The 72089-nt window shown below is 46.5% G+C and overlaps 1 protein-coding gene across 2 annotated transcripts; it reads left to right on the plus strand.

The window, feature by feature from the left end:
• The first annotated feature begins 3721 nt into the window (after window positions 1–3721).
• On the plus strand, window positions 3722–26323 carry LOC136486848 (putative squamosa promoter-binding-like protein 19). 2 transcript variants are annotated; one of them, XM_066483885.1, is made up of 4 exons: window positions 3722–3863; window positions 4122–4519; window positions 25089–25219; window positions 25578–26323. In XM_066483885.1, the coding sequence occupies exons 2-4, from the start codon at window positions 4149–4151 to the stop codon at window positions 26051–26053; spliced, it is 978 nt and encodes a 325-aa protein (XP_066339982.1). In that variant the 5' UTR covers window positions 3722–3863; window positions 4122–4148; the 3' UTR covers window positions 26054–26323. The 2 variants fall into 2 exon arrangements, with proteins under 2 accessions (XP_066339982.1, XP_066339981.1); XM_066483884.1 differs by lacking the exon at window positions 3722–3863 and adding an exon at window positions 3877–4005.
• The last annotated feature ends 45766 nt before the right edge of the window (window positions 26324–72089 follow it).

Genomic DNA, 72089 nt, shown 5'->3' on the forward strand with positions numbered 1-72089 from the left:
GGATGTCAGCATAATTAATGCTGAGGAGGCGGTTTGGTCCTTCCATATGGGAATGGGATTATTCCAAAGAGCCCCCTCCTCTCCACCTACAAAAGGAGGCCACATCCCCCCCCATTTCAACAACACACAAGAGAGCACAAGAGCAAGAGCAAGAGCATCACTCCATGGGCTTTAGCCTTAGCTAGCTCTAGAAGAGAAATAGGGAGAGATGTGAGGGAAGAGTATGGGGAAGAGCTAGGCTTGTCGGTCTCCCTACCTTGTACCTTGACGAATACATGTGCTTCAACGGGATTTCTCGTTAAGTGAGTATTCGTGATTCTTTTAATATAAAGTCTCTGAGTAGTTAAGCTATACTCTTACTTGTTTGCGGGTCCGTCGTCCATCCCCGTGGCAGATGCTCTAGTAGAGGACTCTTGATAAAGATGGGTGTTCCTCGCTGACGCTAGAGTAGTAGTCGATAGCGTAGATGTGGTGTCTAGGCTAGAGGCTACCTTTGTTTGCCTCATACTCTCCGGTTGAGGGGTAGGCGACAGGTGGTGACAGCCCTGTCCGTCCCTTGTAATCCCCCACGTTCGGGTACAGCGTAGAGCTAGAGGCCAGCATCACATGGCAGACCAGGTATGATCTAGTGCCCAAAGTAAGCAAGTATAAGTAGATTTTATCTATCCTTAGACCCTATGCCTTAGGAGTCCTTCTCTACCCTTATTAGCTATCCTTGTGTTGTCTTTGGACGAATTAGTTAGAAAAAATACCTTCGTTCCCTATGGAAATATGGTACCCTAAAAACTTCTAGGTGAAAGCTACAATGGTAATTCCGTATGCTTGCGGATTAACTTCTGTAGACATTAAGAAATACCAACAAGCTTTCTAGCACCATTGCTGGGGAACGGTTGTTATTTTCTTCGAACCTAGTTCATCCTCGTATCTGTATCCTTTCTTTTTATAAAAACAAAAATATTTTCTTTTACCTCTTTCACCATGAAGCCAACTTCAACTTCATACCCTTTCGCTTCAAAGGGGGAGTTCCCTAATCCACTTTCAAAACCTAACTATTCATCTAGCTATGAACTCCACCCTAGTCTAAAAGCCATGGTTCAGGCACAACCCTTCTTTGGGCTTGATAGCGAAAACCCATGCAATCACCTGCTAGAGTTTGAGGAAATATGCTCATGCCTGAGCATCTCTGGCATGACATAAGAAAATCTAAAGTGGACATTGTTTCCCTTCTCTCTCATAGGGAAGGCGAAACAATGGTACACATTTGCCATAGAAAGTACAAGGGGACTGAGATGAACTTAAAGACAAGTTTTGTCTTGCATTTTTCCCCATGTCTTGTATCGTCTCTCTACCAAGGGCGATCATCGACTTTGAGCAGTGCGAGAAGGAGTCTATAGGTGCAGCCTGGGCCTAGTTTTCAATGTTAATACAAGCCGGCCCAGATTTGTCTTTACCCGATGGCGTGATTTTGCATCTCTTTTGTTCAGGTCTCGACATAGATGCTGACCTATGCCTAGACGTGACTACCGGAGGTCGGTATAAGCATAAACCTATGACGGAGCAAGTGAAGTTCCTTGAAAACTTCCTAAAAAGAAATGCTTCCTTCATCATGGAAAATAGAATCCTCCAGGCAAAAGTCATGTCGAGTGTTGAGGAATCCACATTAGTCAAATCCAAACTCATACCGTCCCTAGTTCGACTTATGAGCCCTCACCCGAACCACGAACATCGAAGAAAAGAATGCTTCATCCTTCAAAGTTCCCTATCGAATTCAAGGATTATGACAAAACCTCGAACTGACAAGCGCGTATGCACCGTGGCCCGGGACGCAGCCAAGAAACACAGACACGCAACGGCTAAGGCCCACACTAAATGCCTCGACCACTCAAACACCACCCGAAGAGAGAGTGCCTTCACGATTATTTCTAATCCTAAAGACACTCGGGGGCTACTGTCAGGGTTATATAACTAGGGGACCCCAAAGCACAGTTATAGAGACACTCAGGATAGTCAAGCCAGCCGCAACCCAGTGAAATCGTGGCCTATCTCGACCTCACGCCCCCCGAGCTGTACGAGGCCTGCCTTGACCTCTCCCGCCTCTCGACCACGCACCACGTGGTGCCCTCGACCACCTCCTGCCTTAGCCGCTAAGGAAAGGACAAGAGGTGGGTGAACACATTAAATACACCTGCCTGGACAGAATGCGCACGCGCGCACTCCGTCGGGTACGAGAAGGACAACCACCCTCCTGACCGCCAGGCCTCGAGCCAGAGCGTCATCTTGGGCAGCACTCCACTGCCAAACAAGACAATACCAAGACTTGGCTGTGTCACCTCGCGTGGCTCTGCACCGCCCAAATCCCGTCCAACCTCCAACCTGATGAACGGGCGTACGATCTTACCCGCTATGGTATGGGAATAATGACTAGGAGCCAGATCCTATCAAATCGGCCGCATCCAATGCCCCCGACCCGACTGGGAGAAGTTGGGGCAACGGGCCCGTGACCAAGAGAGTAGGCAGCCCACGATGGACAGCCACTCTCTTCGTACAGTGACATCACGACTTCCCCCTAAAGAAACAGACACTAGGACAGAGGCCACGATGTCTACAACGAGCCCATACCATGCATGGAAGTTGGTGAACAACCACCACTCCCACGCCGCTATCATGGCCGGCATAGTGCCGCCACCGTACACCATAATTTGGCGTAGGGAGCACGCCCTCGACGACCGTGCCTGGACGTGCTGACAATAGTAGAAGGATTGCTGACCAAGCTTGCTAGCTTCTCCCTCCCTCGAGCTCCTGACCACTCGGGTCGGGAGAACCCTATACTCATGCATGTAACCTGCACCCCGCTGCTATATAAGGGGAGCTAGGCCTTCTTCCTAGATGATCGAATTCCCGTACCTCGAATCTCTTCTACCTATAGAACCCTAGCTTGCATACCCCCTGTTGTAAGCGTTTGGAGCACTTGAACTTGAGGAACACGTACTCGTAGTCTCCGGCACTGGACGTAGGGCTTCGTCCCGAACCCGTATAATTTTCTAGTGTGTCGAGTGCTAGCCATCGATTCCCTTGAGCAACACAGCGCTAAATTTACTCGTCGGTTCTCAAAACACCTACACATGTTATTAAAAAAATGATTGCCCAGCCAACATGGCCAGCCTACCCAGCCAGCAGCGGCCAAACAACCTGCCCAACAAGCCAAACCGAGACCAGCACCTGTACGTACGCCCACAAGGGCAAAAGGATCTTTTTAGGTGCCAAATACATATAGAGAGATTAAAAAATTAGTAAATACACATAATGCATGTAAATCAAGTGTCACATGTTTGGAGATTTATTTTTGCAAAATCGACGTTACAAATGTTAAACTGCGAAGCACAACAATTAAAGTCCTAAATATCCAATTTTTTACGGCGACCATAATCCACATTTTTTACTTCAATGAACTTGGATCCTTTACCTCACTCCCTACACGATAACTGCTCAGGTTTTCAACATTCTCCTAGAAGGGCTTCAGAGTTTTGGACAAACATAAGGACTAACATGGAAAACCTAAGCTTACCAAAGCTAGGGATCAGTGAACAGTGTAGGTCAAAACAAGAGGGAAAAATTTTCTGTACAGGACGTCCAAATCACTCTGCCTCTAACATGCTGTAGACTGCCCTTTCTGCCCATATATACCCGGCACCGAACCGCACCCTTTGCAGGTACACTTTCCCGAGCTGCACACACGCAGCACGCCCCCGCACTGTTCCCTCGCTCCCCAGTCCCCACCTCCACCCGCCGCTCTCTACGGTGGTCCTGCTTAGGCGGTGCCGCTGCCGCTGCCGCTGCCGCTGCCGAGTCGTCTTTCTCCGATCGTATGTGCCGAGCTCCTCCTGTCTGCCTCATCCCCTTCTGTTTTGCCTGCACTTGAATAGCCGCCTTCGATTTCGCGCCATGCACAGCTCTTGCGTTTTTTGCCTTGGGAGTGCAAGAATCGGTGGCGTTCTTGGACATCTTGTGGGCCTTCTTGCGTGAATGCTCTTTTCTTGGCTAGTTGTTTGTTTCTTGCAGTTGCAGAGGAATTTTTGCTGGAATTGTCCCCGCTGTCTTGACGGTTTCTTGGTTGGGAGCAGGGCGGAGGCGTTTCTTTGGCCGGCGGCATGGAATGGGCAGCGGCTTCCGGGGCTCCGTCGTGGGGCGCGGCGGCGACGGACCCCGGCCCGATCATGCTGTCCTTCGCGGGCCCGTCCTCCTCCACCTCCGCCGCCGCCGACGCCGAGGCGCGGCTCCAGGATTTCGCCGCGGGTCTCGCCCAGAGCGCGCGGTCGGCGGGGGCGGCGGGAGCCGGGAGGAGGTCCCGCGCGGCCGGGGGAGGTGCCGGCGCGGAGGCGTGCTCCGTCGACGGCTGCCGCTCTGATCTCAGCCGGTGCCGCGAGTACCACCGGCGGCATAAGGTCTGTGAGGCGCACTCCAAGACGCCGGTGGTGGTCGTCGGCGGCCAGGAGCAGCGCTTCTGCCAGCAATGCAGCCGGTAAGGGCACCGTCTCATCCAATCCTCGCACCAGGCAGTGTACTGATCCTATTATTCAGCAATTCTTGTGCTGATGTGGTCATTAGTTAATAATTCTGTGTGTATTGGTCCCCATCTACTTGCTTACTTTGGGGCAAATTTAGGGCAAAAACATCAGGTCTAGTTTGGTCCCAACCTGGCAATCTAAACAACTGGGTTGTTAATTTGGTGGCGTTTAGGATCTGATGGCGTGCCGATAATTTAATCTTACTGATGGGATCCGTCGCCAATTAAACTATTCGGTTGGTAATTTGGTATTGTTTAGGGTCTTGTGACCCCATTAATTTAGTCCCGTTGGTTCTATTTAAAGAAAGTTGTTGGTGTGGACAACTGACTTCCTTGGTAGGGTTTGGTTTTTTCTATGGGATATTCAGCATCCTGCAGAATCTTTCTCATGATTGATGGAGTTTTGAAGTTTCTTCAGCTGCATCCTCAGTCCGAGCTCTTACTGTAATAAGATGCAACTTTTTGCAGAACATTGCTGTTTCCCAGCAACCAAATATGAAACCATTTCGTAAGGTCTAATCAAGTTTATTGCTTATTATTACTGATGGTGATAAAAAGGAGGCTTCAAACTAGCATAGACGTTATTTCATGGGTCATTCCTTTAGGCAAGCCCATCATCATGAATTGAAATCAGTCCATAGCATTTGGTTTGGTTGATTTAATTTTCCTCCTGTCTCTGAATGTGTATTTCTTCTTCTTTTTTCGTTGTTACATACATGAGTAGCAAACAAAACTTGAACTGAGAATAGGTGTAACAAGCTTTACAGATTGATTCAAATACATCAGACTCTTGGGAATACATTTGGGGAAACAAGAATTACTCCTCATCTAAATGCTACAACCTGCCCTACAAGAACTCTCAACCCCCAGCTCCTTTTCTTTGGATCTGGAATTCCAAATGCTGTAATAAGCTTAGAGTCTTCTCTTGGGTCCTCCTCATGATAGGCTTAACACTAGAAATATTCTTAGAAGAAAAAAGAAAAAACTCCAAGGAGACAACTATAATTGTGTGCACTGCAACAACAATACTGAAGAATCTGCTTTCCATTTGTTCTTCAGCTGCCCTTTCAGTCAGTCTTGTTGGCAGCATCTTGGAATTAGCTGGGATTTCTCTTTGGAATTCTTTGAAATGATGCATCAGGCGAAGCTTCAATATCAAAGCACCTTCTTCATGGAGATTTTCACCATTGCGGCATGGGAAATTTGGAAGCAAAGAAACAATTTTATCTTCGATAGAGGCCGGCCTTCCTTTGTTTCCTGGAAGAGCTCTTTCTGTGTTGAGGCCAAATTACAAGCTCATAGATTTAGTGAGTTTAAGCGTCCTGTTTTCCTAGATTGTATAGCTTCCTTAGTTTAGTTTTCTGCTGTCCCTGGGGCGTACCCAATGCAGAGAGCTCCCGCTCTGTGCGGGGTCTGGGGAAGGGTGTCAGTGGCAAGCGTTACCCTCGCCTATGCAATGCGAGGAGACCACGACTCGAACTCGGGACCTTCCGGTCACAGGTGGTAAGACTCTACCGCTTGCACCAGACCCAGCCTTCAGTTTTCTGCTGTCCCTCCCCTGGGTTTTTCTTTTCCTCTGTTGTTTCTCCTCCCTTTGGAGGTTTTTCTGTACAGCTCTGTTTTTTAATAAAATCATACAGTGGGGGCCTCCCCTCCTGTATTTCATGTTCAAAAAAAAGAATAGGTGTAACCGGGTTTTCTCAGAACATGTGAAGCTTTGTTTCCTTTTCAAGTAGGAAACTTTATATATTAAGAAGACATATTTTTCCTTAAAGTAGTAGACATTAATCCTTCAATGGCACCAGGATTGTCTGTTACTCTGAAAATATCCTTGATAGCATGCACTGGTGATTTTGAACTGGATCTCAAAGTGAAGTCTCACTAATGTTTGCAAGCTGACTTATTGGTGAATAAGTAAAACAATCTATGTTATTTGATTTATTCCTTTAATCTCTAAATTAACCAAGAACATGGAATTCTAAGTGCAATCCTGATCCAGAAGAGATTTCCATTTGGATGTTTCACTTCTATAGCTGTGTATTTGAGATTTCTGTACTATCTTCCACAATAGAACTATCAATGCCATTAGTCAATGGAAATGAAATATAGGAACTGTAAGTGACAAATCAAAGGGAAAGCTGCTGTTTTGTACTTTTGTTTAACACCTTAGCAGAAAGTTGGTGTTCCAAACTCTCATGCAGTTCACATGTTTGATCTACAAATAATCATTATATCATGGATTCTTTTCACCTCACATATGTGCAATATGACCAGGAGGCATGTACAAATTATTGGAAGTATGTCTCACGTGCCTTATCCATTGAACAATATGATCCTAGTAGTAGATCAGTTTAGGAAGTATATTACAACAATCATTAAGGTTGAGTGGGTATGCTCTTAATGATGAGAAAAATGAAACATGGACTGTCCAAATGAAGTTAATGTTTGTTGTGTGATGGGCCTGGATTGGTTGGAGGTGGATTGAGTAGATTGTAAGGAAAGGAGGGAGGAGAAGAGGGATGGAAGAGAGACGAAAGCCCATGGTCGCCCATACGCCAAGGGTGGCCGGCAGCATAGGCTAGTGCAAGGGATGACAGCAACGCTGGTAGGGGCCGCTAGGGAAGAGGGGACAACATAGGGCATAGGGGTTGGAGAGTTGAAAGCTTTGAGGATTGAATCCTCTATTTCTTTTCTTGAATATTATATGTCCCCTTCATTTGTACTCCATATGACTTGACCCCTAAGCATTCTAGGGCTAGAGTCCTTATAGATTTGGACTCTACTTTTCCTAAACAATCTCTATTTCCTAAACTGAATTTATTCTTATCATATTTCTAATTGGAGTTGGATTTGGACTCTTCCTTGGGGGAGGGACCGGCTGGCCAGAAGAGCGCCCCCCCCCCCCCCCCCTATTAGACATAATCTGTTGCTCCCCATTCTCTCCTTGGTTGGAGACTGGTCAGCTTGGCCGACCACTCCCTGTTGGGAGTTGGGGACTGATCGGCTCTGCCGATCAGTTCCTGTAGCAGTAGCAGTATTGCAATAGGCCACCTCTAGTACATTAGTGGGTAGCTATTACATCAACCATGTCTTGGTAGTGGACTGAGGTAAGCTTTGTACTGCTAGGAGTAGTTGGTATACCCTGTACCTTAGGACTAGGTAGTTGGTGTACTCTTGTACTCAGGGGTAGGTAGTTGGCCAACAACTATGTACCTGATAGAGGTACAGCTAGAGTTGTATATATTTCATCCAAAGGGCAATGGAATACTTAGTTCAGTTGCCACAAACCAAAGGGCAGGGCTTCGGCCAATGCTGGTGCTTGTACTGAGTGTGTGTGCGCTGTTCTCAATCTCTTCTTCTACCTTTAGCCATATTGAGTGAGTGTGTGTGCTGGTAAGCTAGTTGCTTACCAGTGCAGTGCAGCCAGGGATTAACAAATGGTATCAGAGCCGTACAAGCGCCGTCGTTGAACTAACCGCTGGCGATGACGGACGGTTTGGAGATGGGTGACAGCAGCGGCGCTGCTGTGTCTACCCAGCCACGGCAGGAGGTCGTTGTGCGCACGGTGCGGGAGGTCAGCGGTACCAGTTGGCCGACGCTGACTCGCACCAACTATGACGAATGGGCGGTGACCATGAAGGTCAAACTTAGAGCCCGACGACTCTAGAATGCCATTGACAAGGGCATCGACAACGAAGAAGACGACATGTCAGCGTTGGAAGCCATCTTCGCTGTTGTGCCAGCGGAGTACAGGGAGCCGTTGGGGGCGAAGAGCTCTGCTAAGGAGGCGTGGGAGGCCATTGCGGCGATGCGCGTTGGTTCCGACCGTGTAAAGAAGGCGATGGCCCAGCTGCTGAAGCAGGAGTACGCCAACCTCAAGTTCAAGGATGGTGAGTCGGTGGAGGACTTCTCCCTTCGCCTGCAGACGATCATGAGCAAGCTGAGGAGCCACGGTGTCATCATCGAAGAAGAAGGTCGACCCCAACGCCTGCCGGCGCTGCAGGAAGACGGGCCATTGGGCAAAGGAGTGCCCAAATCGCAAGGAGGAGAAGAAAGCTAAGGCTCATCTAGCGCAGGCTGACGATGATGATGATGCCACTCTTCTGATGACAACATTCTGTGCACTGCACGACGTTGAGACCAAGGAGAAGGGAGAGGGGATGGTGGTGGAAGGGCTTGAGAAGGCTCTAAAGGCTGTCAACCTCGACGAACCGTGCGCCCAAGTCCACCTCGGGGATGTGTGGGTGGCGAGCAGGAGCAGCGGTAATACCTGGACTCCGGCGCCAGCAACCACATGACGGGCTCCAAGGCAGCCTTCTCCGAGCTCGACGACGACGTGACCGGCACGGTGAAGTTCGGTGACGGCTCAAGGGTGGCGATCCGAGGGCGCGGCACCATCATCTTCAGGTGCCAGAACGGCGAGCACCGCGCACTAATGGATGTATATTACATCCCGTAGCTGCGTTTAAGCATTGGCCAGCTGGATGAGCGCGGCAGTGAGGTACTGATCAAGGACGGCGTCCTCAGGATCAGGGACCGGGAGCAGTGGCTTCTTGCCAGGGTGAAGAGGTCCCAGAATCGGCTGTACCTGCTCGACCTCAAGGTGGAGCAGCCCATATGCTTGGCTGCACGGCGCACGGAGGAGCCATGGCCGTGGCATGTCCGGTATGGACATCTCAGCTTCGACGCTCGTGGTCGGCTGGAGAAGATGGTGACTGGTCTGCCTTAGATTAAGCACGCAGGCGAGCTATGTGATAGCTGCCTGGCCGAAAAGCAAAGAAGGCTGCCGTTCCCGAAGACGGCGAAGTAACGCACGGTAGAGACCCTCGAGCTGGTCCATGGTGACCTCTGCGGGCCAATCACGCCGGCGACGCCTAGCGGGCGCAAGTACTTCATCTTGCTGGTGGATGACTACAGCCGGTACATGTGGCTGCAGCTTCTGACCAGCAAGACCGAGGCGGCAGAAGCGGTCAAGAAGTTCAAGGCGTGCGCGGAGGCGGAGAGCGGCAAGAGGCTGCGCGTGCTGCGGACTGATCGCGGTGGCGAATTCACTTCGGTGGAATTCGCTGCGTACTGTGCGGATCAGGGCATGGTGCGACACCACACCGTGCCGTACTCATCACAGCAGAATGGCGTGGTGGAGCGGCGGAACCAGACGGTGGTTGGCATGGCTCGATCCATGATGAAGACTAAGAAGATGCCAGCGGAGTTCTCGGAAGAGGCGGTGACCACAGCGGTGTTTATCTTCAACCGCGCGCCCACCAAGACTTTGAAGGGCAAGACGCCGTTTGAGGCTTGACATGGACGCAAGTCGAATGTGTCCTTCCTCAGGACATTTGGCTGCGTCGGCCATGTGAAGAACACTAAGCCTCACCTCAGCAAACTGAAAGACAGGAGCATGCCGATGGTGCTCCTGGGCTACGAGGAGGGCAGCAAGGCCTATCGGCTTTATGATCCCATGAGAGGCAAGGTGGTGATCTCTAGGGATGTGGTGTTCGATGAGAAGGCGGTCTGGGACTGGGACAGTCCGGGCACGGGGGAAGTTGGCGGCTTCACCAACACCTTCGTCGTCGAGCGCATGGTCATTCACGGTGGTGGAGATGCTGGAGAGGAGGTGCCGACCACTCCAGCAACAGAGCCGAGCACTCCTGGGCCAGTGCCGAGCACTTCAGCAGCAGTGCAGAGCGCTCCAGCAGTAGAGTCGACCACTCTAGGAGTGGTGCCGACCGCTCCAGCATTGGTGCCGACCGCTCCGGCAGTGGTGCCGAGCGGTCCAACAGCGATGCCGACCACTTCGGCAGAACAGGGAAGCCAGGGACCATCGATCGAGTTCACCTTCCCTCCGAGCTACATCAGCGAGTTCGTGGATGCCTTCCACGACGGCGAGGAGGTCCAGTTCCGCAGGCTGGAAAACATCGTCGGCAATGCAGGGGCCTCAGGCCTGGTGAGTGGGCTGCTCGACGATCCAGAGCTGCTCCTTGTTAGTGCCGAGGAGCCACCGACGTTCGCAGTGGCTGAACGCAACGTCAATTGGCGACGGGCGATGTTGGAAGAGATGAATGCCATCGAGGACAATGGCACATGGGAGCTGGTAGATCCACCGGTGGGCTGCAGGCCGATCGGCTTGAAGTGGGTCTTGCGGGACGAGCGCGGCACCATTGTCCTCGATGGCCTTCATCTCTTCCAACATCGGCCGTCGCTAATTGGCGTTGCGTTCAGCCACTGCGAACGTCGGTGGCTCCTCGACACAAACAAGGAGCAGCTCTGGATCGTCGAGCAGCCGACTCGCCAGGCCTGTGGCCCCTGCAGTACCGATGATGTTGTCCAGCTTACGGAACCGGACCTCCTTGCCGTCGTGGAAGGCATCAACGAACTCGCTGATGTCACTCGGAGGGGAGGTGAACTCGATCGGTGATCTTCGGCTCAACTGGCCAGGCAGTGAGGCTTAAGGCCTCGGCCTGCCGACCGGAGTTCGAGCCCCCGTAGGGGCAGAATTTCTGGTACCCACCCAAAAAAAATCCCCCTCGCTAGTGTAGTTGCGTCCAGGTCACTATGTACCCGCGCCGGCCTGTGATTGATCTGCTGGCACTTAGTTTGGCCTTCGGGCATGAGCCAAGCTTATCAGCACATATACTCACTATGGCTAGAGGTAGAAGAAGAGACTGAGAGCAGTGCGCACACACACTCAGCACAAGCACCAGCGTTGGCCGAAGCCTTGCCCTTTGGTTTGTGGCAACTGAACTAAGTATTACATTGTCCTTTGGATGGAATATATACAACTCTAGTTGTACCTCTATCAGTTATATAGTTGTTGATCAACTACTTACTCCTGAGTATAAGAGTACACCAACTACCTACTCCTAAGGTACAGGGTACACCAACTACCTACTCCTAAGGTACAGAGTATACCAACTACTCCTAGTAGTACAAAGCTTATCTCAGCCCACTATCAAAACATGGTTGATGTAATAGCTACCAACTATTGTACTAAAGGTGGTCTATTGCAATACTGCTACAGGAACTGGTCGGCAGAGCTAATCAGTCCCCAACTCCTAATAGGGAGTGGTCGGCCGAGCCGACCAGTCTCCAACCAAGGAGAGAATGGGGAGTAGCAGATTATGTCTAACAATTCTTTCCATAATCCTGCTGCTAGCCCGATGCTTTGACCTCATCCATGCCATGACCTCATCCATGCCAATCATCTTCCTCAGCTCCATGAACCGCAGGCGTCCGAGTGACTTGGTGAGGATGTCAGCGAGCTGTCTGCCGGTCTCGACAAACTCGATGACGATCTGTCCTCCATCGATGCAGGCCCGGAGGAAGTGGAACTTGATGTCGATGTGCTTGCTCCGGTCGTGAAGGACAGGGTTCTTGGCGAGGGCGATGGCGGGCTGGTTGTCCACCATCAGAGCTGGCGGGTGGGCTTCCTCGCCGGTCAGCTCGCCCAGCAGCCGGTGTAGCCAGACAGCCTGGCACGCCATCGTGGCCGCTGCGACGTACTCCGCCTCACATGTCGATAGCGCCACGATCTTTTGCTTCAGCGACTGCCAAGCAATGGGGGCCGCTCCAAAGAAGAAGACCACGCCGGAGGTGCTCTGTTGCCATCAATGTCGCCTGCCATGTCTGCATCGCTGAAAACAGTGAGCTCCGGCTCACTTTTCTTTGCCTTAGGGGGTGCCTCACTGAACACCATGAGCCGCAACCCTCCCTTGCCGTCACTCTTGGGGAAGATGATCGCTTGATCGAGCGTCCCCTTGACGTAGCGCAGCAACCTTTTCACTGTCGACCAGTGATCTTCGCGCGGGTCCTCCATGAAACGGCTGACGTACCCAACCGCGAACGCAATGTCCGGTCGGGTATGAGTGAGGTAGCGTAGCCCGCCGACGATACTCCGGTAGCGCGTCGCGTCCACCTTTGCAGCAGTGCTGTGCTTGCTCAGCTTCAGCCGCTCCTCCATCGGAGTCGCGCACGGCTTGCACTCCGCCATGCCGCCGCGCTCCAGCAGCTTCTCCGCGTAGGCGTGCAGACCCAGGGAGATGCTCTACTTTCCCTGCCTTACCTCGATGCCGAGGTAGTAGGAACGCGAGCCGAGATTGCTCATCTTGAAACAAGTCGCCATCTCACGCTTGAAACCGTCGATGTCCTCTGCTTGCGCTCCGGTGACGATTAAGTCATCCACGTACACGACGACGATGAGCTCCTCCTTCCCCAGTCAACGCGTGTAGAGCGCGTGCTCTGTAGCACAACGAGTGAACCCAAGCCCGAGGTGGCGTCGAGCTTGGCATTCCACGCCCGAGGGGCCTGCAGCAGCCCGTAGAGCGCCTTGCGCAGCTTGAGCACCATGTACTCAGCGCCCTTGACGGTGAAACCTGGAGCTTGCTTGACGAAGACCGTCTCTGCGAGCTCGCCGTTGAGGAACGCAGACTTGACGTCGAGGTGGTGGACACGCCAATCCTTCGCTGCTGCCATGGCCAACAGCAAGCGAACGGACTCCACTCCATTCACGCCACCGGAGCAAAGACTTCCTCGAAGTCGATGCCCTCACACTGCACGAAGCCACGGGCGACGTGCCGAGCCTTGTACTTGACAATGGCGCCGCGCTCGTCCCGCTTCACCTTGTAGACCCACTTCATGCCGATCGGCCTGCAGCCCACCGGTGGATCTACCAGCTCCCATGTGCCATTGTCCTCGATGGCCTTGATCCCTGGCTGCCCTGCACAGGTAAGCAACTCCCCCCCCCAGGGTCCCTTCCTCATGCGCTCAACAACCAACCCTAGCTCTCCTCTAGGCTGTATAGGGCTCACCACCTCGGGCCCGTTTAGACCCATGGAATCCCTCCACTTTTGCGTTTTCCACGCGCTAAACTATTGACTAGCTGGAGATGTCGTACCATTGACCGGGGCTGCTATAGTTGTTGTTAAGGTTGATGGTCTGGCGCGATAGCAGGTGTCGGCTTAGGCGCAAGTTGAGGTTGGGGCGCCATTTTTCTTGTTGCTCTGGTGGATGTTAACATGGCGAGGTCAGCGACGATGTTGGCGTGGCGCTGGTATGCCCTAGCCATGGACATTGATGTCTTCATGTCATTGGGGTTTTGTAGCTCGATGTCTGTCTTCAACAGTTACATTAGTCCTGTTGTGTAGATGTTCACTTGCAGGAGCTCATCAAGGGGTCTCGGACTTGCCACATGCGAGGAAGTGCTTGGTGAAGGAGGACCAAATCGCTTGTTGACACAACAAGAGTAGTCTCGGCCCTTGATCACCTTCTCTTGTGCGAGGCGCATATACCACTGTTGCGCCTGTTAGATGAAAAGATGCATACCACACCTTTTCATTGTCGGGGATCCACTAACCCTTGAAGAACTGCTCGCAACGATTCAACCATGGTAGCGGGTCCTTGCCGTTGAAGGTTGGGAAGGAAACTTGTGGCAGCACGGTTGGAATATGGGGAAGGAGATCGGTGCAGATGAATCTTTCGTTGGAAGGGATACCTCGACCTTTGCGGTTGGGTGGGTCTTTAGCGTTGTGGCGAATATAGTGTTTGTCATCTCTGGTCGATTTCCTAGATGCCTGAGGACAACGAGTTGTTTGCTTTCTCTTGGAGGAAGGCGCAGGTGTTGTCCTCCATGATGCACCTAGTTTGGGCCCCCAGTTCTTTTACGACAGTGGTGGCATCGGCGTCATCCTTCCCTTGTTGCCACCTTGCTCTATGACGATGAGGATGTCTTCGACGTTGTCGAGGTGCTGCTCCACCTTATCTATGTGGGTGCTGATGTGGACCGAGAGCATCTTGAGCCATGCCTAGATCTCGATGACAATTGTTCTAAAAAAAAAGATCTCGATGACAATGATGGAGGTGTTATTGTTGTTGTCGGCATTGGATTCCTGGTCTCTGGATACTAGATGTGATGGGCCTAGATTGGTTGGGGTGGATTTACATTGTAAGGAAAGGAGGGAGGAGGATGAGGGATGGAAGAGAGATGGAAGTTCATGGCCGCCCATACGACGAGGGTGGCTAGCGGCTGTGAAATCTTTGAGGATTGAATCATCTATTTCTTTTCTCGAATATTATGAGTACATGACCCCTTTATTTTGATGGATAAGTCTCATGTGTGGCTGGTCTTTGTGGGGCTATGATGCTCACATGGTCATGGTCCTTGTGGCTGTTTTTCTGTTTTTAGGACAGCATCTTAGACTAGAGGACAGCATCTTAGAGGACAGCATCTTAGCTAGGACAGCATATTAGCATCTTAGACTAGCATCTTGGCATATGCTTGGCTGGCTAGCAGCCTATAAATATGTAACCCCAACTCCTCAGGTTGGTATGGCATTTGTGTGAGCTTGTGTGAGAAATAGACAAGAAAATTGCCCCAACTCTTAGTGTCATCCTCTCTCGATGAGAGTAAGAATTCTCCTACTACCAAGAGTGAGAATTCAGCGACTAACAACTGGTATCAGAGCCGTATTATCCTGTAGCCTGAGCATCTCTTGCTCATCTTCTCTCCCAGCCCCACAACAGCCCCAGCTGTTGGCAGCAGCAGCTCCTCCGGCCGCTCCTGTTCACTCCTCTCCTAGCTCGTCTGAAACAGCCCTCTCCCCACGCAGCAGCCCCCCGGTAGCGCGTCATGTCCGCAGGGCAGTCTCAGCGCTCGGTCGCCTCGAGCACGCGGCGTCGGCAGGAGGCCGAACTTGCCGCGGCAGAGGAACGCGAGCGAGCGGTGGCAGAGACCGCTGCGGCGGCGGCAAGGGCGTCGAGGCTGGCAGCGGCGGAGCTGGCAGCAGCCAGAGCGGAGTCGGAGGCAGCGGCGGCGGCGAATGCAGCGCGTGTGGCGGCAGCGGAGGTCGAGGCTCTGTGCGGCAGCATCGGCAGCTCCATTTCCGCTGACGACATCGCCGACGCGGACCTCGAGCTGCTAGGGAGGGAGGCAGCGCGAGCGCGGGCGGCGCAGTGGGCAGCCGCGCACGTCCACGAGCGTGGCGGTAGCCCAGACAGGCGCGGACGCGCCGGCGGCGCTCCTGGAGGAGGCGCGCACGGCGGTGGCGCTCCTGGGGCAGCCGTGCACGCCCACGAGCGCGGCGGCAGCCTAGACAGGCACGGACGCGCCGGTGGCGCTCCTGGAGGAGGCGCGCACGGCGGCGGCGCTCCTGGAGGAGGCGCGCACGGCAACGGTGGCGGACGGGTCGATGGAGAGCGCGGCCTTCACAGGCAGCGTGGCTCTCTCTCCCCGGATCGGTATCGACGGGTCGATGGAGAGCGCAGCCTTCACAAGCAGCGTGGCTCTCTCTCCCCGGATCGGTACCGTGGTTACCACGGGCTCCAGGCTGTTGTCAGGGACGTCGGTCCCGGCGGTGGGTGGCCTACCCTCACCAAGACCAACTACGTCGAGTGGGCTGCGGTGATGAGGGTAAAGCTCCAGGTGCGGCACATGTGGGAGGCAGTCTGGTATGGCGACGTCGACTACGACCTAGATCGACGGGCGCTGGATGCTCTCATCGCTGCAGTCCCGCCCGAGATGCAGTTCTCGCTTACCAGCAAGCGGACTGCCAAGGAGGCTTGGGACGCCATCGCTGCGGCACGCATCGGCAGCGACCGCGCCCGCAAGTCCACACTGCAGGCACTTCGCAAGGAGTGGGAGAACCTGGCTTTCAAGCCAGGTGAGGACGTTGATGACTTTGCTCTCCGTCTCAACACTCTGTTGCAGAAGATGGTGCGGTTCGGCGACGACACTTACGGCGAGGAGAGAGCTGTCGAAAAGCTCTTCCGCTGCGTCCCCGAGAAGTACAAGCAGATGGCTCGCTCGATCGAGTCTCTGCTGGATCTCTCCACGATGTCGATCGAGGAGGCGATAGGTCGCCTCAAGGTCGTCGACAACGATGAGCCACAGTCCCTCTCGGGGCCCATCACCACTGGCGGGAAGCTCCTCCTCACTCGGGAGCAGTGGCTTGCCAGCTAAGGTGACCGGAGGAAGGGGGAGCCTTCTTCCGCGACAGGCGGCCGCAAGCGTGGCAAGCCACGCAAGGCGCGCAGAGACGCCCAGGCCGGGGCGCGAGGACGTGCCGAGGGTGATGCCCGCGGAGGCGCCCAGGGCGGCGCCGCCGCCGGCAGGCACAAGCCGGCACGAGACGACGCCTGCCGCAACTGCGGCCAGCTTGGCCATTGGGCCAAGGACTGTCGACAGCCACGACGCGGCCAGGCCCACGTCGCACAGGCGGAGGAGGAGGAGCCGGCTCTGTTCATGGCACATGCCAGCATCGAGCTACCTCCAGCGGCACCGGCCGCAGCGGCTCTCCTCCACCTTGACGAGCCAAAAGCACACGCCCTCCTCGGCGACAGCTCCGGCAACGACAAGACTGACGGGTGGTGCCTCGACACCGGCGCCACCCATCACATGACCGGTCGACGGGAGTTCTTCACCGAGCTTGACTCTAGCGTCCGAGGCTCCGTCAAGTTTGGGGATGCCTCCGGCGTGGAGATCAAGGGCGTCGGCTCCATCATCTTCACCGCCGTGTCTGGTGAGCACAGGCTGCTCACCGGAGTCTACTACATCCCCGCGTTGAGGAACTCCATCATCAGCTTGGGACAGCTGGATGAGAACGGTTCGCGCGTGGTGGTTGAGGACGGAGTCATGAGGATTTGGGATCGTCGTCGTCGCCTTCTTGCTAAGGTATCCAGAAGCGCAAATCAACTCTACGTCCTTAACGTGCAGGTGGCACAACCCCTCTGTCTCGCTGCTCGTCGGGACGACGAGGCGTGGCAGTGGCACGAGCGTTTCGGGCACCTTCACTTTGAGGCCCTGAAGCGGCTCAGTGCCACGGAGATGGTGCGAGGCCTGCCGTGCCTCAACCATGTGGAGCAGCTCTGCGACGTCTGCGTGTTGACGAAGCAGAGGCGACTCCCTTTTCCCCAGCGGGCGAGCTTTCGAGCCAAGGAGAGGCTCGAGCTCGTACACGGGGACTTGTGTGGCCCGGTGACACCGGCCACACCGGGAGGACGATGCTACTTCCTGCTGCTCGTCGACGACCTCTCCCGCTACATGTGGGTGATGGTCCTCGGCAGCAAGGGAGAGGCTGCGGACGCCATCAGACGCGCGCAGGCTGTTGCGGAGGCGGAGTGCGGCCGCAAGCTGCGCGTGCTGCGCACCGACAACAGCGGCGAATTCACGGCGGCTGAATTCACGTCGTACTGCGCTGATGAGGGCATTCAGCGCCACTACTCCGTGCCGTACAGCCCGCAGCAGAACGGCGTCGTCGAGCGGCGCAACCAGACGGTTATGGGGATGGCTCGGGCCCTCCTCAAGCAGAGGGGGATGTCGGCTGTCTTCTGGGGAGAGGCGGTGGTGACGGCCGTCTACATCCTCAACCGCTCGCCTACCAAGGCGCTCGACGGCAGGACGCCGTACGAGGCTTGGCATGGGCGCAAGCCGGCGGTCTCCCACTTGCGGGTCTTCGGCTGCCTCGCGTTCGCCAAGGAGCTTGGCCACATCAGCAAGCTCGACGACAGGAGCACTCCGGGAGTGTTCATCGGCTACGCGGAGGGCTCGAAGGCCTACCGCATCCTCGACCCGAAGACACAGCGTGTGCGCACGACGCGCGACGTTGTGTTCGACGAAGGGCGAGGATGGGCATGGGACAAGGCAGTGGACGACGGCTCGGCTCCGACGTACGACGACTTCACTGTCGAGTACGTCCACTTCGAGGGAGCTGGGGGAGTAGTCAGTTCTTCTTCGGCGAGCGCGTCTACCCCAGTCTCCGAGCCTCCACCGACCTCGGCACCTGCTACTCCGACAGCACCACGCTCTCCAGCCAGGACCTCGGCTGCGATGAGCTCTTCGCCGGCTCCACCACAGCCGGCAACGCCACGCACTCCAGCACCAACAGGCACCAGTCTGGGCACGTCTACTCCACCACCAGCTCGTGTCGAGCACGGCCCGGTTGAGCTCGCTACTCCGCTCTCTCACGACGAGGAGCGCGTCGACGCGTACCACGACGGCGAGCCGTTGCGGTACCGTACGGTGGAGAACCTTCTCGGCGACCAGCCGGTGCCGGGACCGGTGCCTCACGACCTGGAGGCGCAGTTGCACCTTGCGTGTGACGACGGCGAGCCTCGGTCGTTTGCAGAGGCCGAGAGACACGCGGCATGGCGCGCCGCGATGCAGTTGGAGATGGATGCGGTTGAGAAGAACCGCACCTGGGAGCTTGCTGACCTTCCTCGTGGTCATCGCGCGATCACCCTTAAGTAGGTGTACAAGTTGAAGAGGGATGAAGCCGGCGCCATCGTCAAGCACAAGGCTCGCTTGGTGGCACGAGGTTTCGTGCAGCAGGAGGGGGTCGACTTCGACGACGCCTTTGCTCCCGTGGCACGGATGGAGTCCGTGCGACTCCTCCTTGCGCTAGCTGCCCAGGAGGGCTGGCGTGTTCATCACATGGACGTCAAGTCGGCGTTCCTTAACGGCGACTTGAAGGAGGAGGTCTACGTGCACCAGCCGCCGGGATTTGCGATCCCCGGCAAGGAGGGCAAGGTGCTCCGCCTGCGCAAGGCCCTCTATGGCTTGCGGCAGGCACCGAGGGCGTGGAATGCCAAGCTGGATTCCACGCTAAAGGGGATGGGCTTCGAGCAAAGCCCGCACGAGGCGGCCATCTACCGACGGGGCAATGGAGGTAATGCCCTGCTGGTGGGTGTCTACGTCGACGACTTGGTGATCACCGGCACCAAGGATGCGGAGGTGGCGGCATTCAAGGAAGAGATGAAGGCCACCTTCCAGATGAGTGACCTGGGGCCTCTCTCCTTCTACCTGGGAATCGAGGTACACCAGGATGACTCTGGGATCACGCTTCGACAGACCGCCTACGCCAAGCGCGTCGTTGAGCTAGCTGGGCTCACCGACTGCAACCCAGCTCTCACTCCGATGGAGGAGAGGCTGAAGCTGAGCCGCGACAGCACGACGGAGGAGATGGACGCTACGCAGTACCGGCGTCTTGTGGGGAGCCTTCGCTACCTCGCCCACACACGGCCGGACTTGGCATTCTCCGTCGGCTACGTTAGTCGGTTCATGCAGCGACCGACGACGGAGCACCAGCAGGCTGTGAAGAGGATCATCCGCTATGTTGCGGGGACTCTCGACCACGGCCTCTACTACCCGAGGTGCCCTGGGGCGGCACACTTCGTCGGGTATAGCGACAGCGACCACGCCGGCGACATCGACACCAGCAAGAGCACGAGCGGGATCCTCTTCTTCCTCGGCAAGTGCCTCGTTAGCTGGCAGTCGGTCAAGCAGCAGGTGGTGGCCCTGTCCAGCTGCGAGGCCGAGTACATAGCGGCCTCCACCGCTTCGACTCAGGCGCTCTGGCTTGCTCGACTGCTTGGTGATCTCCTCGGCAGAGACACTAGAGCAGTGGAGCTCAGGGTGGATAGCAAGTCCGCTCTGGCCCTGGCAAAGAACCCCGTGTTCCACGAACGCAGCAAGCACATCCGGGTGAGGTACCACTTCATCCGAGGCTGTTTGGAGGAAGGGAGCATCAAGGCGAGCTACATCAACACCAAGGACCAGCTTGCGGACCTGCTCACCAAGCCCCTTGGGAGGATCAAGTTCCTTGAGCTCTGCTCCAGGACCGGGATGGTTCAACTCTCCCACAAGACGACGCACAGGACTTAGGGGGAGAATGATGGATAAGTCTCATGTGTGGCTGGTCTTTGTGGGGCTATGATGCTCACATGGTCATGGTCTTTGTGGCTGTTTTTCTGTTTTAGGACAGCATCTTAGACTAGAGGACAGCATCTTAGAGGACAGCATCTTAGCTAGGACAGCATATTAGCATCTTAGACTAGCATCTTAGACTAGCATCTTGGCATATGCTTGGCTGGCTAGCAGCCTATAAATATGTAACCCCAACCCCTCAAGTTGGTATGGCATTTGTGTGAGCTTGTGTGAGAAATAGACAAGAAAATTGCCCCAACTCCTAGTGTCATCCTCTCTCGATGAGAGTAAGAATTCTCCTACTACCAAGAGTGAGAATTCAGCGACTAACATATTTATACTCCCTATGACTTGACCCCTAAGCAATCTAGGGCCAGAGTCCTTATAGATTTGGACTCTTCTTTTCCTAAACAATCTCTATTTCCTAAACTGAATTTATTCTAATTGGAGTTGGATGCAGACTCCTCGCAGGTGCTCGGCCAGGCCCCTGCCTCTCCTCTGTGGCATGTTGGGCCCACCCCTCGGACGCGTTTAGACCCATGGCAATTGACTGAATAGATCTCATTTTATGGCTCGGCTCATCCTAGCCACGGAAGATGGTCACACCAGAGTAGTTGATGCCCTGGCCCCACCAATCATGTTGACAAGCACACCCCTTGCTCCTGCCAGTCATGCTAGTGCCATCGGCGTTTAGGAAAATTAGAGATTTTTTTGAGTGAAACAGTAGGGGTTGCCCCCTACTGGATTTTGTTAAACAACGAACTAAAATGTTTACAAAGACGTCTCATGAGACGAATAAAGAAACAAAAAAGATCATACAGATTACACATAAGCTTGCTCTTGCTCGAAGGATAACCCAAGCAAATTCTCTTTTAAAGATTCTCTTGCAATTCTGAACTGATGGCGCAATACCTCTGAAGATCGCATCATTTCTAACTTCCCAGATTGACCAAGCCATGGTGATAATGATTTCCAACATAACTTTGACATTGTCCAAGACTGCAAAGATGTCATCATGCTGTGGGATATAAATTCCAAGAGTAGCCCAACAAACTTCTGCAAAAGGACAGATTAGAAAGAGGTGTTCCAGAGTCTGATGGCTACATAAAACACATTTATAGTCTTCCAGCACCATATTTTTGCGCCTGAGGAGAGATCTGGTGTTTAAACGGTTTTTGAGCAATAGACAGAAAACGATCTTTCTTTTGTTCTGACAACATGATTTCCACAACCATTAAAGGCTCTGTGGACCGGCCGGTCTCCAATGAGATGAGCATATGCTTCCCTTGGTGCAAAAACCGATGACCCCCATATATAAGACCAGATGTCTGAATCTTCTTGCAACTGAAGACCAGCAACTAGGACACTGAAGTCTTGGTACTGTTCAAAGGTTTCCTCAGACAGTGGTAGATGAAAGAGATCCTGGACAGAGGAAGTGTGGGCTGCTTGGTAGATCGTTATGTTCTTGTTTCTGACAAAAGAGTAGAGCTCCGGCCACTGTATTGGAAGAAAATGACTATCCCAGACATCCAACCACAGCAGCGTAGAGTGGCCATTTCTTACATTTGCAGAAGCCAAACCCATATAAGTTTCCAAAAGAGTTAGAGAGTTTCTCCACCAAAAGGAGCCTCTTCTAGAACCAATAATGGGGAGATGGCCATGAGAATAATATTGGTTCCAGATTAATTGTACCCATGGCAGATCAGCTTTATTATAGAACTTGTGCAAGTTTTTAAGGAGACTTTCATTTTTGAGTTCTGAGATTTAAGACCCCTAAGCCACCATTGTCCTTAGAGTCACATACCATCTTCCAGGCTGCTTTAAGAAGTTTTTTGCTGTTAATATCTGGTCCATGCCAGAGACAGTGCTTCCTAAACCGGTCTATTTGCCTGATGACTGTCTTTGGAAGTAAGAAAGTGCACATTGCAAAGGTTGGTAAGGCACTGAAAACAGCATTAACAAGCTCTAGGTTCTAGCCTTCTAGCTTCACTCAAGAAGTTAGAGGTGCTTACCAACCTCCTTTCACATCTATTTACTAGAGGCCAGAAATCTGCAACAGTTGGTTTATACAGGCTAAGGGGTAGCCCAAGGTAGGTAAAAGGTAGGGAGCCTTTTGAACAACCAAAACTTTGTGCTAAAAGGTCAAATTTGTCTTCTGCAACATTGATTGGAATCATCATAGACTTTGAATAGTTAGCCTTCAAACCAGTAGATTCTGTAAAGTTTTGAAGAACGGCTTCGAGAAAAAAAAGTTGTCTAGCATCTCCCTGCATAAAAATCAGAGTGTCATCTGCATATTGGAGAATTGGAAAGTCTTGATTGTGTTGTAAGTTTATTGGCAAATGAACCAACCCTCTATCCTTGGCTGAGTTAAGGAAAATTAGAGATTGAATTTGTTTAACAGCGGTTGAGATAGAATTAAGGGTGTGTTTGTTTTGCTAGATATTTATGTATGGGAGATGACGGTCCATGGATGGGAGGTGTTTGGTTCGCGGGTGATGTGGATAAGGGCAGCCACCAATGAGGACCTAAATATGTTGGATGAGCGTGCCCCTAGAGATTGGCCACATTAGCTTGTCCATGCCCTGCTGCTCATGGTGGTCCATGCATTAATTGCTTTTCCCTTTCTGTTAGCAATCTTCATATGATTTTATCTCACAGACTACTTATCTAATTTGTGATATGATTCTATCATTATATTTGTTGCAAATCATTATATTTGTGATATGATTGTATCATTATCTAATTTGTGATATGATTGTATCATTATATGGTTCCATCCATCTAACCAAACAGGCAACATTGATGGTCCTATCCCATCCAAGCTTGATCTCAAACCAAACACACCCTAAGAGATCGATTTGAGATTGAGTTGTAAGATGGATCCAATCTATAAGGATTATGTACTTGTCTTAGGTATCAAGTCATGAGTCAGTATAAAACAAGAGGATATGTAATTGTTTTGATCAAGCGAGGAATAGAGGACTTCCTCTCCTTGCCCTTTGCCTCCCTGTGTCGACCCACTCTGGCCTCCCTTGCACTAATCCTGCCTAAGCGTTGACCCCTTCTATTCTGGCTGCCAGCCACCACAACTGGCTATGCCTTTGACAATGGACTGCAAGTGACTCCTAGTTCCCCAGCGCTCCACCTCCTTCGTCTATAACCTCCACTACTTGCTTCCTATGATCTAGCCCCTCTTGACAATTTGGTATTATTGTCGGGGTCGTCATCGACCTCCATGGTCAACTACGAATCTACGATGACTTCCCAGCGCATTCGGAGCACTGGGGCATCTTAAATAATCCACCAAGTACACAACAGAGGTTGGACAGACTGCTTTTTGTGACGCTCGAGACCCACACCAAGGTTTAGAGAAAGTGAAGGTGGACAACCATGATGACACCGGAGATCGTACTGTTTGGAGACCAAGTCCAGGCGAGCACATCTAGATGAGGTGGCTGCCAATCTATGCCTAGGAATCCTAAGTTAGCTGACAGATTTATCTTTTAGGTGAATAGCCAAATACAAGGTAACAATTGATGGCACCAATTTGGCAAAGGACCCGTGGGGTGCGGAGGTTCGAAATTCTTATTTTGATGGTACCATCTACTTTTCTTCTATGTTGACACAATGTGATCCTTATGCATGGCAAAGGGTTGTCACCAAATAATGCTAGACTTTTGCTTCGAGTGGCCCTGTCCACATGAACCTTGTCACATTCTCTCATGCATCTCTTGTTTTTATCTACCATCTCGCATTTCCCAAATACATTAAAGGTTGCAGCACCGGTGCGTAGTGGAATCATAAGCCAGGATAGTAACGTGAAGAGAGGCAGAGGAAGACCGAAGTTGACTTGGATAGAGGCAATAAAAGGAGACTTGAAAGGATGGAATATACCCAAAGACTTAGCCTTAGATAGGAATGCTTGGAAGATAGCTATTCACGTGCGTGAACCTTGATTGTTTCTGCTGGGTTTCAACTCTAGCCTACCCCAACTTGTTTGGGACTTAAAGGCTTTGTTGTTGTTGTTGTTGTTGTATTAAAGGTTGCAGCAAAAGAATGTATTGCTTTGATTTCACATTCTTATACGTTCAATTTTCCCTTCGAACCCTGTCAATCCTGTGCTGTCCATCGTGTTGTGAGCCCTTGGTCAATGTCACCCTGTGAGCTGGTGCTCGCTATCTTACCCAAGAACCAGAGTTATGTGCATTCGTGTTACATGGATGCCAGTTCAAGGGTAAATGTGAGTCTATCGAGAATAATGGAGCGGATGGTGCGCTTGGGATCCATGGATGCCTTTTCCATTTGAGACTTCAGTAAAACAAGTAACTGAGTTTTTGTATTGAACATAGCCTTGTTCTGAAAACAACTGGCAAGTGAAAAAGATCTTGAAGCGCAGCAATTTTTTAGGAACCTGGAACATTTTACCTCACCTCCATGTTGCACTGTGGCTTTGTCTGACTTTACATGAGATATAGCTTATGTATCACTAAACGTATGCTAAATAATCATGTTTACATCTTCTGTCACTCTTCGAACCTGGCCACGGATATTATTTGCTTGTTAAATCCTAACAAATACTTTCCTTGTTGAATCCTAACGAAGGTGGCACGCATAGCAGACCAAGCAACAACTTAAGAAGTCACAGATATACTTCTCTTATGCTCATTGAAATTTAGATTTTGGTTGTTTCATAAGCTTTTGTGAACTACTCATGTAAATCCTACATCGCGTTACTATCCAAGAAGCCTAGGTTATCATCCGAAGTTGAATTTGTGGTGCTTGTTTGAAAATGTTTGTGCTGAAGGTGGTTCATTGTTCTCAAATTTGTAGGTTTCACATGCTGTCTGAGTTTGATGAGGGAAAAAGAAGTTGTCGGAAGCGTTTGGATGGCCATAATAGGCGTCGAAGAAAGCCACAGCATGATCTGACGAATCTAGGGGGTTTCTTTCCATACCACCAAGGTCTTTACATTTGAGCTTACATATGTTGAAGCCTTGGTATTCTGACAATCCTATTCCTAGGAGTCTGTTAATCCAGTTTAGATAGAGCACTAAAATTTCTATACATTTAGCTTTTATCAAGTGATGGATCAATTTATCAATGATAGCAGAAAGAAAAATCTATTAGATTGTCTAATCACCTTTTTTAGGTGAGCAGAGTTTGTCTTCAATATTTTCTATAAACTGTTCCTTCTATGATTGGTTGATTGACAAAGTTTTCATTTCTGATGTAATAAATTTATTTTTTAAGCAAGCTTTACCCAATTTGCATATTATGGAAACAACAAAGTAGATGACAAATGTTGTTATCTTCCTGCAGTGAATCAATTTGAGGTCTATCAACGAACAATTCCAACAGTCAGCCAGAATTCTGACACCATGCACTTAGTGGGTCGTCAGCAGCCCTTCTCCATATCGTTCGCAAGAACACCAAATCAGTTCCCTTTCCCACAGGGCGGCGGTAGCGTGCTCCATGCAGCCCGCCCTGGTCTTCTTTTGGCTGAACGTAGCAGCCACAGTGGAAGCAGCACATGCAACAACGCTCTCTCTGGCACGCTGGGCCCTGAGTGTGCTCTCTCTCTTCTGTCATCGTCGCTGCATCGCCCCTCCGCTGCTGGCATCCCCACCGCTGGCCAACCCCAGGTTGCCTCTTCACTCTCTCGGATGGCTGCTGTGTCAGAGGCTGCAACAACAGCTATGACCACTGCATTCGCGGCCGGTGTTGGCCACCATGTGTTAGTTCCTAATGCTATGTTTGAGGATCCTTCACAGGCACTGCCATTCTCTTGGCAGTAGAATTAAATTGTCCTGTTTTTATGTGCTGCTGCTGCTGGGTTCTCAATTGATGGTAGTGCTGATGACTGGGATTTGGGAGCGCCTGTGCACTTGCAGTCGCAGACTCAGGGTGTGATCGGAGGTTTAAACAAGTGGCAGGATAAGTGCTGTCCTCTGGAAGGAAGGAGGTGGTGGCTGTTGTGCAGATTGTTTAGTTGATAAGTTCAAATGGGTCTTGTTCAAAATTTTGTACATTTTGTTTATATGTACTCTTTATGTTTCAAATTATAAGTTGCTCTGTCTTTTCTAGATACATAGTAAAAGTTATATATCTAGATATAGTATATATGTAGATGCATAATAAAATCTATGTATTTAGAAAAAACAGAATAACCTATAATTTGGAATGGAGAGAGTATTTGTTCTTTTGGCAAAATATGTTCAAGTATCCACAACTGGAATTGTCGAATCAAGCCGCAGTCTTAAGCTTCTTCAGGGATCCAAAAAGCCTGATACCGGGCGATCGCTAGCCATCTAGGAGCTAAGCTCCAAGAGTAACGAACACACCAAGTGGCTAGGGCTTCATCAAGTGCACAAGAACGGAGAAGGATCTTCTCGAGCTTTCTCACACTCTCTAGAGCCAAATCCTTCAAGGAATCACAAAGATTTGAGCAAGGGGGTTGGGAACACCAAGCTTGGGTGAGAGAGAGCTTCAGTTCGAGTCTGAGTGAATAAGGAAGAAGATAACCGTTGGGGACGAAGGGGTATGGTATAAATACCACCCACGTCACCCACAAAACGGTCTGGTCAGACAGACCCCGAAGCCTCCGCGTTTGAGCGCGGAGGTTCCACGCAGGCCAGAGCAGATAAGAATTCAGCTCGCGTGGCCTTTTTGTGGCTAGGATTATTTGAGATGTAGATGGAGTTTTGAGCACTTGGTTTCACCTAACACACCATTAGTATCCCCCTTAATAGTACAACTTGTCCTATGACTCAATTTCAAAATATAAAATAAATTAAACTAGCTCTTGGAGCCGTGGCAAGCCATCCATTCGAGTTGGGGGGTCTCCTCCTTTGTTTCTTTGCATCCACGATTAATGATATGCTGTCAAACATTTGTCAAAGCCATTAGTCCTTTAATTATATGGTTAACATCACCAAAATCCACTTAGAGCTTGATTGCACTTACAATCTCCCCATTTTTGATAAATGTTGGCAACACAATTAAAGCCTACATTTAATTGAAAGATTGAGCTTTTGATAGCAAGAATACAAGGGCCCCCCCTTAATATATGCAAGATTTGTTTGGAATTATAAAAATGTCCCTTCAAGACATATTTTGCATATATTAAGAGCAAGTGTGAAAGATACATTGTATTCATGCCATCGTGGGGTGCAAAAGAAGTGTGTCAAATAATAATCCATGATGCGTATGACAGTTTATGCACAAAAGAAAATATCCTAGGTCTGCAGACCGCGAAGCCTCCGGGCCAAAGCGTGGAGCCTCTGCGTTCTGCACACTTAGAATCTTCTAATCAAAACAGAAAGCATCACATATATATGAACAGACATCACACAGTTATGGAATGCTAGAAACTTATGAATATGAAGAAGTTTTACCATAGTTCTAGCATTTCATTTCACATAAAATTCACATATCCATGTCCATGACCACCAATTACCACATAGAGGCGAATCAAAGTATTATTACAAACCACTAAGATAGAAAGAGAGTTTGAAAAAGACCTCGACTCTCACAACTCACAACGTCAACTCACAACGTCCACTACTACTACTACCACCATGACGAAAGACAACGACGACACAAAAGAAACATCTCAATCTTGCCTCTCTCCCCCTTTGTCAACAGATGCCAAAAAGGGAAAGAACAAGAGAAGTAAAGTATAGTCGTCTCACTGCTCCCTGCTCCAGTCACTGCCAATGTCACTATCATCATCATCTACCGGGTCGGTCTGCTACCTACTGCTGGAAACAGTCCTCTCACCAGACTCCTCGTCATTGTCACTCACAATAGCCCTACCGGCCCTATGTGTAGTAGCTGTGAACCTCTATGGCCTGGATTGTCCTCTCTCACGCCTGAGGATGTTCATCCTCTCACCAAGCGTCTCCTAATCATGAGGATACTCCATCTCTTCATCATCCTCACTACTGTCCTCATAGGGTGGAAACATTGGCGGCGACAGAATCTCTCTAACCTCAAGTCCCAGCTACCTCTTCATGTCATTGATGTCCTTCCTTCCCTCATAAGCGGCATCCACAGCATATTGACACATGCAAAATATGTTCTTGAGCAACTCCTTGAGCTTACTCCCCTAGATCTATGGTGGGAAGAGGAAGGCCTGCTGCTGCAAGGTCTCTCTGAGGGTGCAGCCCCTGCTGCAGCTGATGTGCCAGTAGCCCCAACCAGTGCCCCCCAGCCTGTGTGCTGCCACTATGTCAACCTGTATGGCATGTGCTCCACATCCTAGCATCATCTAGTGAGTCACTCAACTCAGCCCAAATAAACCTGCTAATAGAGAAAGCATCACTCCCTGGAGCCATCCTTGCAAGCAAGTTCTTTGCATACTTCCTCAGTGAAGTTGAGTCACCACCACCTTTTGGGTTGATTGTCTCTCTAAAATGGTTGTTCATGGCATAGTAGAAAGACTTCAACCCTACTGTTTTCCCATCAGCTAGACCTCTCCTCTCATATGCAAATACAATATCCTCAGCTTTCATGACATTCTCTGCCTAAATGGTGTCTGCATATCTATCTCCACTCCCAAACCCTAGAAGACGAGCAAAAGTAGTGAAATCTACCTTGTAGTGAACTCCTTCTATCAACCAATGAATGGTCTCATTTGCCACATCATGGAAGAAAGTGGCATGAAACTGAGCTAGGATATCTCAATTCCAATCATATTGGAAACCCATGATGTCCTTCAGCCCATGCTCAGTCACTGTATCTATCACTCTCTTGGAATCTAGGGTGTTCATGCTCTCAATGTGATCCCAATGAATGTACTTCATCTGTACTATCTTCTTTTCTTTGGCAAGAATCACAGTCTTGTAGAAGTCAAACTAAAATAGAGACCAAAACCTGTAGTCTATCCCTCTGTCATTCAGCCACACATAGGGATTTTCTGCCCTAGCTCTCTTGACTTGCACTCCCAAATTGTGTTAGTTATTGTGCTGCCTTTCAACTCCATGATCATAGATCACTAGCTCTCTCCTCACTGGGGCACCCTGATGCTGAACCATATCGGACTGATCAAACTCTAAGAATCAAGGGGGTGTCTGGCGCACCAACTGTAGGTATGATCTTCCCTTCTCTTCCTCCATCATCGACAGGTCCTTCTCCATGTCCAGTAGCACCAGCACCATGGGCAGCACTGCCATGACCAGCACCACTGCCACTGCCACTTCTAGGTTGAGCTTTTTTGCTGCCTCGACCTTTGCCCTGCTGCCCACTGCCTTGACCAACATCTTCACCACCACTAGCAAGTTCTCATACAACTATCCCTCTGATCTAGTGGTCGACATGATCATTGGAGCGCTTCGACCTCTTCTCATTTCTCCGACCCGGATCACGTTCCATCTAACGAAAAGAGCATGTAGAGAGGATAAGAAACAATGCTTAAACATTATAGTGACATCATAGTAGGTTTGAGTAGAGTTTTGAAGCAAATCAAGGCACTCAGTGTGTCCAGATCGTGAAGCTGCCACGCTCTGACCCAGAGCCTCCAAGGTCCGGAGCCTCTGTGTTCTAGCGGATGAGCCCTTAATTTGATTTAACTATCAACTCGAATCTAGCACAATGTACCATCAAATCCAGCACTAAATAACTAAAACAACTCTGTCTACATAAGAAATCAATAAAAAAGATAACCCAAATTGAATCCATGGTGGAATTAGGGTTTCACCTTGGATGTGAGAAATCGAAGGGGAGGAGGATGATGATGATCACAGACGGGCTCAAGGACTGCCCCTCTGCTATGGGCGCAGTCGGGGAGCCAAGGATTTTGGCCGACAGCGTGGATTCCTCATATGGCGACGAAGACGGCTTTTTCTTCCTCCTCCGTGGACTCCCCCTAAGTCCCAACCTCTGGCATCACCACCACAAACGCCCGTGCGACACAGGGGAGAAGGGTGACGGAGCAGCTATGATGGGAGCGACGGCACAACAACTACGACATCGAAGGCGAGCGCGCACATGAGAGAGAGTGAGAGCAGATAGTGCGGTGAATGAGAAGCCTAGTAACTCAGGATAGTTACTGGGAGGGTTAAAAAGGGAAGATGAAAATCATTTTTGATTTTACCCAAACCCTAGCGAAACCGTCCAGGCGCGGAGCCTCTGCGCTAGGCCGCGAAGCCTTCGTGCCATGGAACCTCCGCACATAAACGTGGAGCCTCCGCGATCTGACACCGAGCAGAAATTAGGTCTGTATTTCAAGGTAATTTCTCATTGTTTTGATTATGGTCATGAACTTCTTGTCTCTTATAGCTAGCTAGCAGATCAACAATTCATAACAATAGCTAGTTGAGACAAGAGTGGACATAAGAACCAACATTTTGAAACACTTATGAATATTTTGCAAACCTATCTAGTTTAAATAGAAAATAACAAACAGAGGCATGCAAGATTTCAAACCATGTTACGAGAGTCAAGTATATTTAGTTCACTCAAAGCACGGAACCTTGACTCATCAAGAGGCTTTGTGAAGATATCAGCTAGTTGTTTTTCGGTGCTCACATGGTGAATTGCGATATCTCCTTTGATTTCATGGTCTCTCAAGAAATGATGATGGATGTCTATGTGCTTAGTTCTTGAGTGGCTCACGGGATTGTTTGCAAGCTTTATGGCACTTTCATTGTCACATAAAAGTAGGATTTTGGTAAAGCGACATCCATAATCATTGAGGGTTTGCTTCATCCAAATTAGTTGGGCACAACATGCTCGGCTTCAGCGGTGGAAAGGGATACCGAATTTTGCTTCTTAGAGCTCCAAGACACTAGGGACTGTCCAAGGAATTGACATGTCCCCGACGTACTTTTTCTTTCTACTTTGCAACTGGCGTAATTGGAATCCGAATACCCAAGTAGATTGAAATTTGAGCCCTTAGGATACCACAAGCCAAAGTTAGGAGTGTGTACTAAATATCTCAAGATTCTCTTAACGGCCATAAGATGGCACTCTTTCGGGTTAGCTTAAAATCTAGCACACATGCACACACTAAGCATAATATCCGACCTAGATGCACATAAGTAAAGTAGGGAGCCAATCATGGAACGATATACCTTTTGGTCAACAACTTTTCCATCTTTATCCAAGTCTAAGTGCCCATTTGTTGGCATAGGTATCTTGATGGGTTTGGCGTTTGCCATGTTAAACTTCTTGAGTATATCCCTTGTGTACTTAGTTTGGCATATGAATGTCCCTTCCTTCAATTGCTTGACTTGAAACCCGAGGAAGAATGTCAATTCACCCATCATAGACATCTCAAACCTCTTTGTCATAATCCTACTAAATTCTTCACAAAAAGTTTGATTAGTACTACCAAATATTATGTCATCGACATATATTTGGCACACAAATATATCATCCTTAATCTTTCTTGTGAAGAGAGTAGTGTCGGCTTTGCCTATTTCAAAGCCTTGCTTGAGCAAGAAATCCTTAAGGCATTCATACCATGCTCTTGGTGCTTGCTTAAGCCCATAGAAGGCCTTATGGTGTTCGTAGACATGATAAGGATGCTTAGGATCTTCAAATCCCGGTGGTTGCTCCACATAGACTAGCTTAGAGAGTGGACCATTGAGAAAGGCACTCTTCACATCCATTTGATATAGCTTGAAATCGTGATGGACGGCAAAGGCTAGAAGCATTCGAATTGCTTCAAGTCTTTCCACTGGTGCAAAGGTCTCTTCGAAGTCTAGCCCTTTAACTTGAGTGAACCCTTGAGCAACCAATCTTGCCTTGTTCCTTGTCACCACACCATGTTCATCTTGCTTGTTTTGGAAGACCCACTTGGTGCCAATCACATTAGTCTTGGATCTTTCCACCAACTCCCACATATGATTTCTCTCGAAGTTGTTCAACTCTTCTTGCAAAGCCATCACCCAATCCGGATCCTTAAGAGCTTCATCTACCTTAAGAGGTTCTAAGGAGGAAACAAACGAGTAAAATTAGCAAAAAATTGCTAGACGAGATCGAGTTGTTACCCCCTTTCTTATGCTCCCAAGAATGTTGTCAACGGGATGATCCCATTGTACACTTTAATGTACTCTTGGATGAGGTGGCATATTTGAAGGTTGATGTAGGGGATTGGTTGTCATCATCTTCATCAGCTTGAGGCTCATCATCTTGTATTTGTTCCTCCTCTTGCTGATTGTTGTCCTAGACCCCAGAGCCTCCACGTCCTGGCGTAGAACCTCTAGGCCCTGGAGCCTCCACGTTTAGGCGCGGAGCCTCCACGTCTTGCATGTTCATAGGACCTAGAACAACAGTCGGCCCTTGGAGTGGTGTTGAAGCCTGGAGTGGAGGGTCTTCTTCTTTGGTTGCTTCAACTAGTCTCACATCACCTATGGCCATATGCTTGATTGCTTCACAAGGCGGCTTTTCTTTTCCTACAACATCTAAATCAACTTGCTCCACTTGAGAGCCATTAGATTCATCAAACATCACGTCTACCATGATTTTAGTTCTTCCGGTAGAAAGATTGAAAACCCGATAGGCGTGCTCGTTTGGACCATAACCAAGAATAAAGCTTTCATCAATCTTAGGTGTAAATTTAGAGCTTCGGGGCTTCTTGTTAAGAATGAAACATTTGAACCCAGATGCTCTAAAGTATGACACATTGGGTTTGTTACCGGTTAGAAGCTCATATGAAGTCTTCTTGTAGTACTTGTGAAGATAGAGGCGGTTGATAGCATGACAAGCGGTGTTGATTGCTTCGGCCCAATAGTTGTCTGGAGTCTTGTACTCATCAAGCATTGTTCTTGCCATATCAATGAGAGTTCGGTTCTTCCTCTCAACCACCCCATTTTGTTGAGGGGTATATGGAGCCGAGAATTCATGCTTGATGCCCTCCTCATCAACAAATTCTTCAACATTGGTGTTGTGGAATTCGGTACCATTGTCGCTTCGCACCTTCTTGATAGGTAGCCCAAACTCCCTTTGTGCTCTTCTAATGAAGGTCTTCACCTTCCCTTGCACTTCACTCTTATCATACACAAAGAATACCCACGTAAAGCGAGAATAATCATCAACAATAACAAGACCATATTTATTACCGCCAATGCTAACATAGGCAACCGGTCCAAAGAGATCCATGTGGATGAGCTCCAATGGGCTTGAGGTAGTGACGATGCTCTTTGGTTGGTGTGGTACGCCTACTTGCTTTCTGGCTTGGCATGCTTTACATATCCTATCTTTCTCAAATTGAACATTCGTTAGTCTAAGGATGTGTTCCTCCTTTAGAAGTTTGCCCAAGTTCCTCAACCCAACATGAGCTAGTCGGCGATGCCATAACCAACCCATGCTAGATTTTTCCACTAAACAAGTCTCAAGCATTGCTTTACTTTTGTTGAAGTCAACTAGGTAAAGCTTGCCCTTCAAGCGACCCGTAAAAGCAATAGAGGAATCCTTGCTTCTAATGGTGGTCACACCCTTATCTATAAAGTGACAATCATAGCCCATCTCACATAATTGTGATACGGACAATAAATTGTAACTTAACGAATCAACATATAAAACATTGGAAATTGATTGTTCTTGAGTTATAGAGATTTTACCGACACCAAGCACTTCTCCTTTTCAATTATCCCCAAATACTATGTTTTCACTTGGACCTTCCATTTGGGCATAAGATCAGAACATACTCTTCTCTCTAGTCATATGATTTGTACATCTACTATCAAGCACCCAACTTGATCCACCGGAGGAGTATGCATGCAAAACAAGTTTAGTTCCTTCTTTTAGGTCCCCAATTAGCATTGGGGCCTTGAGTGTTAGCCACTAGAATCTTAGGAACCCATAGAGATCTTTTCACATATATGTTGAACTCATTTCCAACATACGTGGTAACAACTTTACTAATGTTGTTGTGTCTCAACATAGCTAGAGGACATACTCTCATGGGGTGCATGGGCCTTGGGCTTGTAAGCATATTTGTACCTTTTTGGTTTGATTGGGTTCTCCTTGACCTGCAGGTGAGTGTTAGATGCTTTAGGAGCTTGTTGTCTTGGTTGAGATGGTGCCTAGATTCTATTGGTGCCACTGTTCTGCCAGACCCTGAAACCTCCACGTTTTGGTGTGGAGCCTCCAGGGCGTGGAACCTCCGCGTTTCTGCTCGGAGCCTCTGTGGTCTGCACTGGCTGCACCTCTCTAATGGTCTCCTTCTTCTCAAACCTGATACAAGACACTCCATTCACCATCTTCCTTTCATCAGTTTTACCACCCTTCTTGTGGCCGAGACCATCCTTGATAAAAGGATTTCTTCCTTGAATGAACTTGGAGTTCTTGCTTGCATCATCCATGCACCCACTAGCTATGATATTGTTGAGTCTTGCAATTTCCTTCTTCATAGCTTCCATATTAGCAAGGTTAGTAGCACAAGCTTCTAAATCAATATTGTAGCATCTATCACAACCCTTGCTAGTAGATGCATTAGAGATCTCACTTGCCTTCGTAGGATGTGAGGTTTTATCCCAAAGGATGCTAAATTGCTCTTCAAGCTCCTCATTTCTTGTCTTGAGGGCATTGTTCTTTTCTTGAATAGTATTTAGGTCATCCTTTAGGGTAGCTATGACACTTTCTGCTTGGTCAATTTCCAAACATAAAGTTTCAACCTCACTTTTTTCTGATGCAAGAGCTTTCTTGCAAGTAACATAGAGTTTCTCTTGTTTGGCAAGAGTAGCTTGAGTTCTCTCTAATTCATCTACCACTTTGGCTATGAAGTTCTTAGATTTTTTATCCATTTTACTTACCAAGTTGTTTACTTCATCATCACTAGATTCATCACTAGAGTTTATGTTGGATTCATCACTAGATGGAGGAGAGGGTTTAGGCTTGGATTTTGGTTTTACCTTTTCTCCTTTGCCCATGAGACAAAAGAGTGTAGATCTCTCCTCATCATCGGTCAAGTTGGTGAATAGCTTTGGTGAACAAGAATGCTTCTTGATAGCAATGGTTGCAACTTTCTTTGTTTCTTATTCACTTGAGCTATCATCGTTTGAATCCCATTCATGACCAATATGAGCTTGACCCAAATAGTTCTTCTTCTTGTGTTGGGTCTTGTCATCTTTCTTGTAGTGCTTCTTCTTCTTGTCTTTCTTGTCCTCTTTGTTCTCATAAGGACAATTGGTAATGAAATGATCCATGCTCCGACAATTATAGTATTTCCTCTTTTGCTTGTTGGGAAATCTCCTCTTCACAAACTTGTACCCTTCTCTTTTCAACCCCTTCTTGTACTTCCTCATGAACAAAGCGACATCACCAATCTCACCAGAAGATACTTCATCATCTTCATCATCACTTGAGTCACTTGATGAATCAACCGTCTCAACCTTGCTTGATCTTGATCTTGGTGGCTTGCTCGAGGTGAAGGTCTTGTTTGATTTGTTTGCCTTGAGAGCTACCTCCTTGACCTTCAAGTTCTCCATCTTTGCTTCTAGCTCTCCAAACTTCTTCCTTTGTTGTATCTCCATCTCCATGACCTCATGAGTGAGTATTCTTCCAAAGACATCACTAGGGGTGAACTCTTCAAACCTCTTCTTCTCTCTAATCAATGTCACAAGAGTTGGGTTTCTTGGTGCAAATGCTTCCAACGTCACTTTTACAACATGATGATCATTCAAGTCAACCCCACCCAAGCCTCTAATCTTGCCAACTATCACCATCAATCTATCAAACATCTCTTGAGGGCCTTCTCCATCCTTGATAACAAACCTATTGACTTGAGCCATCAATAGATCAATCTTGGACTTCTTTACCTTACTAACTCCATGTGCAAGGTGAAGGGTGTCCCAAATCTCCGTAGCAATCTCCAAACCAATCACTTTGTTGAACTATTTTGGGCTTAATGCACTTAGAAGAGCACTAGTAGCTTGAGCATTGTGATGTATCATGCGAATCTCACTTGGTGTGGGATTTTTGGGATCAATGGGATCTTCAAAACCTACACACACAATATTTCATATCTCCGGATGGAGTCCAATAAGATAAGCCTTCATCATATGCTTCCACTTGGCAAAGTTGGTCCCATCAAATTAGGGTAACTTGCCCACGGGTATATTGATGTGAGTGTTAGTAGGCAAATTTGTGGAATCATAATTAAAGGATACACTCGAATATGATCTCTTGGTGTTAGACTTGAGTGTCCTCTTTGGTAGCCTTTGAGCATAGTACTCATCATCATCATCTCCATTCTTTGACTCGCTCCTTGGTTGTGGACTTGATTGCACCATTCTTCTTGCTTTGTGTTTCTTCTCCTCTTTGTTCTTGTTCTTATCCCTTTGCTTATCTCCCTTGGAGGATCCCTTAGCACCAAGCTTGAGCTTTGGAAGTCTCTTAAGCGCTGTTGTGGCATTATCCTCAGGAGCTTCGGGTTCCTCTTCACTAAGAACATCCTCAAAGAGGTCCTCTCCATCTTCCTCTAGTACCCTTTCTCTAGGACTTGCCATTTCCTCACACGGTTAAGTGCTATCACAAGGAAACCTGCTCTAATAACAATTGAAAGGATCTAGCAAGTGGCCTAGAGGGGGGTGAATAGGCCTTTTCTAAAATTTAATCACCTTATGAAAAATAATCAAAACATGGAACCTTCGAGTTTGAACACAGAGGTTCTGGGGCGTGGAGGTTCTGAGACTGAGCGTGGAACCTCCGAGGATCAGAGTATGAAATCGATCTACTACGGAATTTAATGAATGAAAAATAGATCGAATGTAATACCAGCCTTCCTAGGGAGTATGTTGAGCTATCCAAATAGTCGGTTGCACCTAGAAGATGAGGAATTTGTAGATCAGATGCAAACCCTAAAAATCAATCCAAATCACAAGTAATAGCAACAACAACAGCAATCAAAGTGAACACAAGGATTTATCTTGTAGTTCAACTCGCCACAAAGGCTTGTCTACATCCACATTGTTGAGGTTAGCCACAAAGGCTATGGAGTCTCTTTCAACTCGCTCCTCTTCTCAAACCTATCACCAAGGTGGGTTAGAGGGTTCCACTAAGTCACAAAGGGTAATACAAACTTCCTAGTGCTCAACCACAGCAGATTGGGAGCTACCGGGCGACCGCTAGCCGTCTAGGAGCCAAGCTCCAAGAGTAACGAACACACCAAGCGGCTAGGACTTCACCAAGTGCACAAGAACGGAGGAGAAGGATCTTCTCGAGCTTTCTCACACTCTCTAAAGCCAAATCCCTCAAGAAATCACAAAGATTTGAGCAAGGGAGTTGGGAGCACCAAGCTTGGGTGAGAGAGAGCTTTAGTTCGAGTGTGAGTGAATGAGGAAGAAGATAACCGTTGGGGGCGAAGGGGTACGGTATAAATACCACCCACGTCACCCACAAAATGGTCTGGTCAGATAGACCCCGGAGCCTCCATGTTTGAGCGCGGAGGTTTCACGCCACGGAGGTTCCGCGCCTGAGCGTGGAGGTTCCACGTAGGCCAGAGCAGATAAGAATTCAGCTCGGCTGGCCTTTTTATGGCTGGGATTATTTGAGATGTAGATAGAGTTTTGAGCACTTGGTTCCACCCAACACACCATTAGTATCCCCCTTGATAGTATGGCTTGTCCTATGACTCAATTTCAAAATATAAAATAAACTAAACAAGCTCTTAGAGCCGTGGCATGCCATCCATTCGAGTTGGGGGGTCTCCTCCTTTGCTTCTTTGCATCCACGATTAAAGATATGCTGTCAAACACTTGTCAAAGCCATTAGTCCTTTAATTATGTGGTCAACATCACCAAAATCCACTTAGAGCTTGATTGCACTTACAGCCACCTAGGTCCACGAACTCTTAAAATGCATTTCTAGGTCTTTTATCTTGATTTTTGGTTCACTGCAAGTCCATATCGCTTTGTTAGCAATATTTTGCTTACGTGGCATGCCAACATGTTAGTCATTGTTAAATTTGGCCCCTCAACATGTTCTGTGACCCTCAGTAGACGGAACTTTTGCTCAATAGTGTTGAGCCATTCATCCGCTTGGAGTGGTTCTTTGGCCACCTTGAAAATAGGAGGCTTTGTATTCAAGAAATCCTTGAAAGTGTTGTACTAATTCGACTTAGGCCCCTGTTGCTGTTGGCGGGTGTGAGCCGTGTTCTGCACAATGAGGCGCAGGGTTTCCTCCATAGTCCTCTGACTTCCCAGAAATTGTGCAAAGAACTCATTAGAAAACGGTGGTGGTGGTGATGGCAAGTCACCATCATTGCCCACTTGGCTGCTGCTTGCTCTAGCATGAGTGCGAGTCATCTGCAAAGTTGCATCAACAAGTGATTATTGGATGATGTCTAGAGATTGCAGATGAATTGTATAATCATGCCAAACTAAAATTACTGGAGAGAATCTTAAATTCATACAATAAAACAGAGGCATAATAATTCATTCTCGCAACATGACATCACCAATTTGGTCACTTATCGGGCTCATAGCGCGTTAGCATACAAATCATATCACCAGTAAGACAAAACTAGAATTGCATTAAAGGTCAACCCATCGTGAAATAACATGCAAAGTACCAATATTACATGAAAGTCCAACCAAAATTACCAACTTCAACTACAAGTCCATTACATAATAGCGGGGATACATCTAGCATTTTAATTAGTCCCTAGGCGAATCTAATCTTCATTATGATCGCTGTCGAGGTTGGAGATAGGATCATCCTCGTTCTCTGGCTCTACTTCTTCCTTGTCCCAGCCGTCATCTTCAACTAACATCTCTGGATCTTTGTCTTTCTCATCAAGGATCGGGTGTAGTTGGTTGTTCAAATAATGCACCTCATGCTGAAGATCCATCACTACATGCTAGGCCTGTGCAAGCTACTGACGCAAGTCCCTCTCAGCACGGTCCCGCATGGCGCTCATGGCTCGAGTCCTATCTCGTTCTGCTTCTGCTAAAGCAGCATGGTTGTTGGCTATGTTTCACTGGCGCGTAGCTATGAATGCCTCGGCATGGGTGGCCTCTAGCTGCTCCCATAGTCCTGCTAGCATTGCTTGATCATCTGCTCTTGCTTCTTGGGTGGCAGCTCTCTATTGATCAACTTGCTCCATTTGTGTGTGGAGATTCCCCAAAGCTACATAGGCTTGATTAGTTTTCCATCAAGCCTCACTTGCTACCTTTTTGTGCTTGCACACATGCTTCTTGAGCTTACGTTGTGCAGCTTCGGCCCTCATGAGCTTATCCATGCAAGTGGTATAGGACTCCTGCCAGAAATCCCTAGTGTCCTAGCGAGTGTAGAACATCTTCATTACTGCAAACATGGCACTCATGGTGGGACTAGAACTATCTGCCCGCTCATCTTGATCCCGGATCAATGCATTACAGTTGCGTTGTGCCCACACTGCTGTGGATGGATCCACCCGAGGAAAAACACAAGCGACACTACCGGTAAGCTCATCCCTATGCTGCTGACAGATCTGACTTAGTACCTCAAAGGCTACTACTTGGGTAGCTTCCCAAGGAGTTCTTCCTTTAGATTATGCTTTCCATTCCTGCCAGAAGGGTGCTTGAGTACGAGCTGGTATGGTTAGCTACACTTCATACCATGGTTGTCCCTCTAGGTATACTTCATTCTAGTGATAGAGGGGCGGTTCATAATACCCCACAAAGTGCAAGACTCTCCAAAGCAGAGCAGGAGTTCCGAACATCAATGGGAAACTCTCACTTCCAGCCAGTGCTGCCATCTGTACCAACAACATATGCAACTCTCGTGAGACAAAGTTATAATGGATAAGAGTTACATAACTGAGTAAGAGATCTATAAGGGGAGGAACAAGGCAAGTATTGAATAATGATTTATCATGATGCATGCACGTTCCGTATGTCCTTACAAACTTAGGAAAAATTTATCTCTAATGACATACACGGTGGCATAAATACGTTCTCTCATATATATAGCGTAGCTAGTCGGGCTACATGTTTCATTGTTAGTGTACCTACATAAGAGTTCATTTCAGCCCAACCCCACAATTAAATATGCAGAATGTGAATCTAGGATCTAGGTTGTAATCTAAATACTTCCATATATGTATACCCATACATATATTTCTGTATCAAAGCTACCCAATGACAATTTAATACCCACAATTTATTACGCACCATATACACATGCAAGCATGCATACATAGTCGTACCAAGGCTAGCTCTCCTCGACCGCATGCTCACATCTTGCGGTCATGCCACTTATCAACTTACCTTCTTACCTTGGCATAGAGGCATTTGATCCATACATTATCACTCAAGTGAATGTCATCCATACAATAGCACGCCGTATGAACGACAAAAGTAAAAACCCCCATGTTAGTACTTAAATAACCACCTAAGAGTCCTTAACTGGGCATAAAGAAAGTGATCACTGGCACACTTTATATTTCAACTTTAGGTTTCAAATACCTATTTATATAGCTATTAGTTACTAGAAACTAGTTTTGGAAAATAAAAACCTTTGTTTTAAATACACATGTGGCAATTAATGTTGAATCTTGCTCTAATGCCAGCTATCGCAGAACCGACCAATTTATAAGAGCACAAGTACAATGGCAGCCCGCAAGCGGTCGCACAGGTCTCGATAAACGATCCACATACAACCAAGTTCGTACATGATTCAACATACATGTCACATATTACATAAAGTTCACAGATATAGTTCCTTCATTAGAGTACAAAATAAAGTTATTACAAACCAAGTTCGATAGATAGTAGCGGAAGCAAATTAAAGTTCAAAAGTAGCATTTGCCAACATAGTTCAAATACAGTGCCAACACATGATCACAATCCATAAAAGCATAATAGAAGGATTATTAAAGAGACCTGCCCAAGGCTCACTCCTCATCTAGGGCGGGATAGAAGCAATTCTTGCAATAGCCGTAATAGACGGTACCATCTACAATAATGGGAATAAAACCCTGAGTACGAGAAGGTACTCAGCTAGACTTACCCATCATAAACCAAAATTAAATTGACTCCAAGGATTATGCAAGGCTGTATAAGTGGAGGTAGCTTGACAATATTTTTGCATAAAAAGTGATTAACTCAGTTATACAGTTGTACTTCGATCATCAAGTTAATTATAGCTATTCATATCTAGATTAGCAACTATCCTGTGCCAAACATGTGATATATCATTTTAAGAGCATACAATAGTAACCATAGCCGGTGTAGTAATTCCATGTTTATCCGAACCATCACATTCCATAACACAATTACTATGATGTTGGTGCTAGCTAAGTTTCTCACTATCTAGGAGAGATGGCGATTCAAATCGATTTCAACCAGCTGGAAATTTATTCCTAACACAAATCTAGGTCTACCAGCCATGGTAGCCTTAGGTCACCTTTGATACAACTCAGGTCCACATTTCGTGGGTTCGCCCAGTGCCGCACAATCAGGGACGACCAGCTGTCAGGATGATTAGGACTACCCTACCCTTGGGCTCATGCCTGGCTCCCTACACATCCTTACTACCATCCAGAGTGCGCACTTTGATAGAGCGGGGCCCATCCTGAGTTGAGCTACTCGGCTTCACGGTCGGAACGAGTTATCCGGCCAGCTAAGTGATAGACATGCGTTCAATCTTGTTAGAAGGGCCAACAACGATACGTCCTTAATTGGCACAGACGAAATCACATGAGTCAATCCACACATAGACTTCGCCCGGCCTCCATTTACATTACCCCATGGTTCTTTTCTACGATAGCAAATATAGCGAACCGTGCTTTGGTATCCACCTATATCTCATAGGTGACAAGAAATCACCCGACTTCTACCGGTCTAAGCATGTCTAAGCATATATTCGATTCTAGACCTATATTGGGTTAAAGGTATATGTATCTGGACAAGGTAGTGTTATGCATCAAGTGTTTCCAACCAACTCTTATCACCTAATGCATCAAACATAAATGGCTCAAGTAGTATTTTGTAAAACACTGAGAGACTTAGAATGCTCTAGAGCTTGCCTTTGAGGAAAGAGGTGGGGCGGTGATTAGAGCACTCAGGGAGCTCTTCTAGAGTCTGCTCCTCTTCTCCTAGAGCTGCGGCTTGAGGAATCTCCTGCTGATCCCCGTCCTCTTCTTTGTTGAATTCCAGCAACGTTATCTCCTCGGTCGATCCTATATGCATGATCATGGAATAAGATATCGCGAATACATGTATGATGACACATATAATATGATAAAAAGTGATGAATGCATCCTCGTAAGTATTTTCAACAGCATGGTGTTAAAGTAATAACAAGTGCATCCCATTCTACTGAGTAGGTGCATATCTCTTCTCTATTACTTAAGCAAACACTTCTGCAATTCATTTACCGAACTATAAAACAATAGCTACTTGTTTTAACCATAACTGGAGTTATATACATTGAAAATATATGGTTGTGGACATTATGGAAAGCTTATGAAATTTTCTACAACTTTATTTTAATACTCTTAAGGTGATTCAATAGTTATCTAGGTCAAACAATTCGATTAATCAAATCTGTCCAGAAAGTAAACATTTCGGACAGCAAACTTCCAACAACCAAAACTCTTAAACCCTAAGGCCTATGACCATGAAAATTTAACACAAGGTATATCAGTAAGTTATATACAACTTTGTTATTAACAAGTTTTACAAAAAAGGCCATTATCAACATGAAATCATCCATTCAACCAAAACTATATAAGCAGCCCTCTATTTGAATTATAAAGCAATAATTAATTAGTTGCACACAACCAATTGCTTCTTAGCCTTACTAGTGACATCAACAGTTCATATGCATCACAAGCATCATAGAAAACATCACGGTCAAGCACAATCTATTTATTTAAATGCCTTTACTAATTTAATTAGATAATTAAGGGAAATAACAAACATATACAAATGTGCACAATAAATTCTCATAAAATTACAGTGTCTTCCTAGTGCTGACAATAGGTTACTGTGAAAATTTCATACCATTTGGACATGTATAATATCCTATGCAAAAATGACAAACTAGCAAGGTCTATTTTAGCAAAAATAGTTAACCCTATAGAAAAGTGTCAAATAATAGATTCTATATTTTTCTTAGCTTCATAATAGTGCCATACTACTGTACAAAAATTTGCATAGCAAAATGTTACATTTTTATCCCTATAGTTTTCCTCAGAAAATGCCATTTATTAATAGATAAATAGAAATATCATATTTCAATCAAGTTTACTGCAAGATTAATATTTTTTCTAGCTATAGTATGTCAATACAAGACCAGCAAAATTTGAATCATAATTTTATCACATCCCTAGCTCAAGTTACGCATTTTACAAAATTATAAACATTCAAAAAACACTTATTAAGCTATATTTTATTCACCAATAAAAATACTAGAAAATGTACATCTCATATTTTTATCAAATACTACACTTCCTAAGGAACACAACAAAATTTGGTTCATCAAAAATGGACCTCTACAACTCAATTTATGATTTTTCAAAGTTAGTATAGAAATTTGTAAAAGAATTAACAAAACCCCTAAACTGCTCTCACTGACATCAGGGACCCACAGGTCAGCGGGGTCCACCTGTCAGCGAGCCAAAGCAGAGCCTGATGGTCGGCCAGCGTTATCTCATCGACGGCGAGCACTCCGGTGAAACTAACTACACCATCGTGATCTACACATCAAACCGCATCGATTGACCTAGGTGGTGGAGACGCGGATGCACAGGAGCCACCTCGTCGCCGACCATGGTGGCACGGCGGCACTGCTCTGCCGTGCGTCGGCCATCTCTGGCCATGGCAAAGCCAGGCAAGGAGTGCACTAGTTCCATGGCGTCGGCATAGAATTTTGTCCCGTGCTGAGGACACACGCAGCAAGCCGGAAGGGTCCGCTCGATGGAGCAGATCCGCCTAGCTTCAGCACAGGGGTGGTCGATCATGCGCAATCCTCTCGAGGCGTGCCAGTCAATTTGACCCTGCAATTGACAAGGAGAGAAAGTTCATCAGTAGTTAAGGGTGGAACTTACCGGTGTTGCCAGACAGTCCCGAATGTACGGCTGTGAGAGCCAATATAAAAGGAAATCGGCTAAATAGCCGATTCTAGTATATTCATGAGAATAAGTCAGTTAGAGCTCATGGGGCCATGTGAGGAGAATCGACTTAGGATAAATATCATTTAAACGAATATTAATCAATGGCAATAATATATCAATGATGATCGGTCCATACTGAGCCAATGATTATGAGTAACCGAACTCCTTTTTATATAAAGAAACAATTCAACATCACTTAATCATTTAATAAAGATAAATCTAATGAACATGTTAGATCTCATCTATCGCCATGACCAGTGGGGCATGAGGCAGAATCATGCAAGCCGTAGAAACAACAATAGACTCGACAACCCTAGCTCATTACTAATATCAGTGGGGCATGAGGCAGAATCATACAGGCCGTAATACAATAACAAGATCATGGGGCTAACACATCTTTCAACTTATCTCTACTTCAATGATCTTGTGATGTGAACTGTTCGTGAAAGCATTCGATATCGGCTAAACATTCGATTCAGGCATAGCACATAGTTAAGGTCATGTCTTCTCAGGAACGGGTCTATCAACCAACGATCCCCACTCCACGGTGCCAATAGTGGGGTGAGAGGCAGAATCCCATAGGCCATGATGATGGGCCACGAAACGGTTCTCGCTAACTGATAGATCTACTCAAGATCAAACATGCCTTAACCGCACGCTATGCACGATTAAGATTGACGCAAAACGACCGATAAAAACATAACTCATCGCTTAAGATGTAGATTAGATCAGTTTTAGATTAGCAAATGATGAGTTAAACAAGATATAAGGCCGATCCAGATCAATCTCAATCAGGCAGAGTGATATTGCTATAATTAGATAAGCAATGAAGGCAATAAGCAATATTGGTAACTTAATGAATCTACCAAAGACTGCCATTCTAAGATAGAGACGATCACTTGACCTTGGTCCAATTCAAGTAGTGGGGTGTGAGGCAGAATCACACAGGCCATACTTGAATTAGGAAAGAGTCGATAACTAGCTTATACCAGAGCCGCAGTGGGGGTCGACCGAATCGATGCAGCCATACGAATAGAGGTATAAACCATGATAGTACTTACAACAAGCAGTGGAGGTCGATAGGATCGATGCAGCCGTACTTGCCAAAGAACTCGCCAAGATCTACTCTACTCCTACTCCTAAGGGGTGGCCGGAGCCAAAAAAAGTAATTGACTTGTATTTGATTGATTGGTTGGTTTTTTACAATAGCTGGGATTCGGTATTTATACCCGGGGCCTAAAACAAACCCTACTCGAGTATGACTTAATACAATCTTTGGCATAATGAAAACATTCCTAATTTAAGATAACTTGGACTCTAATCTTTCCCTTTTTGTAGAGTCCAGCATGTCTCGTGTCAGCACCGATCATAGCCTCCGTCGTTATCTACTGGCGCTATCTGAAGAAAGCCGATTCTAGCGTTGCATCCGAATCAGCTGGTTTTGATCTGCACGCAACTAATCCCCTGCTATCATGATCCTAGGAGCTCCCGAGCTTCTGAGATCCTTCTACCAAATTCTGGTGTAAACACATGCCCCCCAATTTTGGGACAAAAGAAATTTTGTTCCAAAATTACCATGTTCGTGCTCCCGATAGGTCTGTAGTCACGGGTAAGGAATCTTGATATGGGGTCTACTATTCGTCGCCATCCATATCAACCCATGAGCCCATGTTTCAAAACTTTTTTAGAGCATTATTGCTTCACGGGCATTTTGGATTCGTCCTTCCAAGCCGGATATAAAAATGGCTATCCGACCCTGGTGAGAGCAAACTCAACAATTCAGCCATGCTTCACTTTTATCTGCCTCCTCGGGTGTCCCTGATCTCGCTAGGTCCTCCATGGTCTATCCTTTTGTCATGATAATCTCGAGCGGTTAGAAGAATTCTTGTGCATGGGGTGATTGTGTCACTTATTCTAGCGCTTCGTTGAGCAAGAAGACCAGCCATCATGGTCAGAAGAATTCTTGTGATATCACCTGAGTCTTCTCTCCATGCTCACAAAGTCGTTTCAGTGTTTTGTGAAGGCTAGAATATATGGACACCTTCCCCTTGTTTGTTCCATCAAATGCCTATCGGAAAAGCCACAAGCTTCTTTCCAGTGGTCCCCCAGTTATCGAGGAATTAGCTGGGCATCTGTTAGGCAGGCGGCTCTTCCCTTTCTCTTGCACAATCTTATCAATGGGCCGACATGACTTGGTTCATGATGACCCTCGGCCTTATGGGGATCCAGACTCTCTTCAATCCAAAGAAGCCTTGGTGGGTAGATTTCTAGTCAATGTAGATTCTTTGTGTCTCATGATGCTTCATAATTTGGAGAAACGATAAGTTCAAATTTGTTACCCTTCCATTATTCGTCCCCTGAATTCCTACAGTGCCATTCCGCTTTCATTTCTGATTCAACCTCACACCCCTGGTGAAATCTATCTTCTCGCCTTCCTGGGCTATATAAACGGGCCTTGGTAGTTGATCTAAGGATAACTCACTTTGCCTCAAACCTTCTACACCCTTAGCATAGTTCCTGCTTTTTCGTAGGTCAGAGATCATGGAGAACAGCAAGAGGTTTCCTGAGAAGGTCTTCATCAGGTCTGCATCATCGTGTCAGCGCCTTCATCGTCAGGAGGGTATATCCCGTGATGCCTCTGCTGCCTTGGGGAACAGGGCCAACTCTATTCGGCCTTCAAGGCCTTCCTCATCGATGGCTTGCCGCCAGCCCCCTTGCCATCAGATGAGGTGGATTGATAATGATGATCTGCTTGCCTCCATTGATCGACATGGCTAGAGTCTCGCTGAGTATTTATCCCTCGCAGAGTTGGCCCTGGCCATGGTTCGATGCCGATCACCTCCTACGGTCGATTTAGTGGAGGATAGGTTGGCCAAGGCCAAGGCCAGAATTGCGGGTGAGATACTTGTCGTAACCTTTGCTTCTTTTCAATTTTGTCTTCGAGACTTTGATCACCTCTCCTTTGAATCTTTTAGATCTATCTGCCCAACTGGAGAGCCTTCGATCAGCTGCGGATCATGCGGTGGGATTTGTCAATGCCAGGGGTGCCGTTCTGGTGGTTCATTTGCATGACATCCCGAATCATGTTAGGGAGGTTGCTCTCCATGGCGTTCGACATGGCGCTGCCATGGCATTGGCTGCCGCCCAAGCCCATTCAGGCCAAAATCTTCAGCTTCTTCCCCATGGTTTTCTAGACGCAGCATACCCTAGGGAGCAGGAGCGCTTGGTTGAGGATTTCATGAGTGTCGCCAATTCTGTAGCTTTTAATACCTTGGCCAATGACATAGTAGGCAAGGTTTTCCTCGGCCCGTAGTTTGTAATAGGCGATATTTAGCAGATAATTTTCCTGTCTTGACACCATGCGTATTACTTCTGTTTATGCTTGCTTTTCCCCCAAGAATGATACGCATTGTACCGGCTTTTACTCTTCTGAGTCTATTTTCGCACCAGCAGCGATACCCTTCTAGTATCGGCCATTAGAGCTGTCAGTCGAGCGAATTGGTCATTGAGTATTAATCCAAACATTAGGGTAATATTCCTTCAAATATTCCCTATTGATCTGTTGAATCCTTCTCCTCCTTCCAGCATCTCCAAAATGTACCAGGCGCACAATGCCTGAGCCGATAAGGTTTCCCTTGATTAGGCGACCATACCGGCTGTCTAGCTTTTTGGTCATCATAAGTGTGTCTTTGAGAGCATTTCTAGATCAGCCGGAGAAGTCAATAGCCTGCGGGAGCTGATGTCATTTGACTAAAAATACCAAGAGCGACCCATGGTGCCCCAGGCTCGAGATCTGCATGTCATCATGGATCTTGTGTAGAACCGATGATATTCTCCATTGTTTACTCATGCTTCCTTCTTCGACTAAAGAGCCAATTTAATATAGCCGATCTAGGCCCTTGGTTTAACCAAGTCTGAAAACACTGCTTTTATTAAGAGAACCCTTCAATTTTCTGCCTTTCAGTTGCTCAGTGTTGTATTTTCATTGGCATTAGTGAAGTGGCGCTTCACCTTCCATTAATTGTTGTTGCTGTTTACACATCCCGAGGCACCCGTCCCTTCGCTTCAGGTCTTCAAATATCGGTCGGTGGTTTCGGCCTCGAATACATCTTTACTCGCAACTGTTTCTCCGCTCTTCTCTAGCTATCGAAAGCCTGTAGCAGTTCTCTTTCTCCCTTTCATAGATCCAATCACTTTTCATGGCCGGCGAAGACCGCTAAGGCAAACGTGCGATGGAGGAAATCCCAGAAGAGAATATGCCGATGAATCAGCGCCTCCGGCGCATGAGGTGAGATTGACATTTCTTGTTCAAGATGATGAACAATTTTGATCCGCCTACAAGTTTGTTGTGAATGATAGTCTTCGTCCTCTTCCCAGGGCCAGTGGGCCCTCTGATGCCGCATCTTTTGTGCCAGCCTCGTCGTCGGATTCTTCCGATTCCTACAACGGCAACGACGCCCGGCGCTATCTCCATGAGTGGAGGATGGCTCAAAACCGTTACTCTGAGGCGACTTGGGAGAACGGCCAACTAGAGGTTCGCCTCGGGGTTTCCTAGGCCACCCTTCATGTAGCTGAGGAGGAGGCTAGCGCCGTCCAAGTGCGGCTGGCCAAATCTGATGCCATGGTGGTGGGTAAGATGAATCCCATGAAGCTTTTTTACTTTGACTTCCATTATCTTCATCTTGACCGTCTTCTTGTTCTTGTGATTGTCAGCCCTGACAACATATTTGGAATCTTTCCAACTGGCAACGAACGCGGCCATAGACGCTGTCAATGCCCGGGGTTCCTCCATCAATGTTTGTCTCTAAGACGTCCTGGTCCATGTTCGGAAGATCGCCCTCCATGGCGTTCATCATGGTGCGGCGGTGGCACTGACCGTGGCATAAGTTTGAACTAGGTATGAGCTTCACGCCATGGAAATAGGTTTCCTAATGGGCGACGGCCCTGAGGAGCATGAGGACCTACTTGAAGAATTCACCATGGCAGCAAAGGTCGTAGTAGACATCACATCCGCTCAAGATGTGGTGAACAAGGTCTTCCATTAGTTTGTATTTAGGATAAATCAATGAATGAAGACTCCTGTTCTTTTATGATTGTGTTTCAATGCAATGCCTTCATGTACGACTATGAATGTTTCTTGCTCTTTTTGTTTTTTGCTCTATAGGTGATACATATTGTATCGGCTATTACTGTCTTTGAAGATGTTTACTTTTTGCACTAGAGGTGATACCCTCCTGGTATCGGCTATTAGAGCCGAGAATGAATCGGCTATCGAATGTTGCCCGGGTGTCAGGATAACGTACCATAGAAACTTTCACATCAAAAGTCGAATGAGCAATCAACCTAGGTCGAACATCCTATTAAGTGAAACATAACTTCTTCAAATCCATTAACTTTGAATTCGCCACCTTATCTAGCATTCATACATCGGCCTAAACCTTATAACTAATACTTGTTTTCCTTTATTCCAATGGCCGATATGAAGCCGTAACCTTTTTTACTAAAATAAACACTTAGAGTCGATTGCTTGCATTGGCTGTTGGCTTTCATTGCTGATCTTAATGAAGCCTCCTTCCCATGACTTGCTAGAAAAACACTCGAAATCTCCTAGTTCCCAAAAGACTGGATCGGCTGTTGCGATGCTTATGGATTCATCAGCACAAACCAATTCGACATCATCTCCATGCCATTGAATCAAACAATGATGCATGGTCAACGGTATGCAGCAATTCACATGAATCCAATCATGACCAAGGAGTAAACTATATGATCCTTTCCCATCAATGATAAAGAACGTGGTGAGCAGAGTTTTACTCCCGATTATCAGTTTGACGTTTATTGCCCCCTGGGTCTTAGATGTATTTCCTCTGAAGTCTCAAAGCATCATGTCAGTCTCCAGCAAATCTCCTGGTCCCTTGCCAAGATTACAGAAAGTGGTGTATGGCATAAGATTGACAGAAGCACCTTCATCCACCAACATCTTGTTCATCGGCTTCCCATCAACAAAACCTTTCATATATAAAGCCTTTAAGTGTCGATGCTTGACTGGCTTATCAAATATTGCTTGCTGCACAACTATTAACTTGGCAACCATCTCTTCATACTCTAACTCGTCGAAGTCTGAATAAACTTCCTGATCTGTCGGAGCTTGGAATTCTGATGGTAACAGAAAAGCCATTTGGATATTAGGCGATGGTTGCCTCTTATCAGCTATCTGCTTGGTACGCCATACTTGATTTTTACCGGGTGCCTGAGCCTATTCCATCTCTCTGTTCCTTAGGCGCTGCACCCTCCTCTTTTGGCTTCTCGTCAAATCTCCTGGGCACCACTAGCCTTCCTGCCACATGTATCTTCTTTCAGTGCCTTCCTCTTCATGATCAGCCCAGTCCTGTCCAATGACTCTTTTTCCCAACCGATCATGAACACTTTTGTTTTTTAAGCACCGATCCATGTTGTTATGATGATATGCATCTTGAGCCTAGATAGACCTACGGTTGGTTCGAGATTGCCTATACTCCTGATATTGATTCCTACATTCTGGACAGTCATGTCTGGTAGGCAACTTTAAACCTTCATTCCAGCAATGCCTAAAGAAAGGACAATTCCAATGTAATTTAGCTTGTTCCCTTTCATACTTCTCTTCTTCTAATTGATGCTGGTATGCTTGATCTTTTAACCAACATTGATAATCCTTTTCCTTATGCCGTTGCCATTTATTCAACAGAATCCGAGATGTGACCCACGGCTTTGATGTCTCTGCTTTCGACGTCTTCCTCTGCTCATATCAGCTCTTTTGTTTGGCATGACGTCTTCTAATCTCTCTATACTCATCAGCCAATATTTGCATTTCATGATCGACTGTCCTAGCTTCTCTCGATTTGGTCGATGTTAGGACCTTGGTTTTTCCTTTGAACAGCCTAGCTTCAACCATGTTTTGATCTCCTAGGAAAGGATTATCATCGACTTTCATCTTCTGAGATGTATCAAATTTGAGCCTCCCTTGCTGAATAGCTCTCTGTATACGCTGTCTGAAGATTCTGCATTCATTAGTGGAATGAGAAGTAGCGTTATAGAATTTGCAGAACTTCTTATTCTTCAACTGATCAGGGGGCAACATGACATGACCATTGGGCAACTTGATCTGCCCCTTCTCAAGCAAGAAATTGAAGAGCTTATCTGATTTGGTAACATCAAAGTCATAACTCTCCTCAACTCCTCTTCCCTAAGGATTTGGCACCATCACTGTCTTCTTGCCCCAATTCCATTCAGCTGCAGCAACCTCTTCTTCTTCATCTTTATAGCCATCATCGACTGAATATGGATCATAAGCTTCGGCCACTGAGGTACTCTTCTGAAATCGGGTATCTCTGTGTATGCTCTGGAATTGGCTATTAAGTGCTACCACTCATTGAGCCAATTGACCCAAGTTGTCAAATTCCTGTCCCAGCAGTTTGTCTTTCCACATTGGCAACATTCCTTGGACGGCTAAAGCAGCTAGTTGATCATTGGCCAAGCTCAACGAGAAACACAGATTCTTAGTCTCTCAGAATCTCTGAAGAAATTCAGTGTCCAATTCATTAGTCCTCTGTCTCATGGTTGTCAAATTGGTTATTTTCTTCTCTCTAGTCCCTGTGTAAAAATATGTATGAAACTTCTTCTCCAGGTCAGCCCAATTAGCAATGGAGTTGACTGGTAGTGACGAGAACCAAGTGAAGGTTGGCCCTGATAGGGACAAGGAGAAGAAACGAACTCAATGGGCATCCTCAACTGACGCTTCGCCGAATTGTGTAAGATACCGATTGACATGTTCTATTGTGCTTGTACCGTCTTGACTAGTGAACTTGGCGAATTCTGGGAGCCTATAATTTGTAGGAAGGGCGACCAAATCATACCATTCTGGATATAGGTGTTTGTATGGAAAAGTCATTCCTTTTGGCTTCAGACCGAACTGATTCTTCATCATCTCTGTCACCTTGAACAACAACTCATCAGCTTGCGGATTTGGATTTCTCGGTACTTGCTGACCCATCTGTGGATTGAAATCCCACGTGCCTTAATATCCTAGATTTGGTATTATATGGAGGGTGTTATAATCCGTGCCATAATGATAGCCTTGTGGAATCTCAATCTGTTGGGTCCTTTGCTGGCTTGCTGTTTGAAGTCTCTGATTATAGACATAAGGATCTATATCTCTATGGATCCTCTGAACGGATGGTGCTATTTTCTGAGCCAACGATGGTATGTGGCCTGATGTGCCAAAATTGATCATCTGGTTTTAACTTTATCCCGCCGGGTGCTGCACATGCTGTACTGACGGTCTAGGATTGTACTGTATCTGATTTGTAGCAATACCCGAAGTTTGTTCAGATGAACCTTGAAGTGTCTGGACGCCACCATTACCAGTTGGTGCTGCTTCTTGATGACTGGTACCGACTTGATTAGTCCCTTGGGTCAACGGATCTGGAATATTATAACAAGTCGATCCAACCTGACCAACTGGAATTCCATGAATCGCCTCTTTCATGGCGTTGTGAAATGCGTCAACTAAAGCTTCATTGCGGCTTGATATGGCATCATGAATAGACTTATCTATGGCTTCCGTAAAGAAACGCCTGTCTTCAGCTTCGACCGTATCTGTCTACCCATGTAGTAGAACTCTTGGTAGTGGAAATTTCTAAATAATTGTGCTGTCACGTGTTTTGGTGTAGGACAACAAACACTTCTTCTGAAATTCTTCCATAGCTTTGTTGATAGTATCCTTATCTTCATTAGGAAGGTCTTCATAATATACAATAAGGATGCTGTCGTTGTTGTGAACCGCCATGACGACTATGGTGTCCCACCGGACGTGCCAGAAACGTGTGTCGACACAGAATTTTGTCCCGAGCCAAGGACACATGCAGCAAGCTAGAAGGGTCCACTTGATGGAGCAGATCCGCCTAGCTTCAGCGCAGGGGTGATCGATCCTACGCAATCCTCCCGAGGCATGCCAGTTAATTTGACCCTGCAATTGATAAGGAGAGAAAGTTCATCAGTAGTTAAGGGCAGAACTTGCCGGTGTTGCCAGACAGTCCCGAATATATGGCTGTGAGAGCCGATATAAAAGAAAATCGGCTAAATAGCCTATTCCAGTATATTCATGAGAATAAGTCAGTTAGAGCTCATGGGGTCGTGTAAGGAGAATCGGTTATCATTCAGGATAAACATCATTTAAACGAATATTAATCAATGGCAATAAGATATCAATGATGATCGGTCCATACTGAGCCAATGATTACGAGTAACTGAACTCCTTTTTATATAAAGAAACAATTCAACATCACTTAATCATTTAATAAAGATAAATCTAATGAACATGTTAGATCTCATCTATCGCCATGACCAGTGGGGCATGAGACAGAATCATGCAGGCCGTAGAAACAACAATAGACTCGACGACCCTAGCTCATTACTAATATCAGTGGGGCATGAGGCAGAATCATGCAGGCCGTAATACAATAACAAGATCATGGGGCTAACACATCTTTCAACTTATCTCTACTTCAACGATCTCGTGATGTGAACTGTTCGTGAAAGCATTTGATATCGGCTAAACAGCCGATTCAGGCATAGCACATAGTTAAGGTCATGTCTTCTCAGGAATGGGTCTATCAACCAACGATCCCCACTCCACAGTGCCAACAGTGGGGTGAGAGGCAGAATCCCACAAGCCACGATGACGGGCCATGAAACGGTTCTCGTTAACCGATAGATCTACTCAAGATTGAACATGCCTTAACCGCATGCTATGCACTATTAAGATTGACACAAAACAGCCGATAAAAAACATAACTCATCGCTTAAGATGTAGATTAGATCAGTTTTAGATTAGCAAACGATGAGTTAAACAAGATATAAAGCCGATCCAGATCAATCTCAATCGGGCAGAGGGATATTGCTGTAATTAGATAAGCAATGAAAGCAATAAGCAATATCGGTAACTTAATGAATCTACCAAAGACTGTCATTCTAAGATAGAGCCGATAACTTAACCTTGATCCAATTCAAGCAGTGGGGTGTGAGGCAGAATCACATAGGCCATACTTGAATTAGGCAAGAGTCAATAACTAGCTTATACCAGAACCGTAGTGGGGGTCGACCGGATCGATGCAGCCATATGAACAGAGGTATAAACCATGACGGTACTTACAACAAGCAGTGGAGGTCGACCGGATTGATGCAGCCGTACTTGTCGAAGAACTCACCGAGATCTACTCTACTCCTACTCCTAAGGGGTGGCCGGAGCCGAAAAAAGTAATTGACTTGTATTTGATTGATTGGTTGGTTTTTTACAATAGCCGGGGTTCGGTATTTATACTCGGGGCCTAAAACGACCCCTACTCGAGTATGACTTAATACAATCTTTGGCATAATGAAAACATTCCTAATTTAAGATAACTTGGACTCTAATCTTTCCCTTTTTGTAGAGTCCAGCATGTCTCGTCTCAGCACCAATCATAGCCTCTGTCATTATCTGCTGGCGCTATCTGAAGAAAGTTGATTCTAGCGTTGCATCCGAATCAGCTGGTTTCGATCTGCACGCAACTGATCCCCTGCTGTCATGATCCTGGGAGCTCCCAAGCTTCTGAGATCCTTCTACCAAATTCTGGTGTAAACACATGGTGATGACTTGACCCTATTGCGGCTACCTAGGCTAGGCGAGGTGCTCTGACGAGCTCTGCCCGCGTGCGTGGTGGCGCGGCGGTGAGAGCGCGGCGGCGTTGCGCGTCATGTTCCACGCCAGTGAGGCATCTATTCACGGTGAGGTCATGCCACTAGCTAGCCTACCCCCTAACCAAGCTCTAACGCTAGGAATCAAAAGCAATGCACATGCAAGCTTAGCAGCGGCGAGCTCGCCGTGGAGGCAGCCATGGAAGCCAAGCTCTCCGGTGAGGGCGGGAACGATGATTATGCCCTCACCATAGCTCGTTCGGTGCTGCAACCAAGTTGAGGAGGTAGAGGGGAATGCGGCGCAACTGTGGGCTAGATGGAGGCGGCAATGGTGCGGTGGAGCGAGTGCTAGGTGATGGCAGAGTGGTGCGGGTGCTCGATGGCGTTCAGTTCTCCGCGGCAAACACGAGAGAGAGCGATGGAGAGGGAGAGAGTGAGCACGAGTGAGTGGAAATGAGGCACTCGACTTTGCAGATAACGCACGCCAGCGTGTTGCGGCGAGGCCCCGTCGTCGGCCAGCGGCGGCCAGCCTCTGTCCGTAGTCGGCCACGACGGTGCGATGCGGCTCGGCCATCAGAGCCCGATCAAGTGTTTGACAACGCGATTTCAAAGCCTCCAATCTCCTAATCCAACGCGATCCAGTGAATGACGCTAGAACAAAACTTGTAGAGGTATATACCAACTACAAAATTGCTTTAGAACTCAAAGTCTAATTCTGAACGGTTAGGAAGAAAAATCAGCACAAAGTCGAGCCTATCAAATTGTAAACCTAGAATGACTTAGCAAATTTTCTAAGTCCCCAAAATCAGTGAAATGTTGATTTTTATGAGCTACATTCAAGCATGTTAGGAGCTGAACTAGCCTATGACCCAAAAATAAAAGTTGTTTCTCTACTCAAATACTACAACTTTGATTTAGTGAACACATCCATGCAAAGGCTCTATGACATAGTTCAAACTAAGTCAAACATACCACTTTCAAATGATGACTTACACTATATCTATGTCTTAGAGACCAAACTAGCCATAGTCATGAATACTAGAGTTGTTCATAGTGACATTCTAAACATGTTTAATGTATTCCTAAGGTCACACAAGCATTTCATACATTGGTTACATATTTTACTTCTCAGGTCAACATGCATACCATCACTTAGGAGCTTAATTAGGCAAAGTGATCTACATGAACAATGTTCCATTAGTCATCCCAAGTGTAGCTAAGGTGTTTTAGTAACTAACATCAACCACTTACACTTATTCACACATGATCATAAGCATACACCTATAGAAACATAAAATAACAAGGCATGTTTCACATGTTTTAGTTGTATGTTTCATATGTAAAAGCTTATATATGAATGCTTGATGATTATGCTCATGCAATGCAAGTCAAATTATGCAAGCCTAATACCTAGGGTGTTACAACAGTCATGTGACGACTTAGGCACCCAGTGAGGACACCATGTACAACGCGGCAGACGTGCAATGAGTCGCTCTGCCTCCGTTGCGGCCGCCGCATCCCCTTTCCCACGTGGCCGTCGGTGGGCGCCACCGCCACGGACACCCCTACCGCTAGGCCTGCCACGAGCGGGAGCGGCGGCGCCTGTAGTGGCGGCTCGAGCTTGTGCCTATGGGCATCGAAAGCCGATGTCGCACTGTGCCGGCGACACATTGCCTCCGCACCTGCCCTCACACCTACGCTCACTGCGCGTCGTCCCCAGCCCTATATGCTCAGCGAGCTATAGCCAGGGTCCTTGGCTATAGCATGGAGGACGCTGAACGTGGTGGAGCTAGACGGGTTGTACAACAGCGTCATGAGTATAGAAGAATGGCGTTAGACGCCACTAGAGAGGCCTGTACCCATCGCGTCCCATGCCTGCCCCTGGAGCCGATGCCTTGCCCTGCACCGCCATGGCCTCGGCGGCTGCTGCAAGCTTGCGTACCACCGGCGGCCTTGCCCCGTTCGCATGGAGCTGCTCATTCCCTCCTCGCTGGATGATGACAACATGGCCATGGCATTTCGTTGTCCTCGCCTCTCTTGCCTGCCGCCGCTCCTGCTGCGCGAGCGCACCATACCCATACCCAGTCCCCGCGAATCACAAGGCTCTCATCCATGGGTCACGAGCTGTGGACGTGATAGCCGAGGGATGTTGGACCTAAGCTTGGTGTTGGAGCTAAATCTGATGGGGTGGGTGGGCAGCCGTGGCCCATGGAAAAGATGAAGACGGTGGTCTGGAAAAAAAGAGAGGATTTATTTCTTTAGAGAAAAGTAAACCTAAGGGGTTAGATGTAAAAATGACTACATGTTGGCATGCTACGTAAGTAAAATATGCCGACGAAGCGATATGGACCTGAGGTGAACCAAAAATCAAGATAAGGGACCTAGAAATGCATTTTGAGAGTTTGTGGATCTAAATGACACCCCTACAAGTTCGAGGGCGCTGATACATTTAACTCAATGTCAAAACATAAATTCATGATGTAGTTGGGCATGATAAACTACCAATCTGAAATGGAGGCAGTATTAGAACGCTATCTTTGAAAAGACGAATCTTGCACCAATAAATCTCGCGTCTCATCGTGCCACGTCTCTAGCTCTTCACCCGGCCACGTATCCTTTGAGTTGACTCAAGATCGACGCCTAACTCGTGGAAATGGGCCAACAGATCGGCCCACGTTGCCTGCTAATCCATTTAGTGTAAGATCAGGCAAGCTCATGACATGGACGGTCCGCTTCTTCACCGGACCCGAAATCTTCCAGGCTCTCTCGATTCATCCGCCTGTCAACGCGAGCGCGGTGGGCCACCTTGCCGAAACTTCCCCATCTTTGAATAATAGTGACATTTTTCAGTAGTGAAACCTGGCAATAGTTGTATCAGTTGTATCATAGGACATTTATTTATTATTGGGCATCATATTATTTTCTACCACATTCAAACAACGACAAGTAGTCACTATGCAATTCTCAAATGATGCACTTCTACGTAGGGACACGAAGCAAAAATCTTGGTTTTTAAATTAAGAATGTCTGCTCGATCAATACAATATCACTCATGGTACCATGATCTATAAATTAACCCTCGTAAGATAATAATATCACTGAAATATAAAATAAAAATATATCAGGTCATACACGAGCAGTCTCCAAACAGGGCGCGTCGCCAGTTTTTCTAGTATACTCAGAAATCGAAAATGAGTGGCTAAAAATTGTTGGCCGAATTTTAAGATGCAAAGTCAAAGCTACAATAGAGTGGGGGAAGAATCATCATAAGTCTGTTCGGTTGGCTGGTTCGTATCGTTGCTGGTTTATGAAGAAGTACTGCTGGCTGGTTTGTGTGAGAGAAAAATATTGTTCCGGCTGAAAATTTACGATCGTTTACGATAAGCCACAGCCAAACGAACAGGCTGCATATCTACTGAGACGAACACTCAGACCCAAGTGTTTCTATGATCCCAATGGCCCTCAAATTTGAAAACATTGGGTGCAAACGTCGAAGGATTAGTGGAGGGAGCAAAAAAATACAAGGAAAAGGCCAAGATGGACAGTGTGGCTCCATATGACCGTTGTGTGGAGTGCAGAGCAGGGGATCCTCTGCGAGCCAGAACACAAAGCACGTCAACTACGCAACTAGGTCATATGGAACGTAGAAATCCAGAGAAACCAATTTATTTTTATTAAAAAAACGAAGAAAACAAAATGCTCGCATTCGAAAGGATTTGGCGCATCCTGGACACTCAGAGCACTCAGGAGACAGCCAGCGTGGAATTTTTTTTTTAAATGGAACCGGCAACAGAGCTGCCTATTGTATTAAGAAGAAGGAAGCCTAAAAAGGCACTGTATAAGCATATACAAATGTGTACTAGAGGGCAAAAGTCTGACACGCTCCACCTCAGGTAGTCTCAAATCACACGCGCAATAATAAATTAGAGATATGCTTTGCTCCCGTCATTGCCCACAAGCCAGCCTCTTCCCTGGAGGAGATGCATTGGTGTGCATTCTTTGTGCTCAAAGATTCTTGTATTTTTTTCGGTCCATACCTCCCAACAAACTAGAATGATAATGGAGCGCAGCCCTCACCTCGCCGTCGACGGTGTTCGATCTAGGTTTTCCCACCAAGTTTGTACGGAGTCTTCTAGCACCCAGATGGAAGGCCGCAGGTGTTCGTTGCCTAGCCACATTGCAATGCCCTCCCAAATGCGCCTAGTGTAACGACAGTCTTAAAAGAGATGGACTCTAGATTCTTGGCTATGTCTGCAAAGAGGACACACACCATTATTTGGCCATGCTCGCGCTTGTAGTCTATCGGAGGTCCAGATTCTGTTTTGGATGGCGAGCCACCCAAAGAACTTGCATTTTGGTGGCGCCCAGACTTTCCAAATCAGTCGTTTGAAATTGGATCGTCGTTGATCCAATGAATTGCGCGTGGTAGGCCGATCCTGTTGTGAATTTTCCATCTAGCACGAAATTCCAAATGATGTTGTCTTCCCTGTCCGATTGGAGCTGAAGGTGGTTTAGGGCGTGCCAAAGCTGAACATACTCCACGAAGTGTTAGAAAGTGAAGTCTGCATGTTGTAGGTCTATGTCCCTAATCCAGGCTCTGTTGTGCAAAGCTTCGTTGAGCGACTTGTTTTTATTTTTTGAAATTTTGAAGATATTTGGCGCTAGATCTTGGGGCCTTTGACCTTCGAGCCACGCGCTGCTCCAGAAGGATGTTCTCCTACCGTTGCCAACTGTGATTGATGTTGCCACAACGAATAGGAGCCTATCAGTCGCGTCACATGGTGTGTCTGAGTTAGTTAGCGGCCTTCTTTCTCCCTCCCATTCTTTCCATAGCCATCTGAGACGTAGTGCTCTTACAAATTTTCCAAGATGTAGAATGCAGAGACCCCTAGATTCAGTTGGTCTTGTAGAACATGGCCAATTCACTTTGCATTTCCCCCTAGTTAGCTTCTCGGATCTAGCCCAAAGGAACCTCTTCCTAAGGTTATCAATTTCCTTTAGCGTGGCTTTGGGGGCTCTTAGGGATGTGAGGCAGTACACAGCTTGGGAGGTGAGTACTGCTTTGACTAAGGTGGACCTTTCTGCATGGTTAATATTCTTGCCATTCCAAACAATGAGCTTGCTCACGGCTTTGTCAACAAGAGACTGAAAATCGATCCTTCGCAATCTGGTGCTTGTTAGAGGTAGCCCTAGGTATTTAGTTGGGAAGCGAGCTCGTCTTGCTGAGAAATTGCTCAAGACCTCATCCAGGTTGACACCTTGACATCTTATGGGGATGGCATGACTTCTCAACATTTGTTTTCAGTCTAGTCGCGTCCCCGAACTTGGCGAGAATTTCAGCGAGCGTAGTGACATCCCTCTTATATGGCTTAACAAAAATTGTCGTGTCGTCCGCATACATGGATGTCCGTATGACAGTGTGCTTTCCCCTGCAATTTGCTAAGTGTCCCTCTTCCGTCGCAAGGTCAAGGATTTTTTGTAGTGGGTCGATAGCAATGACAAATAGCAAGGGTGAAAGAGGGTCGCCTTGGCGCAATCATCGGCCGTGCTTGATAGGTGTAGTGGGGACTCCGTTAAGAAGGACACGGGAAGATGATGATGATAGAAGGGCAACCACCCAGTCTCTCCATTTTTGGGGGAAGCCAAGCTTGATCATTAGGGTGAGTAGATATTCCCATCGAACTGAGTCAAATGCCTTGGTTATGTCGATCTTGAAAAATAGGGCTACGGTCTTGGATCTATAGAATCGATGCACAGCATATCAGACCGACATGAAGTTGTCATGGATGCTTCTTTTTTTATGAAGGCGCTCTGGCTCTTGGAGACCAGACTGTTCATGTGAGGTGCCAGGCGCATTGCCAAGACCTTTGCAATGATCTTTGCAAAGGAGTGGATTAGGCTTATGGGCCTAAAATCTGACACCGAGTCTGTCCCATCCTTTTTTGGAATAAGTACGATGTTTGTTGTGTTGAGGATAGCTAAATTGGAGGTGCGTAGTTGATGGAAAGTATTAGCCGCGTTTATGATGTCCCCTTTGATAATATCCAGCATTCTTTGAAAAAAGACCCGTAAAGCCATTCCGGTCCGGGCACCTTATCAGTCGACATCTGATTTATGGCACTCTTGAGTTCGGACTATGTAAAGTTGCCGACCAGCATGTCAAGATTATGCATGGAAATTTGCAGTCTCCTCCAATTTAAATCAGCACGTCTTTGCGGCGGTGTAAGGTCAAGATGGAGGACTAAAGGGGGGGGTGAATAGTCCTTCCTAAAAATTAATCATGCCAGCTAACCGAAACAAGTGCGAAATTAAAACTATTGGTCTAGCCAAGACTATACCCCTATATTTATGTTCTATAGCACCTTCCAAAGATACTAATTAAGCAACAAAGGTGTCGGGCTAGCTAGACCTCACCTAACCAATTCTAGAAGCAAGGTCACACAAACCTATGCCACTAGTACTTCATGAAACAAGGGAGCTCCTACACATGCTAGTAAGCAAAAGCACAAATCCACCTAAGCTCACTAGCAATGCTCAATAACAAGGCAACCAATGCTAAATTAGAGAGCGCAAATACTTAGCTACACAAACTAAGCAATGTGACTAACTGGGTTACACAAACCAAATTAGTCACGCAAGGAAGCTACTTCTATGCTACACAAGCAAGAAAGTAACTAGTGAGCTACACAAGCTAACTAATTATAAGAGCAACTACACAAGCACAATGTATATGAAAGTAATTATAAGCTTGTGTAATGAGGATGCAAACCAACATGAATACAAGGATGACACGATGATTTTTTCCTGAGGTTCATGTGCTTGCCAACACGCTAGTCCTCGTTGAGACAAGCTCCAAGGTTGCCACCAGTCCTCTTGCTTGTGGTGACCCACAAGTCACACTCTCCCACGTGGACTGCTTACCACAAGCTCTAGCACTTGACTCCGGCCAGACCACTTGTCAGCCCTTCGCGTCTCACTTTACTAGAGTTGCTCTTCGTGGCTCCCGCGGGGAGGGCACAATGCCCCTCACAAAGCTCTTCTTCGGAACACCGCACAAGCTTCTTCTAGGCTTTGACGGAGACCACCACCAAGCCATCTAGGAGGTGGCAACCTCCAAGAGTAACAAGCACCACCGGCTTGCAACTCGATCACCTAGTGTCACTCGATGCAACCTCACGATGCAATCGCACTAGAATCACTCTCTCACACAATCGAATGATCACTATCAAGCATAGTGTGAGATGGAGGGCTCCTAAGCACTCTCAAGCATGGACACAAAGTCCCCTAAGGTGCTCAACATAGGCCATGGCCTAGACCACCTTCTATTTATAGCCCCATGGGCTAAACTGGCCATTACCTCTTCACTGGGCAAATTTCAGGATGACCTGACGCATAGGTCATTTGCACCAGACGTGTCCAGTTGCCTGTGTCTGGTCGTAGCTAACCCGGCATGTGTCCCCATTTAAACTAGCCATTGCCACCAACAGCTCTCTCTGACATGTCGCATCGGACGCGCTATTAGGAAATGATCGGATGCTGAGCCATAGCGTCCGATCGAGTCTGATAAGCTCCTAGGGCCGACTGGATGCAGTCCGGTCACTCTAGACCAGACGCTCCTAGCATCCAATCAATTATAGCACTAAAACCTAAGACTGATGAGTCACATATCCGGTATGGCGACCGGACGTGTCCGATCGCAGCATCCGGTCATTATCTGCAATCCTGCCTCGGGCTATGTCTCATTGACCAGACGCTGAATAGTAACTCCTCAGCATCCGGTCACTCCTCTGAGCCAGAGTCCAATCACTTTCACTTAGTCACTCACCTCGGGTCCAAATATCGAACACGTCCGGTAGCCACAACGGACGCATCTGGCCACTCCTATCAAAATACCCAAAGTCTGGATAACATACCGGACACGTCCGGTATCCATACCGGACGCGTCCGATCACTCTATGTCAAGCGCGACTAACTCCTTTTCTTCACCAACTTCTTCTCCTTTACAAATGTGTCAACACCACCAAATGTACACCACCATGTGTATGTGTGTTAGCATTTCATAAACATTTTCCAAAGGATTAGCCACGTGACTCTATCCTAGCGACGATGCAAAGTTAGATCACTCAAATGGCACTAGATGACCGATATGCAAACAAGTTTGCCCCTCTTGATAGTACGGCCATCTATCCTAAACCTGGTCATAAACATCTCTACACACCTATGACCAGTGAAATGAATTGCCCTAGGTTATACATTTGCCTTGCGTATTCCATTCCATCTTTTCTACTGTCGATGCAACACATGCACCAACACGATCAGCAATGATATGATCCACTTCATATCATCATGTGATCATATAGGTTCATCGATCTTGACTTCACTTGCTTTTCACCGTTGCCTTCGTCCATCGACGCCATGTCTTGCTCAAGCTTCACCGCCACGCGGTCCATCGCTCCAAAGTCTCCGACTTGGCCCTTCACGCTTGTAACCAGTCCATCAAGCCAAGTCTTGTCTTGATCTTATCCACCTTGATCACATGACTCAATGTCATGTCTCATGTGCAATGAGCTCCTTCATCATCACATGTATGAGCTTTGCAACATTTCTGAGCCATTTCAACCTTCATGGCATATGTTGCTCATACACATGTACCTGTGGACTAATCACCTATGTATCTCACATAAACATAATTAGTCCACCTAGGGTTGTCACTCAATTACCAAAACCACACAAGGACCTTTCAATCTCCTCCTTTTTGGTAATTGATGACAACTCTACAAAGATATGGAAATTAAGCTCTTTTGGATTCATGTTGCTTGCCCAAGCAATTTTACCATGTGAAAATGATTTTGGACAAGTACCACAAACCTGAGATGGTAGTATTAGCTCCCCCTACATATGTGCTAGAGTGTTTGGTTTGAAGTTCGCACATATGCATAGATTGGAAATGTGGGAGAGTAATTACTACCAAATAATGCTAAGGTGTATAGACTAAACCTTTGAAGTGTGATACCAATCGGAGTTGCACCTTTAAGTTCATCCTTAGCACCATGGTCAGCTAGATAACACTTGAAAATAAAAAGCACTAGATACCTCATGAGATCAACATTAAAAGCAAGGTACTAGCATTACTTGAAAAGCATACCAAGTGTCTAGCTATCATCCTATGCATGCTCGTTTTTATTTCATCAATCAAATTCTACAACTAGCATACATCACACAAGCATGCATATTGAATTTAAGAACTTATGCAATGCAAGCAAGCACAAGAATATGCACATATCAAATGCAATCAATCAAAGTTCATGAGCTTACTCCCCCTACTTGTGTGCTTCTCTTGTCCAAGAATTTTGATCCATCTCTTTTCTTCAATGTTGCTCCCTCTTTGTCCATGTCCATGTCCAACCTCTACTTCTTTGTCTCAATCTCTCCCAAAGCTTTCATATCTTATCTCAACCCCTTGTGCAATCTCAATCTCAAAGCTTTCATATCTTTATATAATCTCTCCCCCTTTGTCATCAATTTCCATAAAAGGTGTGCTTCTCATTGATGCAAAGGTATGCATTTAGGGTAGATGGTTGAGGCTTGAATCTTGCATTTTTTATGGACATCACTTGATTGTTGGGATGACACCACAGGTAGATACCACTTGTAACTTGTACCACTTGTATATTGTGTAGGGCTTCTTGAGATACCACACATAGGATCTTTGATCTTGATATCAATTTGTGGGACACCTCCCCCTATGTGATAGCATGGGTCATCCATTTGATACACTTGAGCTCTTGTAGGTGAGGGATGCATTCTTCATTTGATGATCACTTAAAGTTGAGGATCACTTGTGGAACCATCGTCTTGCATGATTGATACCATGTGTAGATGTGATACCACTTGAAAGAATCTTCTAGTATGGAATCACTTGTTGGATTTATCAATAATAACCATTTCTTGAACCTTTGTTATCTTTATGAGTACCACTTATAGGATATCACTTGTGAGTTGATCTAGACATCACTTATGAATTCTTGAAATACTTGAGTCTAGATACCACTTGAAACAAACAATCTAGATATCCATTTGCATTGTTGTCTTGTGCTTGTACTCTTTTTACTTATCATGAGCTTCTAAGTTGACTTGAACTAAATTGATTTGCCTAAGCTTCCAAGTCCGGTTTAAACCAATGACAAGCTTCTTCACACCTTTTACCAGGTTTATCTTGTCAATGTTGTGCTTGTCACTTGTTAGCAATCCAAATTAAATCAAGTACTTGGGTTTACTTAGCTCATGAACAAATTCATATACTAACCACTAGATCAAGTAATCATTCAAGCAATAGTGGTAGGCTATGAATTTTAAAACTTTTATTTGTTATGCATGATCCTATGAGGCATGTACTATATGCGCAAACCGCATACTAGTAAGGGATGAAATGATCATGCACATTACAATGATACATTTGCTATGTTGGAGTAGAGGATAGTCACATAGATTCCAATTCATTACTCCAATAGCAATGTGAAGTCCAATTATAAGCTTGGTGAAGACCAAAAGATACCATTTTGAATTCCTATTCTTCACCCATATGAAATTAATACCACTTATGATCAAGTGCACTTTGTTGTTATGGTTGGCTTGCTTCATCTTTTGATCAATGTTTGCATGAGAGCATCAACGTGAGAATACCACTTGAAATATCATGATTAGCTCACTTTTAGGTGTTGCTTGCTTTTCTTGGTCAACCCTTTTGATTGCTTCAACTTAAGCATCTCAAATGTTTCTCAGATCACCACTTCCATGTTAGCCTTCCAAGTACCACACTTGGTTTACCTACTCATAGGTGGCAAGCCCCTATACTAGGGAGAAGTGACCTCTCTCCAAGAACCATTCTTGATACTCACTTGAAATAACTTGATTGATTGATCCAAGTTATGGACTTAACTTGATGAGTAACCTTGATTCCTTCTTTAAGTCATTTTCCTTCTACTAAATGATTTTCAATAGTCACTAAAACTTAAACTTCATCTTCATCTTAAGTTTGATCTTGATCTACATCTTGAGTACCAAATGCATGCAAAGTACACTCCGTAATCAAATAGCCTTGTACTCTTTGCTTGTCGTGCTTATAGATTATCTCAATGCCAAACTTAGGTACCTCAACCACTTGTAAACATATTTCCAACTTGAGGACCTTTCAATCAAAGTAACTCTAGATCAATCCAATATTTGTCACTTTTCTGACAGATTTTGTAGTCTTCAAAGAAAAATACATATCTCCCAAAGTACAAATCCAAATACCACGAAATTTGGTGGAGATGTGCATCACTAAGTTATCTAGCATCTTTAATAATTTGAGCTTAATTTGAAATCTAGATTGCTACCAGATTTCAATTCTTCCACCACTGCTACATGCTGAAAACTGCTGCACTATAGCTGACAAGATTGACTCCAAAACTGAAGCATCTCTTATCCAATTCTTATGAAATTTATACAGCATCTTATGCCATACGTCTAGAGTATATACACCAATTTTTATGCCAATCCAATAAGTTTTGATCACTGAAATATGGCTAAGATCACAACTAGCTCAGATTTTGCAATATAGGACAAATTTCAACAATTGAGCTATACTTCATCAAATATGAATCAAACTTGAAACTAACTTGTTTGAATACTTCCATAAGACGTATATCCATTCAAACCACTTACTAAAAGTCATATCATGAATTTATCCAACACAAATCAATTCAAACTTGATTACTAGTCAATTTATCCATTCAAACATCCTATAGCAAGCAACATTGCATATTTATCCAATTCAATCAACTCATATGCACCCAAATGAAATGATCAACAAGAGATATACTTTGGTTAGCTCATGATCATCCAACTAGTGAGCTTCAACTCAATTATTTGCAAGCCATCAAATATGTCCAATGAATCACCAACAACTTGAACTATAGCACTTGTATGATATAGCACATTTGGACTTCACTCAATTATCATGGCATTGAGTTTGGATGTGCATTAGGCTTCATTTCTTGATTCAACATATGATGATTAATATGAAATCAATTGAATCAAGCCTCCAATGCCTATGGTACCTACAATCATTCATCCACTTTTTGATGGTACCCAAATAATTTTGGGTCCTCTCAAGTTAGGAGCAACATACTTAGGCATAGCCTTAGTATAAATAATGGGATGTTTTGTAATAGCAATCATAGAGGTACCATTACTATCCTTTCTAAGCACATTATTATCAATAATTGAAATAGGCTTAGAATTGTTACCTAGGGGACATGAATGTGCCATATGTCACCTTTCCCGGTATGAGTAGCACTTTCTCTTTGATTGAGCCTTCTCTTCCTTGCTCATGTGGTGCTTCTCAATGCCTTGCTTGTCCTTGTTTGCTTGAGCCTTTTTCTCAAGCTTGTTTGGACAACCCGAAGTGAATTTTTTTTAAATTTAACACTTTTGAAAACTAATTTTAAATCTAACACTATCATTTTTTTAAACTAACACTTTTGGCCACACCTATTGCCCTGGTGTGGCCAAATGCCTGTGTCGCGCCATGCATGGTGACGTAGCAGCGGGCTGACATGGCGACGACTGGATTCGCTGACTACTGATGTGACGGGGCCAGCCGCGTCACCGATCTTGGCGCGGCAGTGCCGCGCCCTGATTCATGGTGCGGTAGAGCCGAATATAACCCCCGTGGCCAGTCCCGCTTGCCCGAGCAGCAAACCCCACCTGCCCGCGCCTAGCCGCCGCGCCCGCCCCCCGCCCGGCCCTCCGTTGCCACCTCCCTCCATTCCCTTCCATTCCTCGACCGCCTCCCTCCCTTCTCATCCTCGTTCAAGGTAATGATGCACATTTTATTTTTGTTTGAATAGTGGATAGGATTTTATGAGTGAGAGTTAAGGTTAGGAGGAAAATTATATTTGGAAACTATGGGCTACTGGTTTGAGGGAAGATATTAGTTTGATTTTGTCAATGTTAAGGTTAATTATTAATTTAGAAGTATGTTTACCATGTATATTTTTATTGCTATAAGTGTTGGTTACATTATTCTAGTTGCAATGCAAATGATTATATTTTACATTAATTTATGTTGTTTTGATTGATGTTTAATTTGAGCCATTTTATTTGGTGGAAGACATGTTTCAGGAGTAGTTATGGCGAAAATGGGGTCGTCCTAAAGAATTGTATCCCCGACGAGTCTAGCAAAGATGCCCCCGTCCCTCCTAAACTCCCTATCCCTAACTGTGACTGTGGATGTCCGGCCGACGTGTTTCAATCGAGACATCTGGACACAGCGGCTCGTTGCTTCTACACGTGTAGTCGTTTTATTGTATGTAATTGTTTCCGTATGTTTTCTTCTTCATTTGTATTATTAGGTTAATAATATTTTGTTGAATTTTTGTTGTGTAGGCCCATGAGAGGTGCTTTTTCTTTTAGTGGATCGACGGTGCAGACAAGTTTAACCCTAGGTACCTCCTTTTCGACGATTGGTGGAGAGGGCGACATCCACGAGAGCACTTCGAGCGGTGGGTTCCACCTCCCCCTAACCCCCCTCCAATGACGGCTAAGGAGAAGCACTTAGCCGTAGTTAGACGACTTGAGAAACCTCCTCTGTGCGATTGCAGAGACTGAGCTGTGATAAACCCTGACAATACGTTGGAGTTTGTGTGTCCAAACAAGCATGAAGTAAGTGCAAAGTGTATGTGTTGAAATGTTGAGCTATATGTGTTCATGTACTAATGTCACGTTATTTAGGTGTATTCAATGGCAAAGTGTTGTTTCAAGGAGTGGTTGTATGATCCTAAGAACAAATGGACTGAAGAACCTCCAAAGGCAAAGCAAAAGAAGAAAGAAAGGTTAATTTACAAAGCACCGCTAGTCAAGTGCGAATGTGGTGTTAAATGCAACTATGGTCTAGTCCCTTCAGAGCTTGTAATAGGCCATTATTACGGCCATATGATTGACTATGATGGGGTTGGTTATTTTTGTGGTAACCATGAAATCGTATTTTGTTTCTTTTGCTAAGACATATATGATATAATTTTTTGTTTGAACAGAGCACTAGGAAATGCAGGTGGGAATGTTATGATGGTCAAGCTAAGTTCTTAGGATGAACTGAAGGGGAGGCAAGTAATTGCACGGAAGAGGGGATATGGACCTGACTATGCCAACCTTTTCATTAAACATAACAAAGACAAGATGCGTGAGTTTGCTAAACAGCACGGTATTTGTAACCCGATCGACGTTGGGCTTGAGAAATGGGATTAGAGAGATGGATGACATTAGAGGAGGAGAGGGCAAGGAAGGAGGCAAGGGTACAGATGCAGGTTTTGAATGAGCATGTTGTTGCATTATGTGCCAATGAGTGCTTGAAAGCCTTTTTCTTCGTTGCCTGATTTTAAATGTAATATAATCGTATTGCTCACTGATTGCATTTTATACATGAATGGATTAGATGCAGCGAGGACCATGCTATAGAGGTGGCTCATGCAAGGTATGAGGAAAAGAAGTTAGATGAGCACAGAAAGCGAGTTGGTCGTACCGTTGAATCACCGATTGTGTTGTCTGATGAGAGGGACAAGGATAAGGATGACACTGCCAGACTCAGCGAGCTTATCGCTCGAGCAGAGGTGAGCTTGCAGGTAGAGGAGGCTAAGAACGATACTGGTAGACTGAGCGAGCTCATCACTTTAGCAGAGGCGGGCTTGCAGGCGGAGGAGGATGACGACGCGTTCTTCACTCAGGACGTAGAGGCCATAGATGAAGCAGGAAGCCGCTTACTACAGGTGAAAGGCAGATCAAGGCAATGTAGGTGAGGCTAGCCATAGCTATAGGGTTGTGGTTGAGGATTGGTACTCGGACGACGAGTTGCTTACTCAGTATGTTTCTGACTAAGGGTTTTTTATTGCGTCGTCTGTTAGTTCCATGTTTTATTAATAATCAATGTAGCTATGTAGTAGAAATTCCATTGTGTTGTCTTATATTCCATTTGAGCTACTGATGTATTGTACCCATATATCATGTACTCCGATTACCCATGGTCAATCTTAAGTGATCACATCTGTTTGTATCATGCGTTGAGAATTTCTAAAATGAACGTAATCGAGTGAAATTATCTCGAATACAGGTTCTGCCACACCATAGCCTAGGTTCTGCCGCGCCATAGTCCACAGTGCATCAGTGACGCACCATAGACCATGGTCATTGAAATCACTACCAAACTTTGCATTCAAACCTCCCCTTCAGTGTGAAATCACCGCCAAACTTTGCATTGAAACGGGACACAAAGGTCGTTGGAGATAGGAGGTTCATCAAACCATTCCAATTCTTCTTCCATATCCTCAAATATACCATCTTCTTTCCTAACACTTCCTCCATATAAAACTCTAACACAACAACCCATCTGCAAAAGCATTTCAAAAAACTTCATCAAGTCATAGAAATCGTCATACATAATGTCTATAGTAATATTAATACCTATTCTAACTATAACTATACTAAATAATCTAATATTAACATCTATACAAGGCTAACTACAACAACTAATTAGATTAAATCCAATGTATAACTAGACTCAATAACTGTACTAACTAAACTACCTAACTTTACTATCTATACCAACTTACTAAACTAACTTTACTAACTAAACTAACAAACTTTAGTAACTATACTAACTATACATTACTAATTTTACTAACTTTATTAACTATACTAACTACATTAGGGGAGTACCTTGTGGCAGCGGCGCTCGTCATCACGGCGGTGGCGTGCTAGACCGGGCCAGGAGGCATAGGCACAGGCCTCGATGGGCAGCCGCCATGCGTGGCTAGAGGGGGTCGCGCGGCGGCCGCACCGATGTTCGTGGCACGGCGGCCAGCGTGCTCGGCGGTGGGCAGGGCCGGCGTGTTGGGCGGTGAGCTGGCACGGGCGGACACTGGCACGGGCGGACACGGGTGCAGGGTTTGCTGCTTGGAAAGGTAGGACTGGCCACGGGGGTTATATTCGGCTCTGCCACGCCACGGATCAGGGCGCGGCACTGCCGGCCAAGATCGGTGGTGCGGCAGGCCTCGCCTCGTCAGCAGTCAACGAATCTAGTCATCGCCACGTCAGCCCTCTACCGCTGCCACCATGCATGGCGCGGCACAGGTATTTGGCCATGCCAAGGTAATAGGCGTGGCCAAAAGTGTTAGTTTTAAAAAAAACCGATAGTGTTAGATTTGAATTTAGTTTTCAAAAAGTGTTAATTAAAAAAAATCGCCGAAGCTATGTGGCCCAATGTGTCACAACTATAGCATCTCATATGAGCAATCTTCTCCATTTTCTCTTCTTTGTTCTTGCTCACTTGCTTTGTATCTTGATTCATCCTTGGACGCATTGCTCTTTCTCTTGCTTTTCCACCCCTTTTAGTTTTCTTCTTCTTTATCATCAAATCACTACCATCATGGTTGATCTTGATTTGCTCTTGGGGTGTCTTCTCTTACTCAACTTGTAGCTTTGGTTGAGGTTCTTCTAGTTGCTTCACCAATTGCTTGGTTGGGCACATAGAGGTGAGATGACCCCATATGAAGCACTTGAAGCACTTAACATGACATAGCCTCTCTTCTTCTTTCTTCAACTTGAGTTTTTCTTTATTGGGGCAACCATTTGCAAGATGTCTCATTTCATGGAACTTGAAGCATATGAAATGAGAGAGCTTCTCTTGTTCTTGCTTCTTCATCTCTCTTTCATATCTTCTCTTGCCTCATCTCTTCCCCTTGATCTTGCTCTTGTTGAAGCCAATGCCACTCATGTCATTGCGGCTTTCTTGATGATTGACTTTGCTAGTCTTGATGCCGACGCCACTCTTATCACCTAAGTTTCTTTTAGACTTCAACATATGCTCAAATGTGACTTGAGAGTTCTAGCACCTCTCGAACTTGTTGCTTAATTTCTTCACTTCACTTTTGAGCTCAATGTTCTCCTTCAAAATGTTAGTCTCACAAGACATAGAAGTAGAACAAGCATTTATGTGTGAAGAGCATGGCATATCTAATAAATCATCACAAGAGGTGGAT

The sequence above is a fragment of the Miscanthus floridulus genome, chromosome 10 (genome assembly GCF_019320115.1).
Source record: "Miscanthus floridulus cultivar M001 chromosome 10, ASM1932011v1, whole genome shotgun sequence".
NCBI classification, from domain to species: Eukaryota; Viridiplantae; Streptophyta; class Magnoliopsida; order Poales; family Poaceae; genus Miscanthus; species Miscanthus floridulus.

Coding starts and splice junctions, on each gene's coding strand:
- LOC136486848 (XM_066483884.1), top strand. CDS start 3,943: ATGCACAGCTCTTGCGTTTTTTGCCTTGGGAGTGCAAGAATCGGTGGC. Junction 4,006..4,121: donor GTGGCGTTCTTGGACATCTT/GTGGGCCTTCTT, acceptor GGTTGGGAGCAG/GGCGGAGGCGTTTCTTTGGC. Junction 4,520..25,088: donor TTCTGCCAGCAATGCAGCCG/GTAAGGGCACCG, acceptor TCAAATTTGTAG/GTTTCACATGCTGTCTGAGT.